Source organism: Phoenix dactylifera, chromosome 1, assembly GCF_051530095.1.
Source record: "Phoenix dactylifera cultivar Ajwa chromosome 1, Ajwa_hap1_PhDact_Kaust_v1.1, whole genome shotgun sequence".
Classification (NCBI taxonomy): domain Eukaryota; kingdom Viridiplantae; phylum Streptophyta; class Magnoliopsida; order Arecales; family Arecaceae; genus Phoenix; species Phoenix dactylifera.
This window is the reverse complement of record NC_143190.1, coordinates 24,840,398-24,912,486: the sequence shown is the minus strand read 5'-3', so window position 1 is coordinate 24,912,486 and position 72,089 is coordinate 24,840,398. Positions and strand designations below refer to the sequence as shown.

The following is a 72,089-nucleotide window of genomic DNA, read 5'->3' as shown; positions in this document are numbered from 1 at the left end:
AAGTACGGAGTCTTCATTGCAGCACCTACTACTTGCCATGCGGAGGACGTGGCGCGGTTGTTCTTCACATATGTGGTGAAATATTGGGGAATACCGCGGAGTATCGTTTCTGATCGCGATGCTCGCTTCACGGGGAGGTTCTGGACGGAGTTATTTCGGATACTTGGAACGGAGCTGAAGATGTCCACGGCCTTCCACCCTCAGACCGACGGCCAAACTGAGCGAACCTATGCATTATTGGAGATGTATTTGAGGCACTTTGTGAGTGCCAACCAGCGGGATTGGGTGCGACTCTTGGACCAAGCCCAATTCAGCTACAACTTACAGCAATCGGAGTAAATCACCATTCGAGGTGATTACAGGGCTGCAACCAAACACTCCGAGAAGTATCGCAGTGGACTACATGGGACGTAGTCCGACCGCCTACAGGTTCATGAGGGATCTGAAGGAGGATACAGATTTGTTTCAGGTCTCCTTGTGGAAGGCGACCAAATGGATTAAGAAGTGGGCTGACATAAAGCGACGGGCAGCTAAATTTCAGGTTGGTGATCGGGTTTTGGTGAGCTCTACCATCACATGAAATTGAAGTCGGGCTACCACAAAGCACTTGTGAGGAGGTATGAAGGTCCCTTCATCATCACACATCAAATTGGAGAGATAGCATACCGATTGTCGCTGCCTTCCAAGCTGAAAGTGCACCCGGTGTTCCACGTGTCCCAATTGAAACCGTTCAAAGAGGATACAACTGACCCTTCTCGGGCTCGAAGCGGGCGAGCTCCAGTGGCCGTATGAGTTCATTACACCAAGAAGGTTTCTGAAATCAAGGCGGACAGGAAAAAGGGTAACCGTGTGCAATACTTAGTCCGATGGAAAGGACTATCAGATTCAGAAGCAAACTGGGAATATGGTGACGAGCTATGGCAGTTCGAGGACATCATCAACGAGTACCGCCTAACCTCGTCAGGGGCGACTTCGAATTAGGTGGGGGAGGGTGTCATGGCCCCTCAAATCGGGGCTGGACCGGATGCGGATCAAGGTATCAACCAGATAAGGTCGCTGAACGGTTTCGAGGTCTGATGGTGCTCTCTAGAGATTTGGGCAACTTGGAGACTAAATCTGGGCCCTAGGATCATCTAGGGAAACGTGTCCAAGATGTAGGAGGAATACCCAAGAGCATGGGGCCGTGGGCACGTGCTCCAAGGCGTGTATTGTTGTTGAGAATACATGCTGGTTCATCATTAGGAGGAAAGCTGCTGCAACAAGGCTGATTCAGCGTTGTGGGCTTATCTCAAAACATGGACTGAATCCGAAAAATTGGGATGCATGAAAATGTGTGCCACTGATGGAGGAACGTGGCATAAGTCTCCAGAAGGCAAGGGACACGTTTTAACACGTTTTTATAACTGAAAGTGTGTATGGTTAGAAGACATGGCTGTAACGCTGTTTCCACGCGCTTTCACTTTGAGGGGCATTTCAGAAAGTCTACACAAGTTCGTTCAAAGTGGGAAAGGTGCCATCTGGAAGGGTTTTTCATTTTGAATCCGACAAATCTAGTTTCATGGTAATTCGAGTATGTTTGGGGCACGAACTTGGCTATTTTATCTGATCACGCAGAATCCTGCGGGGATCGGGGTTTTCCTATCATATCTAGAATTCATCCTTATCTTGTGCATGGGAAGTTCAGTTCGTGAGGGACTTGTAATTGGAGGTTGCTCCTTTATAAGAGGACCCTCAAAGGGGAGGGATGGGTATCCGGTAGAGCTGCAGAGGTCAGGAGAGCTTATTGTAATCAGTTGAGTGGTTATTCAATAAAGTTCTCTTCCCCTATATTTCTCCTTCTCCTTCGTGGTATTTTTTGGTGTTGTGTTTTGCTGCATTATTGTTGTTAGGCGTGACCTAAGTCATAGAGACTAGGTACCCATGCCAGGAAGGCTGATCGGTTATCTTCGGTAGACCGAGCCACACGTTGTTGGGATTTGCTTTGAAATTCCCTTCGTACGTGACAAAGGTAAGGATCCCAATACCTACAACGAGGCGATGTTGGACATCAATTTTGAGAAATGGCGGGAAGCGATGAAGTCAGAGATAGACTCCATGCATTCCAACCATATCTGGACCTTAGTAGATCTACCAGAAGGTATAGTACCTATTGAATATAAATGGATCGATAAGAGAAAATTAAGTTTGGATGGTAAGGTAGAGACCTATAAGGCAATGCTAGTGGCAAAAAGTCATAGTCAGTGCGAAGGCACTGATTATCAGGATACATTTTCACTTATAGCCATGCTGAAGTCCATTCGAATATTGCTTGCTGTTGCAGCATATAATTATGAGATATTGTGATGGTGATCACAAGGTCTGTAAGCTGCAAAGGTCCATCTATGACTAAAGTAAGCATCTGGGAGTTGGAACACTCGTTCTATGCTAACTTAGGTCAAGGTATGGTTGTCTAAGAAATTCTCTATGAAAGACCTTAGGAAAGCATCTTATATTTTGGGAATTAAAGTCTATAGAGATAGACCTAGAGGATGCTTGTCCTGTCACAGAATATGAACATAGAGAAAGTGCTGGAGAGGTTCGACATGGAAGCTTCTAAAAGGAGGAGTATTACCCCTTAGGCAGATAAATCTCTCTAAGAAGATGTTCTTCAACACATCTGAAGAGATTCAGCAGATGAGCAAGATCTCTTAAGCTTCGGCTATAGGAATCCTCATGTATACCATACTATGTACACGACTTGATATAGCACATGCAGTGAGTGTCACGAGTATATATCAGTCAAATCCAGGCGAGAAGCACTGGATAGCTGTGAAGAACAGTCTTAAGTACTTTTTTTTTCCAAAAACTTTGGATCAATGGAATGCTGTGCTGTGTGAAGGTTCTAATAAGGACCTCTCTCTCTTCCTCCCTCCCTCTCTTATTTCTCTTCTTCCTTCATGATCATCCTTGATTCTTCTTGTTGATTACGATTGTTCCTTCTTTCGTCTCTTCTGTAGTTGGATTAGCCTCTTTTTGATCCAATTACTTTGGTGGTTTTTGTTTCTATGGGATTGTTTGGTTCTGGTGGGCCCTTCTTTTCACCTCTTTGATGGATTCTCCTTCGAATGATGGTGAGGTGAAGAAGAATCTTGTAGGTGGTGGAGTTATTGGGTGTTTAGGCCCTGGTTGCGGTGCTTTGAATCTTGATCCGAGTGGGTCTAAGTGTGGCGGTGTTGCTAGTTCAAAGGTTGTTATTGGGGACAAGAAGGGAGTGGTGGATGCTAGTTCTGCACAAATAGCCTTGGGGTTGCCAAATACCAAGGTTGGAGATGTTAATGGTGGCGTTCAAGTTGCTGGGTTGGTTCATATGGTGCATCCACTTGGAGGTAAGAATGCAGGTCGGTTTGGAGCCATTGGTGATGATGTGGTGTGCCTCCTCAAGGGGCAATACAGCCTCCTACAGCGGCACTACTCTTTCCTCATCAACAACTACTGCGAAATTCAAATGGAGATTTCTCTATTGATGGCAAAGGAGCTATTTTCGGAAGTAAATTATTGCCTATGAAATGATGCTGATTATGAAGGAAACTTTCCTTCCTTGCAATCTAGTAATTATGGGAAGAATTTCAAAAATCTGCTGGCTTTAGAAGATTCAAATCTCTCCAAATTAAGTCAGCCACCCTCTCCTTCCTTTGTCTCTCAAGCCCAACTAGGTAACTTTCCTGTATTGCAAGCTACTACTTTTGGGAATTATTTGAATGATCAGTTGCCTTTGGAAGATTCATTTATCTCCAAAAAAAGTCAGCCAGCCTCTCCTTCAAGTTTGAATCAAACTCAAGGCCTCGGAGTGGGCTATGATCTTGTGGGGGCCGTGCATACCAATGGGCCTAGTGTGATTGTGGCTGAAAATCCTAAAGTTCAGCCTAGCTTTATTAATGTATTGCATGGGCCTCAGTTGGTAGAACATTCCAAGACCTCTCATTCGTTGCATTATGAACCACCATTGAGAGAAGAAGGTCGGGTTAAGGTGCTACCACCTCCTAGCATTGTTGAAGATGGGTGTGAGGTATGGAAGGCTACTCTCATTGGCTACTTTGTTGGAAATAAGCTCCCATTTCCACTTGTGAATTCGATTGCTCATAAGATATCGGGTAGTTCGGGATTGAAAGAGGTTCTAGCTTCTGAAAGTGGCTTCTTCTTCTTCAAGTTTGATAGCGTTGAGCATGCATGCAACATCCTAGACAAGGCTCCTTGGCATATGGCGAATAGGCCGCTAGTGCTTAAAAGGTGGCAACCTAACTTGAAGTTGGCCAAAGAAGATATGCGGAAGATCCTGGTGTGGGTTCGGCTTTACAATGTGCCACTTGAATATTGGACTGTTCAAGGCAAGCTTTGTGGCTAGTGCTGTTGGGATTCCTTTGCATGCGGATCACATCACCCTTGCAAGGAAGCGACTTAGTTTTGTTCGAGTTTGTGTGGAGATTGATGCTTCTGAGGATCTCATTAAGGAATTTGATTTGCAATGCCCTAATGGGGAGCAAATATGTGTTGTTGTTGACTTTGAGTGGCTGCCTCATAAATGTGGACTTTGTGGAGTGTTTGGCCATTCAAATGGCACTTGCCCTAAGGTGGCCAAGGAGAAAACAAAGAAAGTTTGGGTTCTAAGATCGATGGTGGGGACAAAGTGGTGCCTAAGGTGGGTTCTACTAGTGAAGGTGAATGGCAAGAATTTACAAGGCGTAAAAAAGGAAAGTCACCGGTGGAATGTGGGGTACCTTCAACTTCTAATTGTGAGAATAAAGGGTTGACAGCACCTTGTGGGCATGAATTGGAAGCAACACCATCTAATGCGATTGTTTTACATTCACCTAGCTCGGAGAGGATGGATGAGAAGTCCACGCTTCCATTCATTGCTTTTGAGGACCTTTAGGATAATGTGGAATTTGAAGAGGGAGAGTGTTATTTTTCTGAAAATGATGTTGAAGAGCATACACCCAAAATGGATGAAGCTACTCCACAACCGCTAGCTATTTGTGCTAATGGTGCTACTACTCCTATGGCTAATCAGTTGGCAATTAAGGCAAAGGACTCGCTTGAAAAAAAGAAGATGAAAGGGTCAGGTGGCAAGGGCAAGAAAGGGCGGAAATACTACTCCCCGAGAGGAGGTAAATGGAGGTAATCCTTTATGGAGCTTGATTTCTCTCTCTTTCTTAGTTTTAGTGATTATTGGCTGTTGGAATGTTAGGGGTTTGAATGACCCTTTCTGAGTGATTGATTGTTCCCCTACTCGGTTTTGATGTGCCAAAACATTTTGAGTGCATTCCTTGTTGGTCTAACAGTTTTAAACCAGTATTTTCAGGGTAACAATGCAATAACTTCAAAAGAATATTTTAGAAAATGGTTCATGGATCTTGAACTCAAGTGTTGGAACCATTCAAGCATTTTTCAGAAGTAGAGTCATCTCCACAAAGCGCGAGTCGACTCTCTCGGACAGACAGAAAGAGGTATTTTCGGTCGCAAAGCGCGAGTCGACTCGAGTCAAGTGCGAGCCGTCTCCCATCTTTCGAATGAAGCGTGGGACGACTCCCAGCTGTTACGAGACGACTCTCTCAGGCAGACAGAAAGTGTATTTCAAGTCGCAAAGCGCGAGTCGACTCGAGGCAAGCGCAAGTCGTCTCCCATCTTTCGAACGAAGCGCGAGTCGACTCCTAACTGCTACGAGTCGACTCTCTCAGACAAAGGCAAAGAACTCATTTTCGACGAACCAGGATGCGAGACGACTTTCAAACCGCATGAACCGACTCCAACGAGAATGGATCGATAATCTGTCAGAGGGATTCCGAGCCAGAGCTGACTCCAGAATCATGGGAGACGTCTCCCACTTTAGTCGAGCCGACTCCTGGCGGACGAGACGACTCCAGTTTCAACGGATATTTTGTCAGAAGTGCCAGGCGCTACAGAACGGCTACTCTTTTATGTCTAATGGCTAGTTTTTCAAAATGAAGCTATAAGAAGACCCGTTCTAAGTGGAACAGTAACAAGAACGAAAAATCCAAACAAAAAAGATCAAGCAAATCGTTTGAAACAAGAGCTTAAAGGACATTTAAAGGAAAAATCGGAAGAAAGTAACTCTTCATCGAGAATCCATTCTTTCTCCGCATCAGAGCCAAAATAGAAGGATCCTCCACTGCTGACTGATTCAGAAGAGGATCTAGAAGAAAAGAAGCAGCATCCCAATCGGCTATAATTATCTAAGAAGCTTCTTTTCCCTGTTCTCATTAAGATTGTTTTATCTGCTTTTTAGAAGCTTGTATTTACACATTCGTTTTTATACTTAGGTGCTTGATTCAATCAAGGGATTGAATTAGGAGGTCTGAGGTTGTAGTTGGTAATCCTTTTTGAAAACCAACTGGGTTGTTTGTGAGCCCGAGTAAAACAAACGAGGTGGTTCGTTGTAAGCCGTTAAAACAACAAGTTTGGTTGTGAGCTTGTAAAACAACCATGCTGTAATTCTAGGATTATAGTGAAAATCTCAAGTGGAACTTGGAAAGTGGACGTAGGAGTAAGGTTGGCTCCGAACCACTATAAATCTTGTGTCTTTATGCCTTGCTTTCCATCATTTCTCTATCTTCATTCCTCTAACAATCCAGACTGATATTTTAAATTAATCACGAGTTAAAAATCCACATTTTTAATTAAGATCCAATTCACCCTCCCTCTTGGGCTGTCTACTGGGCAACAAGTGGTATCAGAGCAGGTGCTCTTCAATAGTGACTGTTGTCTAAGTCTCTTCTTGAGTAAAAGATTTAATGGCAACCCAATTTGGATTAACCTCAAGTGAAGGACAGTCAACCAATAGGCCACCCCTATTTAATGGAACAAACTATACCTATTGGAAGGCAAGAATGAGAATATTCATTCAAGCCCAAGACTATGATGTTTGGAGCATTATTGTCAATGGGCCTCATATTTCCACACACATTGTTGACAACATAGTAACTCCCAAACTCGAAAAGGACTGGGATGAAAATGATAAGAAAAAGGCACAACTAAATGCCAAGGCTATGAATGTGCTTTATTGTGCCTTAGATGCAAATGAATTTAATAGAGTATCAATATGTAACTCCGCTAAGGAGATTTGGGATAGACTTGAAATCACTCATGAAGGCACAAATCAAGTTAAGGAGTCAAAAATTAACATGTTAGTGCATAAATATGAATTGTTTAAAAAGGAACCATCTAAAAATAGTACTTCCATGTTTACTAGATTTACTGATATCATTAATGGATTGAAGAGCCTTGGAAAAGTATACTCTAACAGTGATCTTGTTAGGAAGATTCTTCGTTCACTACCACGCTCTTGGAAAACCAAAGTGACGGCAATACAAGAAGCCAAGGACCTCAGCATCCTTTCTCTAGAAGAGCTTCTCGGATCCTTGATGACTCATGAACTCACCCTGAACCAGCACCTTGAGGATGAGGATCAGAAGAGAAAAGGAATAGCACTAAAGGCTTCTACCCAAAAGGAATGTAATAAGAGTAGTGATGAAGGAGAAGATGAGAATGAGGATGATGATATTGCTCTCCTCGCAAAAAAATTCAGGAAGTTTATGAGGAGAAGGAAGATGAACCTCAAAAGGAATCCTATAATAAGAGGTGAGGTAGAAAAGGATAAGGAGAAAGGGAAAGACCCCTTAGTGGGCTATGAGTGTAAGAGACCTCCGCTCTTGAAGAAACAGCAAAAGAAAAAGAAGAAGACATTTATCGCAATGTGGGGAGATAGCGACGAATCCTCATATGAAGAAAAACCCCAAAAAGTAGCCAACATTTGCCTTATGGCTCAAGACAATGAGGTAAGTTCTAATGCATCACCCTAGTTTCACTTTCGATGAATTATATGATGCCTTCAATGAGTTAGTTAGTGATTATAAGAAACTTGGTATGAAAAATAAAGAGTTAAGAACTGAAAATAAAACTTTAAATGAATTATCTGAAAAATACAATGAAGAAAAACAATCCTTAACCGATGAAGTGCAAATGCTGAAATCTGAAAAGCAAAAAAAAGTCAAACAAAATGAAGAGCTGCTAAATGAGAACCAAAACCTTAAAATGGAAGTCGATAAGTATAAGTTTATTGTAGATAAGTTCACTTACAGCTCTGAAAAATTAGATAAGTTCAGTTGTGTCCTCTTTGAACGGTTTCAACAGGAACACGTGGAACATCGGGTGCACTGATTACGCCCAAAGAATAACGCGGCGATCGCAGTGTATATTGGGATGTCGATTCCACAGGAAGAAGGTAGGAACACTAAAAGGAACTAACAAATTAAAAAGAAATATCAAAGCAGTAAAATAGGATGTGAATGTTTAAAATTAAATTGACAATTAGATTGTAGTAGTGAAAAGATGTGACCAGAATTAATGGCAGCAAAGCATCGGAAATTCCTCGCTTGAATCCAATAATTCCATTCATATTTGATCCATTGGATAACTCAATTGGAGATCATAGCACCAGATTCTCTAATCGGAAGATATAGCATTACAATCAAAATATTTAGTGGTAATTCTAGAAAATCATTCTCCTCTTTTAAAACCAAGGATTGTTATCCTTTTAGACTCAGATTCAAAGACAAAAATATACTCAATGGCAATATTTCAGCAAAAAATCACACTAACTGGATAAATAATCAAATATAGATATAATCAAGCACCTCAACAATTCTATAGAAAAAGACATGGCTGAATCTATGAAAAGAATAGGTTCAAGATTATCCCAACACAAGAAAGATCTATTGATGAGAATTGATAAACAAGAATTGTATCAACATGAGAATCTATTACAAAGATCAAATATAAATGAAACTACCATCATTCAAGCGAGTTCATCCCTACCTTCACCAAAGAATTAGCTCCATGAATTTTTGGCTCCTCTTGATGATTTCTTTGTAATGCAGCCTTTTCTCCTTCAGAACAGCGTGCTCCTCCAAGTATATATATGGTTTTGGGGCTAAAAACCCTAGGAAACACGACTTAGACACGTTTGCATACATTTTTCGGACTTTACCCTCGAGCACCAACATCAGCATGAAGTTTGGAAGGCTCTATAGATCACATCTGATTTTCAAATTTTGCATTCTTATAGTCATTAGAAAGCTCTGGAAGTCTAGTTTCCACAAAAATTTGAATCATCTTAATTGAACTTCTGTAGCTCCCAAAATCATCGAAATACTACACAAAGGTCTGATCTGTCAGGGCCCAAGCTGGCGGTTTAGGGAAACCTAACTTTGCAACCTCATAACTTTCTCTCTGGAGCTCCAATTGACCTGATTCATGATGCATATGAAACTTAAGCATGTCTACTTCATCTCCACCAAGTTTCATTTCATTCGGACTGCAATGAGATATTCAATCTCCTTAACTCCATTCTTACAATAAAATCACCAAAATCAACTAAGACTTGGACACTTTGTGAAGTAAAGCTCAGATAGAGAAATATCATAAAAATACCCAAATCATGCTTAAGTCTTAACAATTTAGCCTAAAGTGGTAGTATTAAAAGGTACATTTTCATACACCTATCACACCTCCCAACCAGCTTATTGCTAGTCCTTAGCAATTTAAGCGAAGAAAAAGAATGGACTATATCCAACCTAGTGTTGACAACTTTTGCGTGAGCTAAGCAATAATATTCAAGTATAACAAACAAAGTACTCGCAAGAGATCAACAATACTATCAAAATCAGTCCATTAAGTGCAACTCCCACAATTCGTGTGTATGTGTACTCTAAGCCGTAACCATCTTACCACCAACCATGACACATACAACATCGAGAACATTTCAAATAAAAGCTTCAACTCCATATCTCACAGGTATAATATTCAATAGTAGACTAGTGTAAGGGGTCTTTCTATGGAGTTGAGAAAGGGTGTTCACACAAATATATGAGAAGGCAAGTGTTCATGAACAAGCAACAGACAACCATTGATCTTATGATAGGATCACCAACCATTGGGAACTCAACCATTCTTACCACAAACCCACTTAGGATCAAAAAGGTCAATAATAAAAGGTTGTAATGAGGCTAAAGTTAAGTAAAATAAAAATAATAAAAGGATGGATAAGAGAATTCAAAAGAACTTTCCAGTACATGCTAGAGGTCTTCACCAGATATAACATCAAGCACAACTTCCTCAAACCACTTGTACCTCTCTTTTTTTTTTCTTTTCCCTTTTTTTCACGCTAGTCATACCATTTGGTTGTATTAGGCTAAACATATGGCTTATACAACCATGGTACTTGGTTATTTCATCAACAACTTCATACTAGCATTTTGAACCTGTGACAAGCGGTTTAGGAACCAATAGAATCATTTTAAGAATGGAGATTAGAGCTTGAGACATTTCAAGGCCTGTGGTAATAGAAAGCTGAAGCTGCTGGTGGAGTTGATTTGTTTCTTTGTTTCTTTCTTTTCTTTTTCTTCTTCCTTTTTTTTTTTTTAAAAAAACACAACCTTTGGTTGCAATCATGGAGTCCATTTCAGCAAACCTGCCAGCACCAATGAGAAACCACCACAGTACATCCCCTTTCTTGTCTTTATTATTTACGGACCAACATTTATCATCCCTAGCATATACTTGAAAGTAAAAGGTAGGAAAGATATAATAATTTAAGCTCAACTCCAATGTGGAGGGGGGTAAGGACATATGGGTTTACAAAGGAAAGGGTTCTTTTTTTTCGGGCTCAAAATGGTTTCTAATGGATAAAACATGGGTTAGCTTGAAAGGCTCAAATGTTCATCCTCAACTGACCTTCATCATCTCCTAAGTATAATCAACCAACATACCACAAACTGTGTAGTAAAAATTTCCAATAGAGCAACCAATTCAAAAAAATCAATGAACGCATGCCACAAGTCTCTGAACATGATGAACTCTCTCTCTCTCTCTAATGCTCACCAATGCGTAAATACTTAAGTTTGAGAGTTCTCTAATTGTATGCATTGAACATCCATCAAACCACAAGGCTTAGATGCGTGCATAAAAAAAAGAATTCAAAGGGTGTCTTAATAGTGTGACTAAGATAGAAAATTTGACTTCAGCAAAAATACTCTGTAATCATTTATTTTTTTAAGCAAATTCATGCAAAAACACATACACATGGGCTGCCCTCCCCCAACTAAAACATGACATTGTCCTCATGTATGGAAATAAAAGCATAGAAAACAAAATAGGATAGAGGTCACCTGATTAGCGGAGCACAAATCCATTGTAAAAACAGGAAGCTGGCAAACTTGGAAATTAAACTAAGGAAACCAAACGAAATAAAACAAAACAAGCAAAAACAAAAACTGAAACAAAGACAAAATAAAGAAAAACAAAAAGAAACAAGAAAAAAGAGAAACGTAACTGCATGGGCATAGCATCACTGTTCGTAGACGGGGTCCATGAGAAGAATATCTTCCTCTACTGGAGCCTCTTTCTCGAGGACCGGCTTGAGTCTCTGGTCCTTTTGTGGTAAAGCATCGTAATTTACCAGGGTGTTTATGAAGCCTAGAATCATATAAGTATACTCGTTGATTAGGTGCAAACGTTTTTCTAAGGATATTTCTATCATGAAATGCCTTCATCTTAGCCTTGTAAATTCTAGAATTTTCATAAGCTTCATTTCGCAACTCTTCTAACTCGGTCATCTAGAACTTTCTAAGCTCACCGGCTTCAGGTAAATCAAAGTTAAAGTTCTTAATAGCCCAATAGGCTCTATGTTCTAGCTCTACCGGTAAGTGGCAAGGTTTACCAAAAACAAGCCTATATAAGGTAACATGCCTAGGGGGGTCTTGAAAGCTGTACCGTATGCCCAAAGCACATCAATTAATCGCAATGACCAATCCTTCTGATCGGGGTTAACTGTTTTCTCTAAAATACGCTTAATCTCTCTATTAGCAAGCTCTACCTGCCCACTTGTTTGAGGACGGTAAGCTGTAGAAATCTTCTGCACCACCCCATACTTCCTCATCAATGCTTCAAAAGACCGGTTATAAAAATGTGTACCCCGATCACTAATGATAAGACGTGGTGTACCATAACGAGACAACACATTTTTCTTTAGAAATTTAATTACTGTCTTATTATCATTGTTCCTACAAGCTGCAACCTCTACCCATTTGGACACATAATCTACTACAACAATAATATATAGATAACCAAAAGAAGGAGGAAAGGGTCTCATAAAATCTATACCCCAACAATCAAAAATTTCTATCACTAAAATTGGATTCAAAGGCATCATATTACGACAGCTCCTAATTTTTGACATCTCTCACAAGAACGACAGTAAACATTTGTGTCTCGAAACAATGATGGCCAATAAAATCCACACTGCAAAATTTTTGCAGCGGTTTTCTTCATAGAGAAATGGCCTCCACTTAAAAAGATGTGGATCATCCCAATAAAAAGAATGTACCTCTGTTAAGAACTTCTGCTTATCCTGTGCATTCCAGTCTGATGGCATCTCACCTGTTACCAAATAATTGACAATATGTGCAAACCACGACATGGAGGTGATAGAAAATAATTGTTCACCTAGAAAATCATCACCGATCGGTGGTGTATCTGTAGTATCCTCAAATATTAGCCTTGAGAGGTGATCAGCCACCCCATTCTCTAAATCCTTCTTGTCCTTGATGGTTAGATTAAATTTCTGCAAAAGCAAGATCCACCTAATTAATCGCGCCTTAGCATCCTTCTTTGCGAGAAGTTGCTTAAGGGTTGCATGATCTGTAAAAATTATAATAGATGAGCCAATCAAATAAGCACGGAATTTATCTAATGCAAATACTACAGTTCTTTTTCAATAGTAGAATAATTCATTTGAGCACTATTTAAAGTCCTACTAGCATAATAAATGACAAAGGGCTTTCCCTCTCTCCGTTGACCTAAGACAGCCCCTACTGCATAGTCACTTGCATCATACATAATTTCAAAAGGTAAACTCCAATCTGGTGGCTGCATTATGGGAGCTGAAGTGAGCTTCCCAATGAACGTTTGGAATGCCTCTTGGCACTCTTGTGTCCACTCAAATGGGGTATCCTTAATTAGAAGGTTACACAATGGTCTAGATATGGCAGAAAAATTCTGGATAAACCTCCTATAGAAACCAGCATGACCAAGGAATTGTCACGGCTCCTCGAATCGGGGCTGGACCGGACGCGGATCAAGGTATAAACCAGATCAGGTCGCTGGACGGGTTCGAGGTCTGACGGTGCTCTCTAGAGATTTGGGCAACTTGGAGACCAAATCTGGGCCCTAGGATCACCTAGGGAAACGTGTGCAAGATGTAGGTGGAATACCCAAGAGCATGGGGCCGTGGGCACGTGCTCCAAGGCGTGTATTGTTGAGAATACATGCTGGTTCATCATTAGGAGGAAAGCTGCTGCAACGAGACTGATTCAGCGTTGTGGGCTTATCTCGAAGCATGGACTGAATCCGGGAAATTGGGATGCATGGAAATGTGTGCCACTGATGGAGGAACATGGCATAAGTCTCCAGAAGGCAAGGGACACGTTTTAACACGTTTTTATAACTGAAAACGTGTATGGTTAGAGGACGTGGCTGTAACGCTGTTTCCACGCGTTTTCACTTTGAGGGGCATTTCGGGAACTCTACATAAGTCCGTTCAAAGTGGAAAAGGTGCCATCTGGAAGCATTTTTTGTCCTGAATCTAGCGAATCTAGTTTCATGGTAATCGGAGTTCGTTTGAGGCATGAACTTGGCGGTTTTATCTGATTGCGCAGAATCCTGCGGGAATGGGGGTTTTCCTATCTTATCTAGAATTCATCCTTATCTTGTGCATGGGAAGTTGAGTTCGGGAGGGACTAACTAGAGGTTGTTCCTCTATAAGAGGACCCTCAAAGGGGAGGGATTGGTATCCGGTAGAGCTGGAGAGGCCAAGAGAGCTTATTGTAATCAGTTGAGTGGTTATTCAATAAAGTTCTCTTCCCCTACATTTCTTCTTCTCCTTCGTGGTATTTTCTGGTGTTGTGTTTCGCTGCATTATTATTGTTAGGCGTGACCTAAGTCATAGAGACTAGGTACCCACGCCAGGAAGGCTGATCGGTTATCTTCGATAGACCGAGCCGCACGTCGTTGGGATTCGCTTTGTAATCCCTTCGTTCGTGTCACTTGGTATCAGAGCCATACCCGAAATGAAGGAGACGACCTCTACGGTAACTTCCAAGGTGGGAATGGCGGACGCATCATCCTCGACCATGGATCCCAATCCAGCCTCAGGAGGAGGCATGGCGATGGGTGGAGCGCATCCAGTTGATGAATCTCTGTATGGGTTACGTATTGCATCTCCGGTTATCTCCGCCGACAATCGATTACGGAGGTGCGAGGCCCAAATAGCTGAGGTTGAAGGACGGATGGAGGACCTTGAGGGTAGGGACGCAACCCTCCGAGGTGAGATCGCCGCTCAGCTGAACCAGATTTCCTTCGATATGGAGCGGCGCTATAAGGAAGTGCTGCGGCGTAACGAGGAGTTGGAGATCATGGTGAAGGCTCTCCAAAATCAGGTGGTTGGCCTTTTAAAGGAGAGTACCACCACAGGCGTATCCTCTTCTCCATTGACAATGGAGGTCGCAAGAGAGGCTACGCGCCCCCTGCACAAGCTTGATGTTCCCAAGCCACAAGAGTTCTGCGGACGACGGTCCGCGAAGGAGGTGGATAACTTTCTTTTCGCCGTGGAGCAATACTTGCAGGTTACCGGCGTGAGGGAGGAAGCCATGAAGGTGAGCACGGCGGCCATGTTCTTGAGGGATGTGGCGATGCTTTGGTGGCGACGTCGGGCCGACGATGTGAAGCGAGGGGCTGTTCCAATCACCACTTGGGTACAGTTCCAAACTGAACTTTGAAAGCAATTCTTCCCCGCGTTCGCTAAGGATGATGCTCGAGCACGACTACGGCGACTCACGCAAAAGGGCGATGTGCGTGAGTATGTGCGAGAGTTCAGCGAATTGTTGTTGGAGGTACCAGACCTCAGCAACGAGGACTCTCTCTTCACTTTCCTTGACGGGCTCAAACCGTGGGCAAAGATGGAATTGCAGCGAAGAGGAGTCCAGAGTTTGAACGAGGCGATAGCTCAAGCGGAGGCTCTCATCGAGTTCAAGACTCAACCCACAGCTCCCAAAGCCCAAGCATCGAAACAGGGCAAAGGTGGGGGAGCGAAATCAGGTCACAAAGGAGGTACAAAGGGCTCGAATCCGAGCTCCTCGAGTGGAGGGGCTTCCCAAGCGAAGGGCAAAGGGGTGGCGCAAGGTACCAGCACCATCTCATGCTATATTTGCAATGGACCGCACAAGGTGAAGGACTGTCCATTGAGGGGCAAGATAGCATCTATGGCGGTGGAGGAGAAGCAAGAGACCGACCAAAGGATGGGCTCACTCAGTCTCAATGCCCTGAAGGCCAAGGGGCCACGAGGTCTGCTCTATGCACCTATCTGCATTGGTGGTCACATCTTCCAGGCCCTCATTGATACGGGTGCCACTGACTTCTTCGTGGATCTAGCTACGGCAAAGAGGTTAAATCTGAAGATTGAACATGATGAACACACGTTCAAGGCGGTCAATTCCGCAGAAGTGGCTACCAGCGGACGTCGAAGGATGTTGAGATCCAATTCGGCGCATGGACCGGACGGGTGACAGCGGTGGTCGCCCCGATCGACGACTATGAGGTGGTCATCGGCATGTCTTTGCTTACCCAGCTACAAGCCATGATAAAGCCGGATTCAGATGTGGTGGTGGTCCTGAATCCGAGTGGAGCTTGCGTAGTTCCAGGGAAGCGAGTTAAAGGGACTCCGCAGCGAGTCCTATCGGCGATGCAACTTGCTAAGGGGCTGAGAAGAGGACTTCCAACATATATTGCATCTCTTCAGGAGGAAGAACTACTGGAAGGAGAAGAGATTCCAGTGCCCATCGAGGGTGTTCTCACTGAATTCAGGGATGTGATGCCCCCCGAGTTACCCAAGCAATTGCCGCCAAAAAGAGAAATCGATCATCAGATTGATTTGGTGCATGGAGCACGTCCACCAGCTCAAGCACCATATAGGATGGCCCCACCTGAACTCCAGGAGCTGAGGAGGCAGCTAACGGAGTTGGTGGACAGCGGGTTCATTCGACCTTCGAAGAGTCCGTATGGAGCACCGGTACTTTTTCAGAAGAAGCACGATGGTTCGTTGAGACTCTGCATCGACTACAGGGCCCTCAACAAGCTCACGGTGAAGAACAAGTACCCCATTCCTCGGATTGATGATTTGTTCGATCAACTTGGCAAGGCACGATGGATTTCCAAGTTGGATCTTCGCAGCGGGTACTATCAGGTTCGCGTGGCGGAGAAGGACATTGAGAAGCTGCATGTGTGACAAGGTACGGGAGCTTTGAGTACCTTGTCATGCCTTTCGGCCTCACCAACGCACCAGCAACTTTCTGTGCTTTGATGCAGCGTGTACTCCACGACTTCATCGATATATTCGTGGTAGTATACTTGGATGACATTGTTGTATACAGTCGGGCATTGGATGAGCATGTGGCACACCTGAGGCAAGTCTTCTCTACCCTACGGCAGCACCAACTCTTTGTGAAGAAGGAGAAGTGTGTGTTTGCGCAGCAGAGGGTGCCGTTCCTCGGGCACATCATTGGGGATGGAAGGCTCATGATGGATCCCTCAAAAATTTCAGCCATAGCCGAGTGGGAGGTACCTACACGTGTTACACACTTACGCTCTTTTCTTGGCTTTGCAAATTACTATAGGAGGTTCATCACCGGATATTCGAAGTTATGCGCCCCACTGACGGATTTGTTAAAGAAGGATCGACCATGGCGGTGGTCAAACCAATGTCAGGAGGCGTTTGATCGTCTCAAGCAGGCGGTCACGGCGGAGCCGGTCCTCGTGCTACCGGACTTTTCTATTTCTTTTGAAGTCCACACCGACGCATCAGATTTTGCCATTGGAGGGGTGCTCATGCAGGAAGGGCACCCAGTGGCCTACGAGAGTCGGAAGTTGAACGACACCGAGCGCAGGTATACGGTTCATGAAAAGGAGATGACTGCAATTGTGCACTGTCTTCGAACCTGGCGTCATTACCTCCTCGGATCTAAGTTTGTGGTGCGCACGGATAACGTGGCCACAAGCTACTTTCAGACCCAACCAAAACTCACCCCCAAGCAGGCGAGATGGCAGCAGTTTCTGGCTGAATTCGATTTCGACATCGAGTACAAGCCGGGCCGAACTAATTCAGTCCCTGATGCTTTGAGTAGAAAGGCACAGCTGGCTGCAGTGTCTTCCTTTTCCGGACCAGCAAGTAACCTAATGGAGAGGGTCAAGACCGAGATGGAGAAGGATCAATGGGCCACTTCCATGGGTGAACTCATCAAAGACGGCAAGGCGCGCCGTTTCTGGACTGAAGGAGGGCTGATTTTGACACGAGGGCGACGTGTCTATGTGCCTTCAGGTGGAGGGCTGAGGCGCGAGGTGTTGCGAGAACACCATGATTCTATGTGGGCGGGACACCAGGGGGTGCATCGGACCCAAGCTCTCATAGAACATAACTACTATTGGCCGAAGATGCGGGATGACATCGAGGAGTATGTTCGCACTTGTCTACTATGCCAACAAGACAAGATTGAACATCGACGGCCTGCGGGGTTGTTGGAGCCATTACCTATACCAGAGCGTCCGTGGGAGAGTGTCTCCATGGACTTCATCATAGGACTACCTCTGGCGGATGGGAACAGCTCTATCATGGTAGTGGTGGATCGCTTCTCGAAGTACGGAGTCTTCATTGCAGCACCTACTACTTGCCATGCGGAGGACGTGGCGCGGTTGTTCTTTACATATGTGGTGAAATATTGGGGGATACCGCGGAGTATCGTTTCTGATCGTGATGCTCGCTTCACGGGAAGGTTCTGGACGGAGTTATTTCGGATACTCGGAACGGAGCTGAAGATGTCCACGGCCTTCCACCCTCAGACCGATGGCCAAACAGAGCGAACCAATGCATTATTGGAGATGTATTTGAGGCACTATGTGAGTGCCAACCAGCGGGATTGGGTGCGACTCTTGGACCAAGCCCAATTCAGCTACAACTTACAGCGATCGGAGTCGACAGGTAAATCACCATTCGAGGTGATTACAGGGCTGCAACCAGACACTCCGGGAAGTATCGCAGCGGACTACATGGGACGTAGTCCGACTGCCTACAGGTTCGTGAGGGATCTGAAGGAGGATACAGATTTGGTTCAGGTCTCCTTGTGGAAGGCGACCAAACGGATGAAGAAGTGGGCTGACATAAAGCGGCGGGCAGCTGAATTTCAGGTTGGTGATCGGGTATTGGTAAAGCTTTATCATCACATGAAATTGAAGTCGGGCTACCACAAAGCACTTGTGAGGAGGTATGAAGGTCCCTTCAGCATCACACATCGAATTGGAGAGACAGCATACCGATTGTCGCTGCCTTCCAAGCTGAAAGTGCACCCGGTGTTCCACGTGTCCTTGTTGAAACCATTCAAAGAGGACACAACTGACCCTTCCCGGGCTCGAAGCGGGCGAGCTCCAGTGGCCGTACGAGTTCATTACACCAAGAAGGTTTCTGAAATCAAGGCGGACAGGAAAAAGGGTAACCGTGTGCAATACTTAGTCCGATGGAAAGGATTATCAGATTCAGAAGCAAGCTGGGAATATGGTGACGAACTATGGCAGTTCGAAGACATCATCAACGAGTACCGCCTAGCCTCGTCAGGGGCGACTTCGGCTTAGGTGGGGGAGGGTGTCACGGCTCCTCGAATCGGGGCTGGACCGGACGCGGATCAAGGTATAAACCAGATCAGGTCGCTGGACGGGTTCGAGGTCTGACGGTGCTCTCTAGAGATTTGGGCAACTTGGAGACCAAATCTGGGCCCTAGGATCACCTAGGGAAACGTGTGCAAGATGTAGGTGGAATACCCAAGAGCATGGGGCCGTGGGCACGTGCTCCAAGGCGTGTATTGTTGAGAATACATGCTGGTTCATCATTAGGAGGAAAGCTGCTGCAACGAGACTGATTCAGCGTTGTGGGCTTATCTCGAAGCATGGACTGAATCCGGGAAATTGGGATGCATGGAAATGTGTGCCACTGATGGAGGAACGTGGCATAAGTCTCCAGAAGGCAAGGGACACGTTTTAACACGTTTTTATAACTGAAAACGTGTATGGTTAGAGGACGTGGCTGTAACGCTGTTTCCACGCGTTTTCACTTTGAGGGGCATTTCAGGAACTCTACATAAGTCCGTTCAAAGTGGAAAAGGTGCCATCTGGAAGCATTTTTCGTCCTGAATCCAATGAATCTAGTTTCATGGTAATCGGAGTTCGTTTGAGGCATGAACTTGGCGGTTTTATCTGATTGCGCAGAATCCTGCGGGAATGGGGGTTTTCCTATCTTATCTAGAATTCATCCTTATCTTGTGCATGGGAAGTTGAGTTCGGGAGGGACTTGTAACTAGAGGTTGTTCCTCTATAAGAGGACCCTCAAAGGGGAGGGATTGGTATCCGGTAGAGCTGGAGAGGCCAAGAGAGCTTATTGTAATCAGTTGAGTGGTTATTCAATAAAGTTCTCTTCCCCTACATTTCTTCTTCTCCTTCGTGGTATTTTCTGGTGTTGTGTTTCGCTGCATTATTGTTGTTAGGCGTGACCTAAGTCATAGAGACTAGGTACCCACGCCAGGAAGGCTGATCGGTTATCTTCAATAGACCGAGCCGCACGTCGTTGGGATTCGCTTTGTAATCCCTTCGTTCGTGTCAGAATGATCTAACATCCTTCACAGTCTTAGGTGTGGGCAACTTAGAGATCAACTCAATTTTGGATTGATCAACCTCTATTCCCCTAGAGGAAACAATATGGCCCAAAACAATACCCGAAGGCACCATAAAATGGCATTTCTCCCAATTCAATACAAGGCCTTTTTCTTTGCAACGAGCTAGAACCCTTTTTAAATTAAACAAACATACATCAAAGGAGTCACCAAAAACAGTCAAGTCATCCATAAACACCTCCATGCAATTCTCAACCCTATCACTAAAAATACTCATCAGGCACCTTTGAAAGGTAGCTGGAGCATTACACAAATGAAATGGCATATGACGAAATGCATAAGTTCCAAAGGGACATGTAAAAGTGGTCTTATCTTGGTCCTCTAAAGCAATTTCAATTTGATAATAACCAGAATAACCATCTAAAAAATAATAAAAGGGATGACCAGCTATACGCTCTAAGATTTGGTCGATGAATGGAAGGGAAAAATGATCTTTGCGAGTGGCAGCATTTAACTTCCTATAATCAATGCACATGCGCCATCCGGTTACTGCTTTGGTAGGGACTAATTCTCCTACATCATTCTTCACTACTATGACACCTGACTTTTTAGGAACTACCTGCGTAGGACTAACCCACTTGCTATCGGCAATTGGGTAAATAATACCCACATCTAACAGTTTTAAGACTTCATTTTTCACAACTTCTTTCATGGTAGGGTTTAGCCTGCATTGGGGGTCTCTACGAGGGTTGGCTCCCTCCTCCAAGTGAATCTTATGAGAACAAATTAAAGGGCTGATGCCTTTAATGTCGTCCATGGTCCAACCAAGTGCAGATTTATGCTCATTCAAAGTTGTGAGCAATTTTTTACCTTGTGATGCACTTAAGTCAGAAGAAATTATTACAGAAAAGGTATCACCAGGACCAAGAAATGCATGTTTTAAACCCTTAGGCAGTGGCTTTAACTCGACTTTTGGGGCTTCAATGGTAGATGGCTTCGGTTGTTCTCGCATCAAGGGCAGCTTCTCAAATCTTGGTTGCCATGTCCTCGTCCCATAATCCGGAGATGAATCAAAAACAGCACAAATATTAGTAACATCATTAGAGTCAAATGTGCTATCAAACCCAGAATTAATAAGAAAATATTCAAGAGGATCGGGGTCATGTTTTGTGATGGCTTCCTCTTGCATAAGTGTGTTTATCAGGTAAGTTTGGTGACACTCATCGTCCTCTTGTGGTTGTTTGCTTATGTGGAAGATATTGACCTCAAGGGTCATATGCCCAAAGGACAACTTCATCAACCCATTCCTGCAATTAGTTAGCATTAGCGGTGGCAAGAAAAGGTCTACCTAAAATAATGGAAATTTTTTATTCAGAAATAACAACAGAGTGTGTGTCTAGAATCAAGAAATTAAAAGGATAGTAAAATTTATCAACTTGAATTAACACATCCTCAACTATCCCCCTTGGTATCTTTACTGACCGATCAGCTAACTGTAAGACCACAAAGGTGGGTTTGATCTCTCCTAATCCCAATTGCAAGTAAATAGAATAAGGCATGAGATTGATACTAGCTCCCAAATCAAGTAAGGCCTGTGCAAACTCATGATTCCCAATAATACAAGAAATTGTGGGGCATCTGGGTCCTTATATTTTGGTGGGATTCTCTGTTCAATCAAAGCACTTACTTGTTCCATTAGAAAAGCTATTTTCTTAACATGGTGTTTTTTTTTACAGTGCACAAATCTTTAAGGACCTTTGCATAAGTTAGAACCTGTTTTATCACATGTAACAAAGGAAGATTAATTTTCACTTGCCTTAGGTTCTCTAGGATCTCGCCACTATGGTCCATAACTCTTGAGGTAGACTTGAGAGCTTAAGGAAAAGGCACTCTAACTGGACTCTTCACTATCTCTTCCTCTCTTGGAACATCAACTACATCACTACTCAACTTCCCTTGTGTGTCCTTAGGCTTGGGAACCCCTTCTATAACCTTACCACTTCGAGTAGTTATGGAATTAACCTCTTTAAGATCTTGCCTATCAGGGTTAGAAGTTTGTGCCATATGCTGACCTTGGAGATTGGGTTGAGCTTGGGATGAAAATTTTCCTCGCTCATTTACGGTTAAAGCACTAATCAACTTAGACACTTGACTCCTAATCTCTTTATTTTCCACAACCACCTAAGTAATCATTGATTCAAACTTCTGGTTTGTCTTATTCTGAGCCTCAATAAAAGCATGTAATGTGTCCTCTAAAGGATTCCTAGAAGATGGGGCATGGTATGGAGGTATAGAATAAGCTCAAGGCAGTTGTGGTTGTGCAGGATGTTGCGGGTCAGATTTCCAACTAAAGTTAGGATGGTTCCTCCAACTAGGATTATAGATATCTGAAAAGGGTGTAAAAGGCTTCTTGTACATACCTAGGGCATTACAATGTTCCTCATACACACCCCTCATTCAGCAAATGTGGGACAATCCTGAGCTAGGTGATCCACTCCACCACATACAAAACAGGGTCCATGGGACTCAACACGAGAAACAGTATGTGTAATCTTTGTATCCTTTGTTTTTAAGGCCTCTAACTCCCTAGTTAGAATTTCTATCCGGGCCTTGAGAGTATCCTCCTCTCTAAGATGGTAAATTCCTCCACTAGAAGGAGTAGCTATAGGTCGTAACCTACTAGTACTATCAGTCGCCCTAGGTCCTGTCCAAGTATGAGCTTTCTCAGCTAGGTCATTCAGGTACTCTATGGCCTCATCCGGATCTTTCTGAAAGAACTCACCATTACACATCATCTCTACAAATTGGCGCTCTCTAGGTGTAAGTCCCTCATAAAAATAACTAACTAAACGCCAACTCTCATAGCCGTGATGAGGACAAAGTTCAATAACCTCATAACCTCATAACTAAACGCCAACTCTCATAACCTCTCCCACACCTGATACAAAATCTCACTATCCTTTTGTGCAAAGGTTGAAATCTGTCTCTTCAAACCACTGGTCTTATGGTGGGGGAAGTATTTGTTAAAGAAAACCTATGTCATCTCATCCCAAGATCCTATTGACCGCGGTATCAGTGAATACAACCAACTTTTCGCTCTATCTTTCAGAAAAAATGGAAAAAACTTAAGTCTAACTGCATCTATTGTACCGGCCACCCTTCCATAAAGGACTTTCAAATTCTTGCGATTCCCGGCCCGGCGCTCTGCTTGGTTCGCCGGCTAGAAGAAATGAAGTGCCGTATAGAAAGGGTCATATGACGTGGCTCATTCCAAAGGAATTCCGGCAGGCGAGAGGGCAGGCAAGAAGACATTCCGCTCAGGGACATAGCCCCGGTCCCCCTCTCCAAGGCTCTCCCGTCTAATTAGTGCCTCCTCCCCAACTCTAAGTCTGATTTTTTCTGATATCGGGCAGTGTTTTGCTGACGCCTCGAATCGACGCTTTTGTTGCGACATGCTATGTTTTCTCGCCCATTGCTAGTAGGTTGATGGGTTGACTATGAAAAGTCGCCACTACCTCCTCAAACTCTCTAATGTCCACGAAAGGATTTTCATTCTCTAAGCCATGAAAGGTAGGAAGTAACTGTATCATTCCTGGTTTAAAATCCTGCTGTGGGACATTGGGTGGGAACATAATGCATGACGGTGTGCCTGTGCATGTAGGATGGAGATAGTCTTGGAGAGTCCTAATGGGCTGATCTTCGTGATTGCTCATGGTGTTAGAATTAGATGGCGTATCGGGCAAATCCACAGGAAAAGTGTCAGGTTCTAATTCCGGTCTTCTTGCAAATCTACCTAACTCGTCTCTATGCCTACGCATGCAACACAAAATATATGTATATTATTTTTATTTTTTTTCATTTTTTTTCATTTTTTTTGCAACACAAAACTATAAATGAAATAAACTGAAGACAAAAAGCAAGAGAAAAAAAGAAGAAGAAGGAACGAGGTTACCGCTTTGACGAATTAATTCAATAAAACTATTCCTTGAAGCGCATCTTGTACCGTTCTCCTTGGCAACGGTGCCAAAATTTGATTATGCCCAAAGAATAACGCGGCTATCATAGTATATATTGGGGTATCGATTCCACAAGAAGAAGGTAGGAGCACTAAAAGAAACTACAAAACTAAAAAGAAATATCAAAGCAGTAAAATGTGATATAAATGTTTAAAAGTAAATTGACAATTAGATTGCAGCAGTGAAAAGATGTGACTAGAATTAATGGCAGCAAAGCATCGGAAATTTCTCACTTAAATCAGGTAATTCCATTCATATTTGATCCATTGGATAACTCAATTAGAGATCATAGCACCAGATTCTCTAATCGGAAGATATAGCATTACAATCAAAATATTTAGTGGTAATTCTAGAAAATCATTCTCCTCTTTTAAAACCAAGGATTGTTATCCTTTTAGACTTAGATTCAAAGACAAAAATATACCCAATGGCAATATTTCAGCAAACAATTATACTAACTGGATAAACAATCAAATATAGATATAATTAAGCACCTCAACAATTCCATAGAAAAGACATGGCTGAATGTATGAAAAGAATAGGTTCAAGATTATCCTAATACAACAAAGATCTATTGATGAGAAATGATAAATAAGAATTGTATCAACATGAGAATCTATTACAAAGATCAAATATAAATGAAACTACCATCATTCAAGCGAGTTCATCCCAAGCTTCACTAAAGAATTAGCTCTCCATGAATTTTTGGCTCCTCTTGATGTTTTTTTGTAATGCAGCCTTTTCTCATTCAGAACGGCATGCTCCTCCAAGTATATATATATGGTTTTGGGGCTAAAAACCCTAGGAAACACGACTTAGACACGTTTGCATGCGTTTTTGCGACTTTAACCTCGAGCACCAACGCCAGCATGAAGTTTGGGAGGCTCTCTAGATCGCATCTGATCTTCAAATTTTGTGGTCTTATAGTTATTAGAAAGCTCTGGAAGTCTAGTTTCCAACAAAATTTGAATCATCTCAATTAGACTTTTGTAGCTCCCAAAATCATCGAAATACTACATAAAAGTCTGATCTGTCAGGCCCAGGCTGGCGGTTTAGGGAAACCTAACTTTGCAACCTCATAACATTCTCTCTGGAGCTCCAATTGACCTGATTCTTGATGCATATGAAACCTAAACATGTCTACTTCATCTCCATCAAGTTTTATTTCATTCGGACTGCAATAGAATATTCAATCTCCCTAACTCCATTCCTACAATGAAATCACCAAAATCAACTAAGACTTGGACACTTTGTGAAGTAAAGCTCAGATTAGAAAAATATCATAAAAATATCCAAATCATGCTTAAGTTTTAACAATTTAACCGAAAGTGGTAGTATTAAAAGGTACATTTTCATGCATCTATCATGCACTTTCAGCTTGGAAGGCAGCGACAATCGGTATGCTATCTCTCCAATTCGATGTGTGATGATGAAGAGACCTTCATACGTCCTCACGAGTGCTTTGTGGTAGCCCGACTTTAATTTCATGTGATGGTAAAGCTTTTCCAATATCCGATCACCAACCTGAAATTCAGCTGCCTGCAACTTTATGTCAGCCCACTTCTTCATCCGTTTGGTCGCCTTCAACAAGGAGACCTGAACCAAATCTGTATCCTCCTTTAGATCCCTCACGAACCTGTAGGCGGTCGAACTACATCCCATGTAGTTCGCTGCGATACTTTCCGGAGTGTCTGGTTGCAGCCCTGTAATCACCTCAAACGTTGATTTACCTGTCGACTCCGATCGCTGTAAGTTGTAGCTGAATTGGGCTTGGTCCAAGAGTCGCACCCAATCCCGCTGGTTGGCACCCACATAGGGCCTCAAATACATCTCCAATAATGCATTCGTTCGCTCTGTTTGGCCGTCAGTCTGAGGGTGGAAGGCCGTGGACATCTTCAGCTCCATTCTGAAATAACACCGTCCAGAACCTCCCCGTGAAGCGAGCATCGCGATCAGAAACGATACTCCGCGGTATCACCCAATATTTCACCACATATGTAAAGAACAACCGCGCCAGATCCTCCGCATGGCAAGTAGTAGGTGCTGGAATGAAGACCCCGTACTTCGAGAAGTGATCCACCACAACCATGATAGAGCTGTTTCCATCCACCAGAGGTAGTCCGATGATGAAGTCCATGGAGACACTCTCCCACGGACGCTCTGGTATAGGTAATGGTTCCAACAACCCCGCAGGCTGTCGATGTTCGACCTTGTCTTGTTGGCATAGCAGACAAGTGCGAACATACTCCTCGATGTCATCCCACATCTTTGGCCAATAGTAGTTATGTTCTATGAGAGCTTGGGTCCGATGCACCCCCTGGTGTCCCGCCCACATAGAATCATGGTGTTCTCGCAACACCTCGCGCCTCAACCCTCCACCTGAAGGCACATAGACACGTCGGCCTCGTGTCAAAATCAGCCCTCCTTCGGTCCAGAAACGGCGCGCCTTGCCATCTTTGATGAGTTCACCCATGGAAGTGGCCCATGGATCCTTCTCCATCTCGGTTTTGACCCTCTCCATTAGGTTACTTGCTGGTCCGGAAAGGGAAGAAACCGCAGCCAACTGTACCTTCCTACTCAAGGCATCAGGGATCGAATTAGTTCGGCCCGGCTTGTACTCGATGTCGAAATCGAATTCAGCGAGAAATTGCTGCCATCTCGCCTGCTTGGGGGTGAGCTTTGGCTGGGTCTGAAAGTAGCTTATGGCCACGTTATCCGTGCGCACCACAAACTTAGATTCGAGTAGGTAATGATGCCAGGTTCGAAGATAATGTACAATCGCTGTCATCTCCTTTTCATGAACTGTATACCTGCGCTCGGTGTCGTTCAGCTTCCGACTCTCATAGGCCACTGGGTGCCCTTCCTGCATGAGCAGCCCACCAATGGCAAAATCCGATGCGTTAGTGTGGACTTCAAAAGAAGTGGAAAAGTCCGGCAGCACGAGGACCGGCTCCACCATGACCGCCTGCTTGAGACGATCAAACGCCTCCTGACATTGGTTTGACCACCGCCATGGTCGATCCTTCTTTAACAAATCCGTTAGTGGGGCGCATAACTTCGAATATCCGGTGATGAACCTCCTATAGTAATTTGCCAAGCCAAGAAAAGAGCGTAAGTGTGTAACTCGTGTAGGTACCTCCCAGTCGGCTATGGCCGAAATTTTCGAGGGATCCATCATGAGCCTTCCGTGCCCAATGATGTGCCCGAGGCACGGCACCCTCCGCTCTGCAAACACACACTTCTCCCTTTTTACAAAGAGCTGGTGCTGCCGTAGGGTAGAGAAGACTTGCCTCAGGTGCGCCACATGCTCATCCAACGTCTGGCTGTACACAACAATATCATCCAAGTATACTACCACGAATTTATCAATGAAGTCGTGGAGTACATGCTGCCGTACCTTGTCATGACAAGGTATGACAAGGTACTCGAAGCTCCCGTACCTTGTCACACATGCAGTCTTCTCAATGTCCTCCTCCGCCACGCGGACCTGATAGTACCCACCGGGAAGATCCAACTTGGAAATCCATTGTGCCTTACTAAGTTGATCAAACAAATCGTCAATCCGTGGAATGGGGTACTTGTTCTTCACCGTGAGCTTGTTGAGGGCCCTGTAATCGATGCAGAGTCTCAACGAACCATCGTGCTTCTTCTGAAAATGTACCGGTGCTCCATACAGACTCTTCGAAGGTCGAATGAACCCGTTGTCCACCAACTCCATTAGCTGCCTCCTCAGCATCTGGAGTTCAGATGGGGCCATTCTATATGGTGCTTGAGCTGGTGGACATGCTCCATGCACCAAATCAATCCGATTATCGATTTCTCTTTTTGGCGGCAGTCGCTTGGGTAACTCGAGTGGCATCACATCCTCGAATTTAGTGAGAACACCCTTGATGGGTATTGGAATCTTCTCTCCTTCCAGTAGGTCTTCCTCCCGAAGGGATGCAATACATGTTGGAAGTCCCCTTCTCAGCCCCTTAGCAAGTTGCATCGCCGATAGGACTCACTGCGGAGTCCCTTTAATTCGCTTCCCTGGAACTACGCAAGCTCCACTTGAATTCAAGACCACCACCATATCTGAATCCGGCTTTACCATGGCTTGTAGCTGGGTAAGCAAAGATATACCGATGACCACCTCGTAGTCGTCGATCGGGGCAACCACCGCTGTCACCCATCCGGTCCATGCGCCGAATGGGATCTCGACGACGTTCCGCTTGTAGCTACCTCTTCGGAGTTGACCGCCTTGAATGTGTGTTCATCCGGTTTAATCTTCAGATTAAGCCTCTTCACTGTAGCTAAGTTCACGAAGAAGTCAGTGGCACCCGTATCAATGAGTGCCTGGAAGATGTGACCACCAATGCTGATAGGTGCATAGAGCAGGCCTCGTGGCCCCTTGGCCTTCAGGGCATTGAGACTGAGGGAGCCCATCCTTTGGTCGGTCCTCTCTTGCTTCTCCTCCACCGCCATAGATGCTATCTTGCCCCACAATGGACAATCCTTCACCTTGTGCGGTCCATTGCAAATATAGCATGAGATAGTGCTGGTACCTTGCGCCACCCCTTTGCCCTTTGTTTGGGAAGCCCCTCCACTCGAGAAGCCCGGATTCGAACCTTTTGCACCTCCCTTGTGACCTGATTTCGCTCCCCCATATTTGCCCTATTCCAATGCTTGAGCTTTGGGAGCTGTAGGTTGAGTCTTGAACTCGATGAGAGCCTCCGATTGATCTTTCGCCTCGTTCAAACTCTGGACTCCTCTTCTCTGCAGTTCCATCTTGGCCCACGATTTTAGCCCATCAAGGAAGGTGAAAAGAGAGTCTTCATTGCTGAGGTCTTGTACCTCCAACAATAATTCGCTGAACTCTCGCACATACTCACGCACACACCCTTTTGCGTGAGTCGCCGTAGTCGTGCTCGAGCATCATCCTTAGCGAACATGGGGAAGAATTGCTTTCGAAATTCAGTTTGGAACTGTGCCCAAGTGGTGATTGGAACAGCCCCTCGCTTCACATCGTCAGCCCGACGTCGCTACCAAAGCATCGCCACGTCCCTCAAGAACATTTTCGCCGTGCTCACCTTCATGGCTTCCTCCCTCATGCCGGTTACTAGTAGACGGCGAAAAGGAAGTTATCCACCTCCTTCGCGGACCGTCGTCCGCAGAACTCCTGTGGCTTGGGAACATCAAGCTTGTGCAGGGGGCGCGTAGCCTCTCTTGCGATCTCCATTATCAATGGAGAAGAGGATATGTCTGTGGTGGTACTCTCCTTTAAGAGGTCAACCACCTGATTTTGGAGAGCCTTCACAATGATCTCCAACTCCTCGTTACACCGCAGCACTTCCTTATAGTGCCGCTCCTTATCGAAGAAAATCTGGTTCAGCTGAGCGGCGATCTCACCTCGGAGGGTTACGTCCCTACCCTCAAGGTCCTCCATCCGCCCTTCAACCTCAGCTATTTGGGCCTCGCACCTTCGTAATCGATTGTCGGCGGAGATAACCGGAGATGCAATATGTAACCCATGCAGGGAATCATCAACTGGATGTGCTCCACCCATCACCGTACCTCCTTCTAAGGCTGGATTGGGATCCACGGTCGAGGATGATGCGTCCGCCATTCCCACCATGGAGGTTACCATAGAGGTTGCTTCCTTCGTTTTGGTATGGCTCTGATACCAAGTGTCACGTACGAAGGAATTTCAGAGCGGATCCCAACAACGTGCGGCTCGGTCTACCGATGATAACCGATCAGCCTTCCTGGCATGGGAACCTAGTCTCTATGACTTAGCTCACGCCTAATAACAATAATACAGCGAAGCACAACCCCAAAAAATACCACGAAGGAGAGAGAGAAATATAGGAGAAGAGAACTTTATTGAATAACCACTCAATTGATTACAATAAGCTCTCCTAGTCTCTCTGGTCTCTCGAGCTCTACCCGATACCATTCCCTCCCTTTTGAGGGTCATCTTATAGAGGAGCAACCTCCAATTACAAGTCCCTTACGAAGTCATTCGTGCAGGATTCTGCGCAATCAGATAAAACGGCCAAGTTAGTGCCCCAACCGAACTAGGATTACCACGAAACTAGATTCTTTGGATTCAGAACAAAAAATTCTTTTAGATGGCATCTTTTCCACTTTGAACGGACTTCTGTAGAGTTTCCGAAATGCCCTTCAACGTGAGAACGCGTGGAAACAGCGTTATGGCCACGTTTTCTAACCATCCATTTTTCAGTTGTGAAAACGTGTTAAAAACGTATCCCTTGCCTTCTAGAAACTTATGCCATGTACCTCCATCAGTGGCACACATTTCTATGCATCCCAATTTCTCGGATTCAGCCCATGCTTCGAGATAAGCCCTCAACACTGAATCAGACTCGTTGCAGCAGTTTTTCTCGTAATGATGAACCAGCATGTATTCTTGCCAATACATGCCTTGGAGCGCGTGCCCCCGGTCCCATGCTCTTGGGTATTCCTCCTAGATTTTTGCACACATTTTCCTAGTTGATCCTAGGGCCCATATTTGGTCTCCAAGTTGCCCAAATCTCTAGAAAGCACGGTCAGACCTCGAACCCGTCCAGTGACCCGATCGGTTTATATCTTGATTCGCGTCCGGTCCAGCCCCGATTCGAGGTGCTGTGACACAAAGAAGAGTTCTTTGATCTTTATGATTATGAATCTTTAGGAACTTGTGAATCTTGTCTTATGGAAAAAATGACTAAATCTCCAATCACTGGACATGGAGAAAGAGCAACTGAGTTATTAGGACTTGTGCATACAGATGTATGTGGTCCTATGACAACTCCAGCTTGAGGTAGATACTCTTGCTTCATTACATTCACTGATGATTTTGAAAGCGATTCTATGGTGCTAGTAGTGATAGCATGCTGAAATTTAAAAAATTTTCAAAATCAATGGCTGTACCTATTTGGGTTGCCTACATACCCCTTCACAAGGGGGATCAAGGCCACACGTAGTTCTTTTAGTTATGAAATATGCAGCGGAAAAAACCAAATTAAATGTTTTAATTCTAGCATGCATAAGAAATCAAATTTCAAAGTACCACAACAAGTATTCATGATCAATATGCCGGGATCGTTTATATGATTATGCTAAAATGATTGCATGATTAAATTCAGATCTGAAATGAGATTATTAATTAAGTTCTAAACTCAATTAATCTAACATCCAACTAATCTTCGAATGCCCATCGAATAGGCTCTGAAGATTACTCTGTGAAGAGCCCCAAAAGAGGTTTAATCTTTGAGGATTGGAACCTATAAGAATACAACTTTGGATTTGGATTCATACATTTATGAAATCTGAAAGTAATAGATCCGATGCTTGAGCTTCATAGGCACACACTCGTCTGGCCTCTACAAGAAATCAACGTGAAGCTCCTGGAGTGATCCAATCCCGCAGAAGTGCTAGCTTGCGCAGGATTTTCCTTTGCTGAATTTTGATCTTCCCAACGCTATCAACTTTTGATTCGCCTTCTTGGAAGAATATGGAGGAAAGGTTTATAGGGATTAAAGAGGACTTAAATCTGATCTAAAAGCTCTTTTCAGGGATCCCTATCAGCTATGGTGAGTTGAATTTAAGGAGAAATGGAATGGGCGGGATGAAGGCTGAATATCATTCAATGATTTCATTTTAAAGGCACGCCATCTGATCATTTGAATTCGAAATTCAAATAGAAGTCTGGTATTTTGTTGGCGCATGAAGGGGATGGTTGCAACAAGATAGATCTTATCTTATTGAATTCAAACAATGGATAGTTCATGCGAGTGAGATAGGATCAAAATGAATGGTGCCGATCTTCCATCATCATCTTCCCATTCTCCCACATGTGCCAGGATCCAAATCCCATCAGTTTTCATTGAAAAACCACTTCCGGATCAAATTCCACGAATTCAGCCCGTCCGCAACTTCCAGGATTTTCAGAAGGAGTCGACCTTCCTGAGCTCGAGTCGACTCCTTCCCCTTTGAGTCGACTCCAAAGTCAACCCGAGTCGACCCCCATAGCTTCACAGGTCGACCCCGGCTGAGACAATAGAGTACTTCTTCCCTTGATACGCCCAGCGAGTCGACCTCTTCAATGCTCGAGTCGACCCCAACTTGCTTCGAGTTGACCATAAGGAAACTCGAGTCGACCCCACCTGGGAAAGCAGAAGAGGTCGTCCTCTGGATTCTATGAGAGAGTCGGCTCTAGCCAAGCTTGAGTTGACCCCCAACTTGTTCGAGTCGACCCCAAGGAAAAACTCGAGTTGATCCCACCTGGAAAAACAAAAGAGGTCGTCCTCTGGATCCTCTAAGAGAGTCGACCCCAGGCAGGCTCGAGTCGACCCCTGATTGAACCCAAAATTGAATCTAATTCAATTTAGCTCATCCTTAGTCCATTTACTCAATCAAATTGAGTTTATTAGTAATCTAATTACTAATTAATCCTTCGATAATTTTTTTAATTATTTTATAGGATAATTTGCCAATCGAATTGACCAAATTATCTCTGAATAATTCTCAATCATCCATCAGCCTTCTTGATCAATCAGAAAACTTTTATGCGTGTGACCTCATAGGTTCGAACCTAAGCCGGTAGTACAGGAGTGACTTCCTGCACTAATCGATGTGACCATCTAACAATGGTACCCGACGTCCGGATAGGCCGAATATATGCGAAGCAAATATCCTGAAACCCTGGACTATGGTTACTGTATAATTCATCCCTTTGACTCCTAATGCTAGATAACCTTAGAATTCTGTCAACTCTCTAATCAGTATATCCACTATGTGATCAACTTTAGAAATCCTGTGACTCATCACAAGGATTATCCTGGCCAAGGTTCTGCTAAATTGAACATCTTGACTCACGCACCGATTTTGCAAGTACTTGACTGCACCCAGAATTAGAAATTCTGCTAGTCCGGCACCAAAGTACAATGAGTTGTTTGCTAATTATTGTAGTAATCTTAGGTCTGAGGGATACTTATCCACTTGGAACATCTCTTGACAGTAGAGCGTTCCAGAATTGGTCACGTTTAGTGAAATGTACTCCTACACTTCACCTATGTGACATATCAATGTCTCCACACTCCTTGGTTAAGAGGACAACCAACGTATATGTCTCACAATGACCTAATCTCGACAATGCTGTCGTCCTATTAACAGCGTATCATTTGGTCGCGAACAGGTTTAAGAACTTGAAGATAAATCCTCCTTTATCATAAAATAAGTCGTAAGGACTTCATCATATAAGAGTTCATTTGAAGACGTACAATAAAATGATGAATAATGCCAAATAACACTTTATTAATTTGTCAATTCATTTACAAAATTCAATCATCAACACGCTGACGATTGATATTTAGGATACAATTTCCAACAACTCTCACTTAGCCTAAAGCCAATCGGCACAGTATCTAATACCCATCTTCGACTTGTATTCGTTGAACTCTTTGATGCCGAGGACTTTGGTAAATCGGTCAGCCATATTTTTTTCTCTATCAATCTTCTGTAGATCAATGTCACCTCGTTCTATAATCTCTCGAACTAGGTGATAGCGTCGTAGAATATGCTTGGTCCGCTGATGTGCTTTAGGTTCCTTTGCCTGAGCTATGGCTCTAGTGTTATCACAAAATATAGAAACTCGACCATCAATAGAGGGTGCCACTCCAAGCTCGGTGTTGAACTTGCGCAACCATATGACTTCCTTGGCTGCATCAGATGCTGCGACGTATTCTGCTTTGCATGTAGAATCCGCCATTGTGTGTTGCTTGGAACTCTTCCAGCAGATAGCACCACTCTTAAGAGTAAAGATATAACCCGACACGCTCTTGCTATCATCTCGGTCTAACTGGAAACTGGAATCAGTATATCCTTCAAGCTTCAAGTCAGAATCACCGTAGACAAGCCACTGGGCTTTAGTATTTCTCAAATACTTAAGGATAGTTTTTACAACCTTGCAGGAGTTGCTGCCTGGATCAGAATGGTATCTACTCACTACTCCTAGTGAGTATGCCACGTCTGGTCTAGTACATATCATGGCGTACATTATAAATGGATTTTTGAAGCTTACACACTTTAGACTCATCTGCAGATTTAAAACCTTCAGGTTATATCATGTACACTTCCTCTTCTAAATTTCCATTTAGAAAGATGGTTTTAACATCCATTTGCCAGATCTCATAATCTAAATGTGCTGCTATCGCAAGCATAATCCGAATGGACTTGAGCATTGCCACAGGAGAAAACGTCTCGTCATAGTCAATACCATAGCGCTAACGAAATCCTTTGGCAACCAGATGGGCTTTATAGGTCTCTACCTTTCCTTCTGCGCCCCGTTTTCTTTTGAAAATGCACTTACACCCTATAGGTTTAATCCCTTCGGGTGGGTCAACTAATGTCCATACATCATTGACCTTCATGGATTTTATTTCAGATTGCATGGCTCTAAGCCATGCATCAGAATCATGCCTCTACATAGCATCCATATATAGATGATCGGATCCTCATCATTTTCTTCAAGTTCGACAGGATCCCCGTCTCGGACCAAGAAACCATAGTATCTGTTTGGCTGACGTGGTACTCTACCTGATCTCCTTAATGGTACATCTAAGATGGGTTTGGGATCTGATCTAATTAAATCTGACTCAATAGGTTCAGTGAATGGTGTTGGGTCTTCTACATGTTGAACTTTCCTAAGTTCTACATTAGAGCTTCTACTTCCTTCTCTAAGGAATTCCTTCTCTAAGAACATAGCTCTATTGCTTACGAACAACTTTTGTTCTTCAGCAAGGTAGAAATAATATTCTTTAGTTTCTTTAGGATAATCGACAAAGAAATATTTGTCAGACTTGGCTTTAAGTTTGTCGGCTTTCAAACATTCGACATAAGCCGGACACCCCCAAACCCTAAGGTGAGAAAGTACCGATTTCCATCCCGTCTACATCTCATGTGGTGTTTTATTCACAGATTTCAGGATTGTATGTTAGACATACAATTATAGTTTCATGCTTTATATAAATATTTAAATTCTGGTATTTATTTTTATGGTAGAGATTAGATCTCAAGCATGCATGAAAATTAAAGAGTTTAATTTTTAATTGCTTCCGCTGATTTCTAGAAAATTTTTAAAAATCATGCATGCAGCCCGCCAGGGATCTTTTCAATGATATCAGAGCCAGGTTAAAGTAATGTTTAAATGTTTATGTTTAAAACATGATTTTTAATCCTAATAGTCAATAATCAGATTGGGTGGATCACCAGGCTGTCCGATCATAAGAGAAAGAAGGGTTCATAACCCTCTCTTCTCATTCAATGGGGTCTCTTATGATGTGTAGGGGTGTCATTGTAATCCAATCCTTAAAGATGAACCATGAAAAGAAGATTAAAAGTAGTTTTAATCTTTGTATTTGAATCTAAAATTATAGATATGTTTAGATCAGATCTAAAAGTGATTTATGATTGGTTTATTTTCTGTTTTTGTACGACAAATCAGATCTGAAAATCAGTTGCATATGATGTACATTGTTTAGGTTAAATCTATGTTAGTTTATATATATGATGTATGAACATAATTAAATCAGATATAAACATGAATTAAATCTGAAATTAACATGTTTAATGATGCAAACCCCATCAAGAATAACGAGACCCGTCCAACAATAGGGAAACCCAAGAACGCCCACGATCAGGTTCGGTTGGGAGACCTCAACCCGTTGCTTCAACAAAAACAAGAACCTTGGTATATTTGACCTCAACCCGTTGTTTAATGTGAAACAAGAACCTTGGTACAAGGAAGACGCCACAAATAGTAGTGGAAATCCGCTTGATAAGTCGATGATGAACGCCACGGAAAATTCTGATAAGTTCGAATAGTCCTTCAAAGAACCAAAGAAAATAAAACTCACCAATTTTCTGAAAAATATGATCTCCCCCTTCGAATAAGCCAAAGGCTTTTTAAATACAAAAGGTCCATGAATTTGCAGCTGCGAAAAAAGAAAACCCCAAAATAGGCCGGCTTAAATTCGCCTAAACAACTAAAAAGGAAACAAGGAATTTTCTTATTCCTTTCTTCTTACAAAACTGAAATTATGAACCTAAAATATCAAATAAGGAAAGTAAACGAGCTGTCTTGAAAAGGTTGCTTGAAATTGCAGCCACTTATTCTCCTTGATGAGTCAAAACAGAAAAGCAACCAAGGATGGAAATAAGCCCCAATAACACGCCAATTGTGCTGCAATCTTTGAGGATTTCTTCCGGATTATTCCACAGCTTGAATTATGGAATTCCAGCCTTGTGGAACATGTTCATCACCTTCAATGGACCTCCACAAATTTGCTTGAGCCTAAACTTCTTTAACCAGCCCGTTTAATGCCTCCTTGAACACTTTAGCTCGTGCTCTTGTAACCGGCCCAGTTGGAACTTGAACGAATTCCTTTGTAGTCACGCCATTATTTGCATCTTTCCCCTCCTCTTGAAAAGGATTTGCCCTCAAATCATCACCTACATCAAAAGGACTCAAATCAGTAATATTGAAAGTAGCACTAACATTGTACTCACCGGGCAAATCTAGCTTGTAAGCATTGTCATTGATGTGCCCTAGAACTTGGAAAGGACCATCCCCTCTTGGAAGCAGTTTGGAACGTCTTTGCGCCGGAAATCTCTCTTTTCTCATATGCATCCAAACCCAATCTCCGGGTTCAAAAATCAGCTTATGTTGCCCTTTGTTGGCTTGTTCTACATATTGCTCGGTTCTCCTCTCTATATTGAGCCTTGCCTTCTCAGTATCTGCTTCACAAATTCAGCCTTTTTTTTCCATCCAAATTAACACGCTCAGAAACAGATAATGGAGATAAATCCAATGAAGTCAAAGGATTAAAACCATAAACAATTTCAAACAGTGAAAACTTAGTAGCAGAATGAATAGCACGATTATAAGCAAACTCAACATGTGGCAAACAATCCTCCCATGTTTTGATGTTCCTTTTAATCATAGCCCTCAACAAAGTAGACAAAGTCCTATTCACTACTTCGGTTAGACCATCAGTTTGTGGGTGACAAGTAGTAGAAAACAAAAGCTTGGTACCTAGCTTACACCACAAAGTCTTCCAAAAGTAGCTCAAGAACTTAGCATCTCTATCCGAAACAATGGTTCTAGGCATGCCATGTAATCTCACAATCTCCCTAAAGAACAAATCAGCAACATGCGAAGCATCATCCGTTTTGTGGCATGGAATAAAGTGTGCCATCTTAGAAAATCTATCCACAACCACAAAAATCGAATCTCTTCCACGTTTAGTCCTAGGTAATCCAAACACAAAGTCCATTGAAATATCAATCCAAGGCTCACTAGGAAAGGGCAAAGGAGTATACAAACCGTTGGGCTGCACTCTGAATTTAGCTTGCCTACATGTAACACATCTACCACAAATCCACTCAACGTCTCGTTTCATGTGTGGCCAATAGAAGTGTTCCTACAAAACAGCTAAGGTCTTAGCTACTCCAAAATGTCCCATTAATCCCCCTCCATGGGATTCCTGCACTAACAAATCCCTCAAAGAACAGATAGGCACACATAACTTATTTTCTCGAAACAAGAACCCATCATGTCTAAAGAACTTACCACAAGCGTTTTTTCTCACAAGCCTGGTACTCTTCACAAAATTCATGGTCATCAATGTATAAACTTTTAATGTGTTCAAATCCAAGCAATTTTGCATCAAGTGTAGAGAGTAATGCATACCTGCGAGAAAGTGCGTCAGCGACCACATTCTCCTTACCTTGCTTATACCGGATGACATATGAAAACGTCTCAATGAACTCTACCCAAGGAGCATGCCTTTTGTTTAGCTTGTGTTGGCCCTTCAAGTGTTTCAAGGACTCATGATCGGTGTGCATCATGAACTCCTTAGGCCATAGGTAGTGCTGCCATGTCTCCAAAGCTCGAACCAATGCATACAACTCCTTGTCATATGTTGCGTAGTTTAAGGCTGCCCCGCTTAATTTCTCGCTAAAGTAAGCAATTGGTCGTCCATCCTGCATAAGAACTGCACCTATACCAATACCTGAAGCATCACATTCATTCTCAAACGTTTTAGAAAAGTTAGGAAAATACAATAAGGGGGCGTTGGTTAGCTTCTCTTTGATCAGCTGAAATGCCTTCTCTTGTTCTTCTCCCCATCTAAATCTGACGTTCTTCTTGATCACTTCGGTAAGTGGTGCGGCTATGGTACTAAAGTCCTTCACAAACCGCCGGTAAAAACTAGCAAGTCCATGAAAACTATGAACATTACCTACACTTGTGGGACTCGGCCACTCTTGGATTGCTCGTACCTTCTCTTCATCAACCTGTATGCCTTGTGCACTAACAACAAATCCTAGAATACAAGCTTATCGGTGCAAAAAGTACACTTCTTCATGTCAGCAAATAACTTTTCTTTCCTAAGCACATCTAAAACCGATTTCAAATGTACGACATGGTCATCCAAATTTTTGCTATAAATGAGTATATCATCAAAATAGACAACAACAAACCTGCCTATAAATGCATGCAAAACATGATTCATAAGTCTCATAAAAGTGCTTGTTGCATTAGTCAAACCAAAAAGCATAACTAACCATTCATACAAACAATATTTTGTTTTAAAAGCAGTTTTCCATTCATCTCCTTCTTTCATTCTAATCTGATGATAACCACTCTTTAAATCAAGAACACACAAGAACCATGCAACTCATCTAAGCGAGGAAAAGGATGACGATACTTTACCGTTATGTTGTTGATGGCTCGGCAATCAACGCACATTCTCCACATCCCATCCTTCTTAGGTACAAGTAAAACTGGAACGGCGCATGGACTCATGCTCTCCCTCACGTACCCCTTCTCCAATGACTCACTTACCTGCCGTTGAAGCTCCTTTGTCTCCTCGGGATTGCTCCTATAGGCTGGTCGGTTTGGAATTGTCGCACCGGGAACAAAGCCAATTAGATGTTCAATCCCTCGAATTGGTGGTAATCCATGTGGTGTTTCCTCGAGAAAGATATCCTCAAATTCCTGCAAAAGAGAAACAACAGAACTGAGCAAAGCAGGGTCAAGTTCGTTAGTGTTTAAAAATGCCTCCTTGTACAAAAGTACAATCATCGACTGATTTGAAAACATTGCTCGCTTAATCTCACTCACTTTTGCATAGAAATTCTTTTGTTTTTTCTCTGAATTTCTCTCAATGGCTGAATTTTGATTTTCTTTTTCTCTCTCATTTTGCTCGGCCACTCTCCGATTTTCACTCTTTTTCTTTTGCTCACTCTCTTTGTTTTGATCACTCTCTTTTTGCAACCTCACTTGATCGTCATAAACCTGTTTCGGTGTCATCGGTACAAGAGTGATGGGTTTTTGGCTAAGCACGAACGAGTATTTGTTGGTGAAGCCATCATGCTTAACTCTCCGATCGATTGCCACGGTTGGCCTAATAGTAAATGTCTAGCTTGCATTGAAACTACATCACACAAAACTTCATCTTCATATTTTCCGATGCGGAATGAAACCAAAACCTGCTTATTCTCCTTTACCTCGCCACTATCATTCAGCCATTGCAACTTGTACGGCCTAGAATGTTTCAGTATGGGCAGTCCTAATTTCTCCACCAAGGTTGTGCTTGCAAGTACAACTTCCTCCATCAACAATCATACTACATATCTTGTCTTTGACATAGCACCTAGTATGAAAGATGTTCTCCCGCTGCACTTCTTCAACTTCTTTTGCTTGCAAGCTTAGGAGTCTTCTTGACACCAACAATTCACCTTGGACCGCATATTCTTCATCATCCACGTCCTCCAATGGTGGCATAGAGTCGGTATCGGACTCGTCATCAGTTTCGATCTCTCCGTTACCCCTTATCATCATGACTCTTTTGTTCGGGCAATGACTTGCTATGTGACCCGTGCCTTGACATTTAAAACACTTAATGCACGGTTTCGAGAAGTGGAAGGGTTAGATTTACCTTGAGTGCTATGGTTGGTTGTCTCTTGTTTTGGCTCGAATTTGGGTTTTGCAGTTGGTTTCTTCTCTTTCTTCACATGACTCGGTTTCCATGGGAAAAATCTGAATTATGGGGTGCACGTGTACCACCCCTCCTCTTGAGTTGTTGCTCCACCTTGATGGCCATGTGCACCATATCCTCCAATTCCACATAATGCTGCATCTCCACCCTATCATGAATTTTTTGATTCAAGCCATTCAAGAACCTAGCCATGGTAGCCTCTCGGTCTTTGATAATCCTCCACACTCCTGCTACCTTGTCTGAGCGTTTGCAATTTATTGTACAACTTTCGGTGATAATGGCTAGGCACAAACCCCTTCCTCATCACTATTTTCATCTCTTCCCACGTCTCTTCCGGTCGTTCCCTATTTCGCCGCCTGTTCGACACTAACTGATCCCACCACACAATAGCATAGTTAGAAAATTCAATGGCAGCAAGTTTTACCTTCTTCATTTCGGAGTAGTTGTGGCAATCGAACACTAACTCTATCTTTTTCTCCCACTCAAGATAAGCCTCGGGGTCGTTTCTTCCTTGAAACACTAGAATTTTCATCTTAATACTACCCAAGTTGTTATTTTCCCGATTCCTATCTTCTCTAAACCTATCTTTAAACCGCCCTCCATAACTCCTATTACCAACAACCGAATCCTGATCTTCTTCTTCATCAAAACAAGCCCCGTAATACTCTCCATCTTCATCTCTCACTCCTTGATGTTGGACTCTTTCCCTCCTACGCAAATTAGGAGCATTTTGTGGCTGCTCCAAACGTGTATTTTCCATCCGATCCATCCGCTCATGAACTTGCTCTAACTCCAACCTCATTATACGCCTCATCTCACCCATCATTGCCTCCATAAACAGCTTTGGATCAGCCACTCCCGTAGCACCTTCGGCACTATTGTGAGACATGATTCCACTCTTGCCTTTTTCCACACGATAATCCTCTTTCCAGCAACAATTCACCAAGAACTCACTAAGGAAATTCAAGTTCAAAAGTAAGAAAACAAGGGATATGGCTGATTAGATTTTCAGAAGCACAATTCAGCAAAATTTCCACAAAAATTTTTTTTGGTCTTTGGGGTGAGATGATTTTCGGGCTTATTGGAACCAAAATGGGTGAAATCAAATGAAATTTTTTTGCCGAGTCTTTTTACTCTTTTTTTTTTTTTTTTGATGATCAGATTCTTTCTTTCATTAATAACAGAACAAGATTTCGAATTAAAATTAGAACAAACAGATTACGATCGGAATGGGTAAAGAAAGAAATTCGGCTAAACTATGATATGTCAAACCGAATTTGGAAAGCTAAAGAACACGGAATTAAGGCACAAGGAAACAACAAAATTCGAACTTAGGGTTAAAACCAATTCGGCCACAACAGATTCGGCCAGATAAGAAAAAAGAAACTAAATTTAAATGGGATCAGCAAACCTAAGACGAGAAATCCTTGGCTCTGATACCAAATGATGCGAACCCCGTCAAGAATAACGAGACCCGTCAAACAATAGGGAAACCCAAGAATGCCCACGATCAGGTTCGGTTGGGAGACCTCGACCCGTTGCTTCAACAAAAACAAGAACCTTGGTATATTTGACCTCAACCCGTTGTTTAATGCGAAACAAGAACCTTGGTATAAGGAAGACGCCACAAACGGTAGTGGGAATCCGCTTGATAAGTCGATGATGAACGCCACGAAAAATTCCGATAAGTTTGAATAGTCCTTCAAAGAACTAAAGAGAATAAAAACTCACCAATTTTCTGAAAAATATGATCTCCCCCTTCGAATAAGCCAAAGGCTTTTTAAATACAAAAGGTCCACAAATTTGCAGCTGCGAAAAAAGAAAACCCCAAAATAGGCTACCTTAAATTGGCCTAAACAACTAAAAAGGAAACAAGAAATTTTCTGATTCCTTTCTTCTTACAAAGCCGAAATTATGAACCTAAAATATCAAATAAGGAAAGTAACGAGCTGTCTTGAAAAGGTTGTTTGAAATTGCAGCCACTTATTCTCCTTGATGAGTCAAAACGGGAAAGCAACCAAGGATGGAAACTAAGCCCCAATAACATGCCAATTGTGCTGCAATCTTTGAGGATTTCTTCCGGATTATTCCACAGCTTGAATTATGGAATTCCAGCCTTGTGGAACATGTTCATCACCTTCAATGGACCTCCACAAATTTCCTTGAGCCCAAACTTCTTTAACCAACCCGTTTAATGCCTCCTTGAACACTTTTGCTCGTGCCCTTGTAACCGGCCCAGTTGAAACTTGAACGGGTTCCTTTGTGGTCATGCCATTATTTGCATCATTTTACAAACTCAAATCTGAAAATAAGTTTTAAGAACTAAAATTTTGTAATCAACACCTACACTTAATTAAGAATTAAGTGATGAATTCTAAAACCTAGAATTGTGAATTGAAATCTAATGACATTGCATAAATCTTGGGGCTTGGGTTAGCCCAAATCAGGTCCTCTAAACTGGGTTAGACCTAGGGTTAGAATAAAAAATGGACTAATTAGAGAAGTTGATCAAACTAACTAAATTGTAATTAGATTAGGTCAAGGATGTTCTAAATCAAATACAATAGTTATACTTGATCAAGTCCATGTTATTGATTAGACCAAATGAAACTTGATTGAGGCTCAGTGGTTGAGCCCGAATTATTAGAGTGGTCAAATCGAAACTAGTTAACCAGTCGGTGTCTAAGGTAAGTTTGGCAGCTTTGACCGGTGGTTTTTAATTGGGAGCTACTCGCACTGATTTGTCTTTGTCGAGTTAATGGTACATCCCTCCCATCAATCTCACTTACCTGGCCGACTTGGTCAATAACATTTTGATTAGATCACTTAATGAATCGGGTTAACCCATGCCTGTAAGGAAAATCAGTGTGACTGATTCAGGTGCCTAAGAACCGGGTTGAATCTAGTTTCTTTTTAATCTGACTTGGTGAAGTCAGTGGGAGGATCAAGATTAACCGGTTCTTCTCTTCTCTTCTCTATTAAATCAAATTTTCTAAAATTATTAGGTCTCTAAAATGAAATAGTTATAGAGATAACTAGCTCAAAGCCTCCCATTAAGTTGAATAATAATGGGTCCAATTGTACGATAATCATTGGAGGCGCCACATGCCTGGTGCTTATCGACCATTGGAATTTTCACTCATAATATTGTCACGGCTCCTCGAATCGGGGCTGGACCGGACGCGGATCAAGGTATAAACCAGATCAGGTCGCTGGACGGGTTCGAGGTCTGACGGTGCTCTCTAGAGATTTGGGCAACTTGGAGACCAAATCTGGACCCTAGGATCACCTAGGGAAACGTGTGCAAGATGTAGGTGGAATACCCAAGAGCATGGGGCCGTGGGCACGTGCTCCAAGGCGTGTATTGTTGAGAATACATGCTGGTTCATCATTAGGAGGAAAGCTGCTGCAACGAGACTGATTCAGCGTTGTGGGCTTATCTCGAAGCATGGACTGAATCCGGAAAATTGGGATGCATGGAAATGTGTGCCACTGATGGAGGAACGTGGCATAAGTCTCCAGAAGGCAAGGGACACGTTTTAACACGTTTTTATAACTGAAAACGTGTATGGTTAGAAGACGTGGCTGAAACGCTGTTTCCACGCTCTTTCACTTTGAGGGGCATTTTGGAAACTCTACAGAAGTCCGTTCAAAGTGGAAAAGGTGCCATCTGGAAGGATTCTTCGTCCTGAATCCAACGAATCTAGTTTCATGGTAATCGGAGTTCGTTTGAGGCACGAACTTGGCTGTTTTATCTGATTGCACAGAATCCTGCGGGAATCGGGGTTTTCCTATCTTATCTAGAATTCATCCTTATCTTGTGCATGGGAAGTTGAGTTCATGAGGGACTTGTAACTAGAGGTTGTTCCTCTATAAGAGGACCCTCAAAGGGGAGGGATTGGTATCCGGTAGAGCTGGAGAGGCCAAGAGAGTTTATTGTAATCAGTTGAGTGGTTATTCAATAAAGTTCTCTTCCCCTACATTTCTTCTTCTCCTTCGTGGTATTTTCTGATGTTGTGTTTCGCTGCATTATTGTTGTTAGGCGTGACCTAAGTCATAGAGACTAGGTACCCACGCCAGGAAGGCTGATCGGTTATCTTTGATAGACTGAGCCGCACGTTGTTGGGATTCGCTTTGTAATCCCTTCGTTCGTCTCACTTGGTATCAGAGCCATACCAGAAATGAAGGAGACGACCTCTACGGTAACTTCCATGGTGGGAATGGCGGACGCATCATCCTCGACCATGGATCCCAATCCAGCCTCAGGAGGAGGCACGGCGATGGGTGGAGCGCATCCAGTTGATGAATCTCTGTATGGGTTACGTATTGCATCTCCGGTTATCTCCGCCGACAATCGATTACGGAGGTGCGAGGCCCAAATAGCTGAGGTTGAAGGACGGATGGAGGACCTTGAGGGTAGGGACGCAACCCTCCGAGGTGAGATCGCCGCTCAGCTGAACCAGATTTCCTTCGATATGGAGCGGCGCTATAAGGAAGTGCTGCGGCGTAACGAGGAGTTGGAGATCATGGTGAAGGCTCTCTAAAATCAGGTGGTTGGCCTTTTAAATGAGAGTACCACCACAGGCGTATCCTCTTCTCCATTGATAATGGAGGTCGCAAGAGAGGCTACGCGCCCCCTGCACAAGCTTGATGTTCCCAAGCCACAAGAGTTCTGCGGACGACGGTCCGCGAAGGAGGTGGATAACTTTCTTTTCGCCGTGGAGCAATACTTGCAGGTTACCAGCGTGAGGGAGGAAGCCATGAAGGTGAGCACGGCGGCCATGTTCTTGAGGGATGTGGCGATGCTTTGGTGGCGACGTCGGGCCGACGATGTGAAGCGAGGGGCTGTTCCAATCACCACTTGGGTACAGTTCCAAACTGAACTTCGAAAGCAATTCTTCCCCGCGTTCGCTAAGGATGATGCTCGAGCACGACTACGGCGGCTCACGCAAAAGGGCGATGTGCGTGAGTATGTGCGAGAGTTCAGCGAATTGTTGTTGGAGGTACCAGACCTCAGCAACGAGGACTCTCTCTTCACTTTTCTTGACGGGCTCAAACCGTGGGCAAAGATGGAGTTGCAGCGAAGAGGAGTCCAGAGTTTGAACGAGGCGATGAAAAAAAAAAAGCGGAGGCTCTCATCGAGTTCAAGACTCAACCCACAGCTCCCAAAGCCCAAGCATCGAAACAGGGCAAAGGTGGGGGAGCGAAATCAGGTCACAAAGGAGGTACAAAGGGCTCGAATCCGAGCTCCTCGAGTGGAGGGGCTTCCCAAGCGAAGGGCAAAGGGGTGGCGCAAGGTACCAGCACCATCTCATGCTATATTTGCAATGGACCGCACAAGGTGAAGGACTGTCCATTGAGGGGCAAGATAGCATCTATGGCGGTGGAGGAGAAGCAAGAGACCGACCAAAGGATGGGCTCACTCAGTCTCAATGCCCTGAAGGCCAAGGGGCCACGAGGTCTGCTCTATGCACCTATCTGCATTGGTGGTCACATCTTCCAGGCACTCATTAATACGGGTGCCACTGACTTCTTCGTGGACCTAGCTACGGCAAAGAGGTTAAATCTGAAGATTGAACATGATGAACACACGTTCAAGGCGGTCAACTCCACAGAAGTGGCTACCAGTGGAACGTCGAAGGATGTTGAGATCCAATTCGGCGCATGGACCGGACGGGCGACAGCGGTGGTCGCCCTGATCGACGACTACGAGGTGATCATCGGCATGTCTTTGCTTACCCAGCTACAAGCCATGATAAAGCCGGATTCAGATGTGGTGGTGGTCCTGAATCCGAGTGGAGCTTGCGTAGTTCCAGGAAAGCGAGTTAAAGGGACTCCGCAGCGAGTCCTATCGGCGATGCAACTTGCTAAGGGGCTGAGAAGGACTTCCAACATATATTGCGTCCCTTCAGGAGGAAGAACTACTGGAAAGAGAGGAGATTCCAGCGCCCATCGAGGGTGTTCTCACTGAATTCGGGGATGTGATGCCCCCCGAGTTACCCAAGCAATTGCCGCCAGAAAGAGAAATCGATCATCGGATTGATTTGGTGCATGGAGCACGTCCACCAGCTCAAGCACCATATAGGATGGCCCCACCTGAACTCCAGGAGCTGAGGAGGCAGCTAACGGAGTTGGTGGACAGCGGGTTCATTCGACCTTCGAAGAGTCCGTATGGAGCACCGGTACTTTTTCAGAAGAAGCACGATGGTTCGTTGAGACTCTGCATCGACTACAGGGCCCTCAACAAGCTCACGGTGAAGAACAAGTACCCCATTCCATCGGATTGATGACCTTCAATGCTGATAGGGCATTGATAGCATCTATGGCGGTGGAGGAGAAGCAAGAGACCGACCAAAGGATGGGCTCACTCAGTCTCAATGCCCTGAAGGCCAAGGGGCCACGAGGTCTGCTCTATGCACCTATCTGCATTGGTGGTCACATCTTCCAGGCACTCATTGATACGGGTGCCACTGACTTCTTCGTGGACCTAGCTACGGCAAAGAGGTTAAATCTGAAGATTGAACATGATGAACACACGTTCAAGGCGGTCAACTCCACAGAAGTGGCTACCAGTGGAACGTCGAAGGATGTTGAGATCCAATTCGGCGCATGGACCGGACGGGTGACAGCGGTGGTCGCCCCGATCGACGACTACGAGGTGGTCATCGGCATGTCTTTGCTTACCCAGCTACAAGCCATGATAAAGCCGGATTCAGATGTGGTGGTGGTCCTGAATCCGAGTGGAGCTTGCGTAGTTCCAAGAAAGCGAGTTAAAGGGACTCCGCAGCGAGTCCTATCGGCGATGCAACTTGCTAAGGGGCTGAGAAGGGGACTTCCAACATATATTGCGTCCCTTCAGGAGGAAGAACTACTGGAAAGAGAGGAGATTCCAGCGCCCATCGAGGGTGTTCTCACTGAATTCGGGGATGTGATGCCCCCCGAGTTACCCAAGCAATTGCCGCCAGAAAGAGAAATCGATCATCGGATTGATTTGGTGCATGGAGCACGTCCACCAGCTCAAGCACCATATAGGATGGCCCCACCTGAACTCCAGGAGCTGAGGAGGCAGCTAACGGAGTTGGTGGACAGCGGGTTCATTCGACCTTCGAAGAGTCCGTATGGAGCACCGGTACTTTTTCAGAAGAAGCACGATGGTTCGTTGAGACTCTGCATCGACTACAGGGCCCTCAACAAGCTCACGGTGAAGAACAAGTACCCCATTCCTCGGATTGATGATTTGTTCGATCAACTTGGCAAGGCACGATGGATTTCCAAGTTGGATCTTCGCAGCGGGTACTATCAGGTTCGCGTGGCGGAGAAGGACATTGAGAAGACTGCATGTGTGACAAGGTACGGGAGCTTCGAGTACCTTGTCATGCTTTTCGGCCTCACCAAGGCACCAGCAACTTTCTGTGCTTTGATGCAGCGTGTACTCCACGACTTCATCGATAAATTCGTGGTAGTATACTTGGATGACATTGTTGTATACAGCCGGGCATTGGATGAGCATGTGGCACACCTGAGGCAAGTCTTCTCTACCCTACGGCAGCACCAACTCTTTGTGAAGAAGGAGAAGTGTGTGTTTGCGCAGCAGAGGGTGCCGTTCCTCGGGCACATCATTGGGGATGGAAGGCTCATGATGGATCCCTCAAAAATTTCAGCCATAGCCGAGTGGGAGGTACCTACACGTGTTACACACTTACGCTCTTTTCTTGGCTTGGCAAATTACTATAGGAGGTTCATTACCGGATATTCGAAGTTATGCGCCCCACTGACGGATTTGTTAAAGAAGGATCGACCATGGCGGTGGTCAAACCAATGTCAGGAAGCGTTTGATCCTCTCAAGCAGGCGGTCACGGCGGAGCCGGTCCTCGTGCTACCGGACTTTTCTATTTCTTTTGAAGTCCACACCGACGCATCAGATTTTGCCATTGGAGGGGTGCTCATGCAGGAAGGGCACCCAGTGGCCTACGAGAGTCGGAAGTTGAACGACACCGAGCGCAGGTATACGGTTCATGAAAAGGAAATGACTGCAATTGTGCACTGTCTTCGAACCTGGCGTCATTACCTCCTCGGATCTAAGTTTGTGGTGCGCACGGATAACGTGGCCACAAGCTACTTTCAGACCCAACCAAAACTCACCCCCAAGCAGGCGAGATGGCAGCAGTTTCTGGCTGAATTTGATTTCGACATCGAGTACAAGCCGGGCCGAACAAATTCAGTCCCTGATGCTTTGAGTAGAAAGGCACAGCTGGCTGCAGTCTCTTCCTTTTCCGGACCAGCAAGTAACCTAATGGAGAGGGTCAAGACCGAGATGGAGAAGGATCAATGGGCCACTTCCATGGGTGAACTCATCAAAGACGGCAAGGCGCGCCGTTTCTGGACCGAAGGAGGGCTGATTTTGACACGAGGGCGACGTGTCTATGTGCCTTCAGGTGGAGGGCTGAGGTGCGAGGTGTTGCGAGAACACCATGATTCTATGTGGGCGGGACACCAGGGGGTGCATCGGACCCAAGCTCTCATAGAACATAACTACTATTGGCCGAAGATGCGGGATGACATCGAGGAGTATGTTCGCACTTGTCTACTATGCCAACAAGACAAGGTTGAACATCGACGGCCTGCGGGGTTGTTGGAGCCATTACCTATACCAGAGCGTCCGTGGGAGAGTGTCTCCATGGACTTCATCATAGGACTACCTCTGGCGGATGGGAACAGCTCTATCATGGTAGTGGTGGATCGCTTCTCGAAGTACGGAGTCTTCATTGCAGCACCTACTACTTGCCATGCAGAGGACGTGGCGCGGTTGTTCTTTACATATGTGGTGAAATATTGGGGAATACCGCGGAGCATCATTTCTGATCGCGATGCTCGCTTCACGGGGAGGTTCTGGACGGAGTTATTTCGGATGCTCGGAACGGAGTTGAAGATGTCCACGGCCTTCCACCCTCAGACCGATGGCCAAACAGAGCGAACCAATGCATTATTGGAGATGTATTTGAGGCACTATGTGAGTGCCAACCAGCGGGATTGGGTGCGACTCTTGGACCAAGCCCAATTCAGCTACAACTTACAGCGATCGGAGTCGACAGGTAAATCACTATTCGAGGTGATTACAGGGCTGCAACCAGACACTCCGGGAAGTATCGCAGCAGACTACTTTGGACGTAGTCCGACCGCCTACAGGTTCGTGAGGGATCTGAAGGAGGATACAGATTTGGTTCAGGTCTCCTTGTGGAAGGCGACCAAACGGATGAAGAAGTGGGCTGACATAAAGCGGCGGGCAGCTGAATTTCAGGTTGGTGATCGGGTATTGGTGAAGCTTTATCATCACATGAAATTGAAGTCGGGCTACCACAAAGCACTTGTGAGGAGGTATGAAGGTCCCTTCATCATCACACATCGAATTGGAGAGACAGCATACCGATTGTCGCTGCCTTCCAAGCTGAAAGTGCACCCGGTGTTCCACGTGTCCTTGTTGAAACCATTCAAAGAGGACACAACTGACCCTTCCCAGGCTCGAAGCGGGCGAGCTCCAGTGGCCGTACGAGTTCATTACACCAAGAAGGTTTCTGAAATCAAGGCGGACAGGAAAAAGGGTAACCGTGTGCAATACTTAGTCCGATGGAAAGGATTATCAGATTCAGAAGCAAGCTGGGAATATGGTGACGAACTATGGCAGTTCGAAGACATCATCAACGAGTACCGCCTAGCCTCGTCAGGGGCGACTTCGGCTTAGGTGGGGGAGGGTGTCACGGCTCCTCGAATCGGGGCTGGACCGGACGCGGATCAAGGTATAAACCAGATCAGGTCGCTGGACGGGTTCGAGGTCTGACGGTGCTCTCTAGAGATTTGGGCAACTTGGAGACCAAATCTGGACCCTAGGATCACCTAGGGAAACGTGTGCAAGATGTAGGTGGAATACCTAAGAGCATGGGGCCGTGGGCACGTGCTCCAAGGCGTGTATTGTTGAGAATACATGCTGGTTCATCATTAGGAGGAAAGCTGCTGCAACGAGACTGATTCAGCGTTGTGGGCTTATCTCGAAGCATGGACTGAATCCGGGAAATTGGGATGCATGGAAATGTGTGCCACTGATGGAGGAACGTGGCATAAGTCTCCAGAAGGCAAGGGACACGTTTTAACACGTTTTTATAACTGAAAACGTGTATGGTTAGAAGACGTGGCTGAAACGCTGTTTCCACGCGCTTTCACTTTGAGGGGCATTTTGGGAACTCTACAGAAGTCCGTTCAAAGTGAAAAAGGTGCCATCTGGAAGGATTCTTCGTCCTGAATCCAACGAATCTAGTTTCATGGTAATCGGAGTTCGTTTGAGGCACGAACTTGGCTATTTTATCTGATTGCGCAGAATCCTGCGGGAATCGGGGTTTTCCTATCTTATCTAGAATTCATCCTTATCTTGTGCATGGGAAGTTGAGTTCGTGAGGGACTTGTAACTAGAGGTTGTTCCTCTATAAGAGGACCCTCAAAGGGGAGGGATTGGTATCCGGTAGAGCTGGAGAGGCCAAGAGAGTTTATTGTAATCAGTTGAGTGGTTATTCAATAAAGTTCTCTTCCCCTACATTTCTTCTTCTCCTTCGTGGTATTTTCTGGTGTTGTGTTTCGCTGCATTATTGTTGTTAGGCGTGACCTAAGTCATAGAGACTAGGTACCCACGCCAGGAAGGCTGATCGGTTATCTTTGATAGACTGAGCCGCACGTTGTTGGGATTCGCTTTGTAATCCCTTCGTTCGTGTCAATATGATGAGTCAGTTGTGCCTTCTATAAGTGATCAGGTTAGTCAAGCCATACTCGGGCCTGGTTATCTGTTAGTAGATTACATTGAATTATGTCATGCTAATGGTTGGACCTAACCAGAACTTTCAGTGGAGGCGCCACACGCCTGCTGAAGAGGTGCCTGGGGCAAAATTAATACTAGAAATTGTTTAGATGAAACAATTAGTTAAGAACCTACCCACTGATACACATGGATTGGCCGAGCTACACTCGGGCCCATATGCGATCATGTGGATTCTAGTGCCTACTAAAGAATTAGGGTAATTCTTCAAATTGAATGTAGAGGTTAACAATTTGTATAAAATAGTGAGAGAACCTTTAGACTAAAGTCCAAGTCTTTTAATTTATATACTAATAAATGTCATGATTTTTCTTTATGCAGTCCACAAATTTGTCGCTCAGAATGCTATTAGATAGCGACAGGCTGACAGGACCCAACTTTAATAACTGGCTTGGAAAGCTAAAGATTGTTTTAGAGTACGAACGGATTCTGTACGTTCTGACAGATCCGGCACCTGAGGAGCATGCTCCTAATGCCCAAAGAACGGTCCAAGAAACTTATCAGAAGTGGCTCAGTGACCAAGTCACGGCCCGATGCATTATGCTGGCTGCTATGACCGATGAGTTCAGTCGCAGATTCGAGAATGCTCAGCTAGAAGATATGCTTCAAATGTTGAATGAGTCTTTTGGCATTCCAACGACGTTGAAAGGCGTAAGACTAGTTGTACCATTTTCAGCGCCCAAATAAGGGATGGGGCCTCAGTGACTGATCATGCATTGTACATGATCGAATTAATTGAGTGCCTGAACAAGCTCAGATTTCTCCTGCACGATCAACTGGGGAAGGATGCGATTCTGAATTCCCTGCCTACATCTTACTGAAAGTGTAGCATGATGCTAGTAGTGATAGCATGCTGAAATTTAAAAAAATTTCAAAATCAATGGCTGTACCTGTTTGGGTTGCCTACGTACCCCTTCACAAGGGGGATCAAGCTACACGTAGTTCTTTTAGTTTTGAAAAATGCAGCAGAAAAAACCAAATTAAACATTTTAATTCTAGCATGCATAAGAAATCAAATTTCAAAGTACCATTACAAGTATTCATGATCAATATGCTAGGATCGTTTAAATAATTATGCTAAAATCATTGCAAGATTAATTTCAGATATGAAATGAGATTATTAATTAAGTTCTAAACTCAATTAATCTAACATCCAACTAATCTTCGAATGCCCATCGAATAGGCTCAGAAGATTACTCTGTGAAGAGCCCCAAAAGAGGTTAAACCATTGGGGATTGGAACCTATAAGAAATACAACTTTGGATTTAGATTCATACCTTTATGAAATCTGAAAGTAATAGCCGATGCTTGAGCTTCATAGCCACACACTCGTCTGGCCTCTACAAATAATCCACGCGAAGCTCCTGGCGTGATCCAATCCCGCAGAAGTGCTAGCTTGCACACGATCTTCTTTTGCTGAATTTTGATCTTTCCGACGCTATCAACTTTTGATTCGCCTTCTTGGAAGAACATGGAGGAAAGGTTTATAGGGATTAAAGAGGACTTAGATTTGATCTAAAAGCTCTTTTCAGGGATCCCTATCAGCTATAGCGAGATGGACTTAGAGGAGATGGAATGGGTGGGATAAAGGCTGAATTTCATTCAATGATTTTCATGCTTATGGCGAGATGGAACTCATCCTTTTAAAGGCACGCCACCTGATCATTTGAATTCAAAATTCAAATGGAAATATGGTATTTTGTTGGCGCATGAAGGGGATGGTGGCAACAAGATAGATCTTATCTTGTTTTGAATTCAAAATTCAAACAATGCGAATAAGATAAAATCAAAATGGATGGTGATGATCTTCCATCATCATCTAGCCATTTTTCCATATGTTCCACGATCCAAATCTCATTAAATTTCATTGAAAACCCACTTCTGGATCGAATCCCGCAAGTTCAGCCCGTGCGCGAGCTCCAGAATTTTCGGAAGGAGTCGACCTTCCCGATCTCGAGTCGACTCCATGTCGCCTCGAGTCGACTCCTTCCCTTTCGACTCGACTCCAAAGTCGACCCCATAGCTTTCCAGGTCGACCCCGGCTGAGACGATAGAGAACTTCTTCCCTGAAATGCCCAGCGAGTCAACCCCTTCAAAGCTCAAGTCGACCCCAACTTGCTTCGAGTCGACCCCAAGGAAACTCGAGTCGACTCCACCTGGAAAAATAGAAGAAGTCGTCCTCTGGATTCTCTGAGAGAGTCGACCCCAATTAGGTCAAAAATCTGATTTAACCCAAAATTGAATCCAATTCAATTTGGCTTATCCTTAGTCCATTTACTCAATCAAATTAAGTTTATTAGTATTCCAATTACTAATTAATCCTCCAATAATTACTTTAATTATTTTATAGGATAATTTGCCAATCAAATTGACCAAATTATCCCTAAATGATTCTCAATCATCCATCGGCTATCTCGATCAATCAGAAAACTTCTATGTGTGTGACCTCATAGGTTCGAACCTAAGCCAGTAGTACAGGAACGACCTCCTGCACTAATCGATGGAACCATCTAGCAATAGTACCCGACGTCCGGATAGGCCGAATATATGCGAAGCAAATATTCTGAAATTCTGGACTATGGTTACTGTGTAATTCATCCCTTTGACTCCTAATGCTCGGATGACCTCAGAGTTCTGTCAACTCTCTAATCAGTACATCCACTATGTGATCAACTTTAAAAATTCTGTGACTCATCATAAGGATTATCTTGGCCAAGATTTTGCTGAATTAAACATAAAGCATTTTGTCATATTTCCAAGAGAGGTCAATTCTATCTTGACTCGCGCACCGATTTTGCAAGTACTTGACTGCACCCAGTAACCTTCCATCCTAGAATTAGAAATTTTGCTAGTTCGGTACCAAAGTACAGTGAGTTGCTTGCTAATCACTGTGGTAATCTCAGGTTTGGGGGATACTTATACCCATATCCACTCGGAACATCTTTTGACAGTAGAACGTTCCGAAATTGGTCACGTTTAGTGAGATGTACTCCTACACTTCACCTGTGTGATATATCAATATCTCCACACTCCTTGGTTAAGAGGACAACCAATGTATGTTTCACAATGACCTAATCTCGACAATATTGTCGTCCTGTTAACAGCATATTATTTGGTCGCGAACAGGTTTAAGGACTTGAAGATAAATCCTCCTTTATCATAAATAAGTCCTAAGGACTTCATCATATAAGAGTTCATTTAAAGATGTATGATGAAATGATGAATAATGCCAAATAATACTTTATTAATTTGTCAATTCATTTACAAAATTCAATCATCAACATGCTGACGATTGACATTTTGGATACAATTCCCAACAACTTCCACTTAGTCTAAAGCCAATCGACACAGTATCTAATACCCATCTTCGACTTGTATTCGTTGAACTCTTTGATGCCGAGGATTTTGGGAAATGGATTAGCCAGATTTTCTTCTATATCAATTTTCTGTAGATCAATGTCACCTTGTTCTATAATCTTTCGAATCAGATGATAGCGTCGCAGAATATGCTTGGTCCGCTGATGTGCTTTAGGTTCCTTTGCCTGAGCTATGGCTCTAGTGTTATCACAAAATATAGGAACTGGACCATCAATGGAAGGTGCCACTCCAAGCTCGGTGATGAACTTGTGTAACCATACGGCTTCCTTGGCTGAATCAGATGCTGCGATGTATTCTGTTTCGCATGTAGAATCCGCAACTGTGTGCTGCTTGGAACTCTTGCAGCAGATAGCACCACCCTTAAGAGTAAAGATATAACCCGACACGCTCTTGCTATCATCTCGATCTGACTGAAAACTGGAATCAGTATATCCTTCAAGTTTTAAATCAGAATCACCGTAGACAAGCCACTGGTCCTTAGTATTTCTCAAATACTTAAGGATGGTTTTTACAACCTTCTAGTGGTTGCTACCTGGATCAGACTGGTATCTACTCACTACTCCTAGTGAGTGTGCCACGTCTGGTCTAGTACATTATAGATCCCACTGCCGAAGCATATGAAATTCTATCCATACTCTCTCTTTCTTGAGGAGTTGTCGGACAATCCTTCTTGGAGAGGTTAATTCCATGGCCCATTGGAAGATAGCCTTTCTTGGAATTAATCATGCTGAACCTCTTCAGCATAGTATCAATGTACGTAGATTGGGATAATCCAAGCAATCTTTTAGATCTATCTTTATAGATCTTCATCCCCAGGATGTAAGATGCTTCATCCAAATCTTTCATGGCAAATTAAGATGATAACCATACTTTTATTCCTTGTAATGTAGGGACATCATTCCCAATTAATAGAATGTCATCCACATACAAAACTAGAAATATAATAACTGAACTATTGATCCATTTATAAATGCAAGGTTCTTCTTCATTCCTAATGAAGCCATATGTTTTGATTACCTTATCAAAATGTATATTCCAACTCCATAAAGCTTGCTTTAATAAATAAATGGATTTTTAAAGCTTGCACACTTTAGACTCATCTGCAGATGTAAAACCTTCAGGTTGTATCATATACACTTTCTCTTCTAAATTTCCATTTAGAAAGGCAGTTTTAACATTCATCTGCCAAATCTCATAATCTAAATGTGCTGCTATCGCAAGCATAATCCGAATTGGTGCAAACCTCAACGAACCTGCCATGAGACCCAACAACAATAGTTTGGAAAATCAATTCCCAGATCGTCCAAAAAGGTTAGAAGAAAAGGAATATAGACCCCGTTGCTATAAAGAGCAAGAGAACCTATATTATCAAAGGATTAGGAATATTGACCCCGTGACTATAGAGAGTCAGAAACCAATATTATCAAGGGTTGGAGGTTCAAGTAGTTGTACTTGAAACTACCGTAAGTTCTACACAAGAACAATAGAGAGAAAATTCTCACAAAAAGATTATATTTTGGAATTGCTTGATTACAAGTGAAAACACCAAGTATTTATAGGCAAAACAAGCCTTGGGTGCATTGAACCAACTAGAAAAACATTAAATGAAAGTTGGTGAAGATGAAAGGAATACTACTTAAAGTCTTGGCAGCAATTAATTAATCTTGGAAAGTTGCAGTAAAACTCCCAACCATTTTGACTAGGTTCATCCTTCATTTGCAAGCCTCAAAAATGTCCTTCAGCCTTCCAAAAGCCTATGATAAAAGTACCATAAAGAGGAGTCCGAATTTGAAAGAATTAGACTCTTCTTTTCCATATTTAAATAATTAATTGGGCTGGATATTGTCGAAATGGACTTGCCACATATTAACCATCTTCAAGTCCAAATCTTCATGTGGACTAGAACCTTCTCCTTGGGCTTGAGTTAATAAAGTTTGGACAGCTTCTTGAAGTTTCTTGGCCCGAGCTCTTGTGATTGGCCTAATTGGAATCTCCACATTATCTTGAGCTCTTGTGATTGGCCTAATTGTCCTTGAGCATATCATCCTCCCTTCTTGAAAAGGATTCCTCCTCGAATCAAGATCTGCATAAAAGGGAGAAAGATCAGAAACATTAAAGGTAGAACTAATATCAAACTCTCCTTTAAGATCAATCTTGTAAGCATTGTCATTGATCTTTTCCAGTACTTCATAAGGACCATTCCCACGTGGATTGAGCTTTGATTTTCATTGGCTAGGGAATCTTTCTTTGCGAAAATGTACCCAAACTAAGTCTCCTGGTTGAAAAATGACTTCCTTTCTTCCTTTACTAGCATGGGCAGCAGCTTGCTCATTTCGTTTAAGGATATGTTGGCGTGCTTCTTCATGGATTTTCTTCACCTTTTCAGCTTTCTTCTTCCCATCTAAACTGGTAATCTTGTTAACAGGTAAAGGAAGTAAATCCAATGGAGTTAATGGGTAGAGGAAGTAAATCCAATGGAGTTAATGGGTAAAGGAAGTAAATCCAATGGAGTTAATGGGTTAAAACCATAAACAACTTCAAAGGGTGAATAAGAAGTAGAAGAATGCACAGTTCTATTATATGCAAATTCAATAAAAGGAATGCAATCTTCCCAAGTCTTCAAATTCTCTTTAATTATAGCACGCAACAAAGTACCTAAAGTCCGATTCACAACCTCTGTTTGACCATCTATTTGAGGGTGACAAGTAGCAGAAAATAACAAAGTTGTCCCAACTTATCCCACAAAACTCGCCAGAAATGACTAAGGAACTTAACATCCCTATCACTAACAATTGTCTTAGGAAGACCATGAAGACGAACAACTTTCCTAAAAAACAATTCAGCAATATGAACGGCATCATCAGTTTTATGACAAGCGATAAAATGTGCCATTTTAGAAAATCGGTCTACAACAACAAAAATTGAATCTTTTCCCCTTCTAGTTCTAGGTAAACCTAAAACAAAATCTATAGAAACATCAGTCCAAGGGTGACTAGGAATAGGTAAAGCTTTATATAATCCATGAGGTTTCACTCTTGATTTGGCCATTTTGCAAGTGACACATCTATTGCAAATTCTGTCAACATCTCTTTTCATATGAGGCCAAAAGAAATGTTCTTTCAAAATTTCCAGAGTTTTAAAAATACCAAAATGTCCCATTAATCCTCCCTGTTCGTCTGATTCCTGTTTAACTAAAAATATGCTAGACAGATCGTTGTTAGAACCGACAAACAAAAGTTAAATTTAAATTTTTACTCTTACCTTTCCTACTCGAAGAATAGTGGTTGTAAGAGGTCGATCCACAGGGAGGCGATTGGAGTTGCATAAAAATTAGAACGTTCACTCGGATTTGAAATCGATTTTTGAATGATAAAAGAAAAACATTATTTTGAGGATGTTGATGGATTCTCTAGTCTACCGGAGAATATTTTTTTATAAAAAGACAAGTACTTAGAAATTAAAGAGTATTTATGAATTCATGAAATGTTTAACTATTCAAAGGAGAATTTTTGCATAAATTAAAATGGATGAAAATAGTGCTTAGGGAGATTGAAGCCTACACAAATTACATAAAGGAGGATTTAATGTATTGCATCAAAGAAGAATTAAAAGATTGCATTAAAAAAAATAGAAATTAACTTGAACCTAGAACAAGGATTGCATAAGAAAAAGAAATGATAGGTTTAGAAAACTAAATTGATTACAATGGTAGAAATGAATATTGGTAGCTTGATGCTACCTTTCTTCTGCAATTAAAATAAAGAAAAGAAATAACAAAAATAAAAAAAAGAAAACATCTCCCTTTCTCTCCCACGGTGGAACAACCAAATAATATTATTTTTTTTTCCTTTCTTTCTTCTCCAAAAGAAACAGAGCTCCCCTGTTCTTGGACAAAAACCAGCCGAGTTCCCTTCTTCTTCCCTTGGACTAGCCGACCACCACCCACCTCCCCTGTTTCTTGGTTCCCGCCCCAACCGATGGCCTCCCTCCTCCCTGGTTCTTAGCCTCCACCGAGCACCCCTCCTCCCTCTTCCTTCTTCTCGTCTTATAGCCGCGGATGCACTTGAAATGGAATCATGGGTCATTCGGGATGCTGGGAAATACAAGGAAATGGTGGGCGTGCTCCGGACGGCTTCCCTCTTTGGCCACGGACGCGAGATCGTCGGACGCCTGATGCGGAAGGGAGGTGCGAAGTTCCTTCTTCGGGCGCTGCTGCGATCATGGAGAAGGGGCTGGACGCCAGTGATTGCGGAGGATTTGGAGACGGGCGAGCTGGGAGTTGAAGTGGAAGGTGGCGACGTGGATTTCTTTCTTTGGATCGATGGAAGGATGGGAGCTGGGGATGCGGTGACGGCTGGCAGCGATCGTACTGATGGCGTGGAGGATTTGGAACGCTGCATCGATCGCGGGGAGGCTGCTGGGTTTCCGGATCGCGGAAGGAAGGCGGGGACGCGGGCTGAAGAGGAAGGATGTGGCCTTGCTTGGACCACGGCCTGAAATTGGAAGGTGGGGACGCGGGGAGGAGTCGATCACGGACGGAAGGAGCTGGGATTTGCCTTGCTGGGAGGCTGAAGCGGAAGGTGGGGACGCCGGCTGGTGAATCCTTTCTTCTCCCCTTCTTTCGCATGGGATCTGGCACGCGGTTGGGACGCTAAGGATGCGGACGAAAAGGGACTCGGGACCCCTGGAGATGCGGGGACGGTGCTCGGATCACGCTGCAGTCGGACGGGCATGGAAGGTTGGGGAGGCTGGGAGATACCAAGTTCCATTCAATTAGTCATATAGATAAAAAAAAATAGTGTGATTTGAAATTTGGCTTGTAGACGGACGGACTGAGTTCGTCACGGTTCATCTGTTCTGACTGGAGGTCAAGTGCAAGTCTTTCATGGGTCACCCAGCACCTCATAGTTATGATATGGCCAAATTAGATTTGTCCAAAATTATTTCCCAAAAGCACAAAGAAAATGGACCTGATTCGGATCCGAACCCGACTCGGACCCGACCCGATCTTCAACCGGGTCGGATCTGGGAAGGGACCTTCTTTAGTCAAATTTGTACTCAATGTGCATTTTATCTCTAATTTATGAAAATCTGTGCCAAACCCAAATATAATATTAATCCAGTGAATTTATCATTATCGGTTAGCAATAATACTAATTTAGGTGACATATAGGTCGCACTTTTGTGCTCTCATCACACCCCCCAACTAGCTTATTGCTAGTCTCTAGCAATTTAGTGCGAAAATGATAAAATAAGAGTGCAAAAGTGTAATTTATTATATAAATATACTAAGATAAATACTCATTTTCGTAGAGCATTACGATTGCACTTAGCACGTGCAACAAGCCTTTAAACCCCTAGGTTACCCTAATGGACGAGTGTTGTCTCGTGAGGGTTTGCAGTGAAGTTACCTACAAACTTCAATCCCAAAATAAAATTTGGTTTGTGAAATGAAAGTCTAATTTCAAGTACATAACTGATAAAAATTTCAAAAGCATACAAGGTTTTAATTACTAAGTAGCCCAATTTCTAGGTTAGTATGCAATTTAAGTTGAAGTCATTAAGTTTTCCGTTAGGGAGTTGTAATACTTATTTATACTTGAGTGCTTAGTGAAGTCTAGACCATGCACCAGCTAAGGTTTCGAATCTCCAAAATATCGCTAATATTAGTAGTTTCCAAGAATTGGTCGGACAAGACCTATTTGCTGATTCAAAATCATCTTATCTGCAGGATTTCGAGAGCTGTGGATGTTTACTTTAATACCTCATGGGCTTTATCTGTAATATTCCAGTTTACTCGAATTTTTACAACGACGGCTTTCACACTATTGTCTTTCTTAAGGTCAATATACATTTTTTTTTAATTTTTTTTTGCATTAAAGAGAAATGATAATGTATATATTGTGCACTTTTACTCCTGTGATGATTCCTCCATGTAGCGAGCAATTAGTCGACAATTCTCACACCAGTTGGCATGAGGTGTCGGGCATCAAGACTCCCCTACGGACCTATGCTCGGGTTCCTCATCACAAGCCCGCTGACCTTTGACAATAGGTAGCCCTTTTCGATGTACCTGACTAAATCCACCATTTTTTTTTTGGATCAGAAAAAGATGGTTCATGAGGATTCGATGTTTCTACCATATTCTCAACACAATGTCGACCCTATACCTTAGAAAATGCAGGCCAGATGTGTTGTGAAATTCAAAGCACTAATTAGCTTACAACTCACTAAAAGGAACTTAATAAAAAGAACTCACTTTGCACTACTTCCGACTAGTCATTGGGCTTTTAGGTTTTATTTACCTTGTGTGTTGTAATAAATTTTTTTTTTCAAAAATTTTAACTAAAAACTTTTTTTTATTTTTATAAAATTCCAAATGCTTAAAAATACCCCCAAACCTAAATCTAATATTGTCCTCAATGTTAAAGAGAATTTAAAGCAGTAAGAGGACAGAGGAGAGACATTACCTGATATTGGACCTTGATATGGCTAATAACTTGAAGATTGGGAAAAATACCCCCAAACCTACATGTTAGTAACTTTTTTTTATTATTAATAATAATTTTAATCTTTACCTGTTGGGTTGCCTCCCAAGAGCGCTAAGTTTTATGTCTTCAGCCAGACAATTCCGATTTACTCATAATAGATAGGATCCGTCAGAAGTGTCTCCTCGACTTCTGGACTCAGATACTCAAGGTATGATTTTAAACGATGTCCATTGACTTGAAAGGACCTACCATCCTTGGTATTGCATATTACTACTGCACCATGCGGGTGCACTTTCTCTACTGTGTATGGGCCAGTCCAGCGAGATTTAAGTTTCCCAGAAAATAGATGTAATCGAGAATCATATAAGAAAACTTTTTGTCCTTGGTGGAACTCTTTACGAGTAATCATTTTATCATGCATGACTTTCATGCGATCCTTGTACTTCTTAATACACTCGTAAGCATCGTTCCTAATTTCTTCAAGCTCGTCGAGCTGAAGCTTTCTATGTTCTCCCGCCTTGTTGAGATCGAAATTTAGGCGTTTGATTGCCCAATAGGCCTTGTGTTCTAATTCGACAGGTAAATGGCAAGCCTTGCCATAGACAATCCTATATGGGGACATTCCAATTGGTGTTTTGTAAGCCATACGATATGCCCACAATGCATCTGTTAACCTAAGGGACCAATCTTTTCGAGATGGATTGACAGTTTTTCTCAAGGATGATCTTGATTTCTCTGTTGGAAATCTCAACTTGTCCACTCGTTTGTGGATGATATGGTGTACCGACCTTGTAGGTGATGTTGTACTTCCTAGCAAGGGCTTTAAAAATTCTATTGCAAAAATATTTCCCCCTATCACTAATGATAGCACGAGGGGTGCCAAAGCGAGCGAAGACAGACTCCTTAAGAAACTTGATCACTACTTTGTGATCATTGGTCTTACATGCGACAGCCTCAATCCACTTGGACACATAGTCAACGGCTAGGAGTATGTACTGGTGCCCAAATGACATAGGAAAAGGACCCATAAAATCAATACCCCAAACATCAAAGACTTCTACAATTAAGATCGGGTTCAGGGGCATCTCATTTTTTCTTGAAAATTTTTCTAGTCTTTGACATCGGTCACATGATTTGCAATACTCGTGTGAGTCATGAAATAGTGTGGGCCAATAGAATCTGCACTGCAAAACCTTTGCAGCCGTCTTTTTACCACTGAAATGACCACCACAAGCGTGGTCATGACAAAAGGAAAGGATTTTCCTTTGTTCGTATTCAGGGATACACCGTTGGATGATCTGATCAGGGCAATATTTAAATAGGTATGGTTCATCCCAAAAATACCACTTTACACGAGCTAGGAAGCGGAATTTCTCTTGTTTGGTCCATGAACTGGGCATTCGTTCAGTAACTAGATAGTTGACTACATCAGCATACCATGGAACATTGGTATGGGAAATCATCATTAATTGTTCATCAGGGAAGGTCTCGGACACAGGCATGGATTCTCCAGATGATTCAACAATTAATCTGGACAAATGGTCAACTACAACATTTTCAGATCCCTTTTTATCTCGTATTTCAAGATCAAATTCTTGAAGCAATAGGATCCAACGAATGAGTCTTGCCTTGGCATCCTTCTTTGTGAGAAGGTACTTAAGGGCGGCATGATCAGAATAAATGAGGACCTTGGATCCTATCAGATAGGGACGAAATTTATCTAGAGCAAAAACAACTGCCAACAACTCTTTTTCAGTGGTAGAATAGTTGAGTTGGGCATCATTCAGAGTTTTGCTCGCATAATGAATCACATGGGGAAGCTTCCCCACTCGCTGACCTAGGACGGCACCTATTGCATAATCAGATGCATCACACATGATTTCAAATGGCAGATTCCAATCAGAGCTCCTTATGATGGGTGCTGAAGTTATTTCAGACTTTAGTCTTTCGAAAGCAGTTATACAAATTGGCGAAAAATTAAAAGTAGCATCTTTCGCCAACAAATCGCATAAGGGTTTCGATAATTTACTGAAATCCTTGATAAAGCGGCGGTAAAAATCCGCATGCCCTAAAAAGGATCTGACTTCCCTAACAGTTTTGGAAGGTGGCAATTTAGCAATTAATTCTACTTTGGCCTTATTCACCTCAATTCCCCTTTGTGACACAATGTGTCCTAAAACAATACCTGATTCTACCATGAAATGATACTTCTCGCAGTTAAGAACTAAGTTTTTCTGTTTACAGCGTTCTACAACAAGTGTCAAGTGGTGTAGACATTCCTCAAAATTGGATCCAAATACAGAAAAATCATCCATGAAAACTTCTAAAAATTTCTCCACCATGTCGGAGAAAATACTCATCATACACCGTTGGAATGTAGTTGGTGCATTGCATAGCCCAAAAGGCATGCGACGATAGGCAAAAGTGCCATAAGGATAAGTGAATGTGGTTTTCTCTTGATTCTCACGTGCGATAGGGACTTGGTTATATCTAGAATAACCATCGAGGAAACAGTAATGGGAGTGGCCAGCTAGTCGTTCTAGCATTTGATCGATGAAGGGTAGAGGAAAGTGGTCTTTCCTAGTCATGGCATTAAGCTTCCTATAGTCGATGCATACTCGCCATCCCGTTTGGACTCGAGTAGGGACTAACTCATTGGGATCATTTTTCACCACAGTGATGCCAGACTTTTTAGGTACGACTTGAACTGGGCTTACCCACTGACTATCAGAAATAGGATATATAATCCCTGCATCTAAAAGCTTGATGACCTCGGCTCGAACTACGTCCTTCATGATTGGATTAAGTCACCTTTGTGGTTCTCTAGAAATTTTTGCATCTTCTTCTAGATGGATTTTATGTTGGACCACAGAAGGACTAATCCCCTTAATATCAGCTATAGACCAACCGATAGCTTCCTGATTCTTTCGAAGGATACTTAACAGCTTCTCTTCCTGTTCTTTAGTTAGATTCGATGCAATTATAACAGGTAAGGTCTTGTTTTCTCCAAGAAATGCATACTTCAAGTTTTCGGAAAGGTCTTTGAGTTCTAGTTGTGGAGGTTTGACATTGGATGACACTAACTGAGATTCTGAAATAGGCAATGATTCAAACTTGGTGGCCCATCTGCTAGTATCCATCACAGGAATGGAATCTAACAATGCATTAACCTCTTGACTTGACTCACAATCTTGACCAAAATTAGCCAAACATCTTTCTAATGGGTTAGAATAACTCGACTCTTTAAAAGAACTGCTAATTATATTCTCAATCATGTGAATTTCTTCCAAATCGTCCATCTTTGTTGACTGACTACTACTATGAAAAATATTGAGCTGGACAGTCATGTTCCAAAAGGCTAGAGTCATTATTCCATTTCGGCAACTAATCACAGCATTTGAAGTGGCCAAAAATGGTCTACCTAAAATCATCGGGATGTGACTTTCTGGATTTTTTACTGGTTCAGTTTCAAGGACTACAAAATCCACAGGGTAGTAGAATTTATTAACTTTTACAATCATATCCTCTACAATTCCTTTGGGATACTTCATAGTCCTATCTGCTAATGACAAGGTAATGTTTGTGGGTTTTAACTCCCCCAAACCTAGTTCGGTGTGGACAGAATAGGGTAATAGTTTTACACTTGCTCCTAAGTCTAGTAGGGCTCTCCGAATTATGGTGTCTCCTATTTTAATTTCAACAGTGGGGCAACCAGGGTCCTTGTATTTTGGGACAATCTGTTGTTGAATAAGAGATGAGGCTTGTGCCGCCATCACAGCTTGCCTAGGAATACTGGTTTTCTTTTTTACCGTGGTTAGGTCTTTTAAGAATTTTGTATAAGAGGGGATCTGTCTAATGGCATCTAGGAAGGGTAAATTTATTTGAACATTTTTAAAGACTTCCATGATTTCATCGTACTGAGATTTTTTCTTTGAGTCTTGTAGTCTACTAGGAAAGGGAGCCTTAGGTGTGTAAGTCTCTATTAGTTTCTCCTCTATTCCTTGTCTTCCCTGTTCTTGTGCCTTTTTCTGGGTGGGGTTTGGTTTATGTTTTTCTTTTTTTTCTTGCATAGGAAGTTGGACTTTGTTGTCCACTTGCTTGCCAGACCGTAAAGTGGTAATTGCCTGGACTTCATGGGTAGGGTTTCCATTAGAATCAATCTGAAACTGGCCTCTCGGCCCTTGATTCTGTTGTCTACTAGGGTTAGGTTACTGGCTGACTGGGCAATTCACCTCTCTTCCTATCCCCTAGAGAGTTAGCTATTTGGCTCAGACTAACCTCAAGTTTTGCAATCGCTTGCGCATGAAATTGGTTAGTCTGGGTTTGAGCCATGTTGGTCTGTTGTTGCTGTTGGATGAAGTCTTGTTGCTGCTTCATCATGTTAGCCATCATGGCTTCCAATGATGTAGTTTGCTGAGGAATAGGGGCACTATAAGTAGGAATAGGTGGAGCCAATGTTTGGTTTAATTGTGATGGAGCTATCCTGGGAAAATTCTTCTGAAAATTTGGTGGACCACCTTGATGCTGAATAGGTTCATTTTGCTTGTATGAGAAATTTGGGTGGAACCTATTATCAGGGTGGGAGACTGGGCTGAATGAATTGGGAGTGGGCTTCTTGAAGGCACTATATGAGTTTAGAGCATTTGCCTGCTCAGCCTTAATGTTGGGTAAACTAGGACAACACTCCACTAAATGCTCAGAACTGTTACACAGGATACATAAACTATGTGACTCGTGATCCACTTTCATGATGGGATTTAACTCTTTATATGAATTCGAGCTAGTGGAAATAGTGAAAGCATCAAACTTTTTGCTTAAGTTGTTCATTCCAGTCACCAGATTGGACATGACATTTTTGAGTTCTGGGTCTGCTTTCATTTCATAATTACCTGGTTTTCTAGACCCGAACTCATCTCTATTTACTTCCTCACCATAGCTACTCCAATTTTGGGCGTTCTCGGCTAAGTCAACGAGAAATTCATAGGCTTGATCCGGGGTTTGGTTCATGAACCTACCTTTGTGCATGGACTCGATCATGTTTCTATGTGCCGGAGGTAGTCCTTTATAAAAGAAATGTACTAGATCAGCCTTGTCAAGCCCATGGTGCGGGCACTTGACCAAAAGATCATGGAATCTTTTCCAAAGTTGGGAAAATTCCTGCTTAGATTTTTCTCTAAAAGTTCTGATGGCATCCTTAATTTTTTCAGTCTTTACCATGGGATAGAACTTAGCCATGAACTTCCTAGATAGTTGTTCCCATGATGTGATGGAATTTGAAGCAAGGGAATACAGCCATGCAGCAGCACGATCCTCTAAAGTCATGGAAAATAATCTTAATTTAATACCCTCTTCATCTAAGTTTTGATTTCTAAACGTTTGACAAATTGTCAAAAATTTGTTTAGATGAATGTAGGGTTGTTCACTCTCAAACCCATGAAACTTGGGTAACATGTTTATTGTTGCAGCCCGAATCTCGAATTGGGCTGCATTATTAATTGGTAGTACTATGCAAGTAGGGGGACTAGCAGATGCGGGTGCGAACAACTCATTCAAAGTTCTAATGTGTTCACCCATTGTAGAGATTGACAGTTGGTTTATAGTTCGCAAGTTGTGATGAAAAGTTCTATCAATCTCAGGATCAAATGGGGTTAACTTACCCCTTAATAACCTTCTACCATGCATACATTATCAACACTTCATTAGATTTGACTTCTACAATGAACGAAATCCTAAAAGAAGAGAAGGGCTAGACACAGATGACCACAACCAACACCACACAACAATTTGACCCTATTAGTCTTAGAACTAGGTGAGGTTTAGTAGCTTCTTAAATCTAGTTGCACAGAGACTTATCAGGTTAAAAAAAGTTCCTGAAATTCTCTCTAGATTAGACAGCTCCTAATCTTCCTTTCAGATTAAGCTTGAGCTTACCAGTTAAGCAATCCAGTAACCAGTGACCAGAAAAGTCCCGGGGTGTGTGGTGGTGCCAGAAGGGATACACCGATACCACAATACCCGTAACAGTTCTCACTGTTGTAAAACTTTCCTAGACATCACCAATTACTAAATTCTCACTGGAGTGGCATTCAGCCGCTTCTTTCCAAGAGCCTAATTGAGCTCGAAAACCCTAAGGCCAACGTCTAATTTGATTTTAATTTAATTTGGCTTAGGATATGTATGCAAGGTGGTGATTTTTGGGCTAAGGACAGGTAATGACTTTCTGACCTTATCTTTTTAATGGGTTTTGCCCTTAATTTCTTTATGCAAATGCTTAACACTAAATGCAGCAAATAATCAATGGGTTTTTTTAAAGTTTATGCAATGTCATTAGGTTGTACTGATTAAATGAGCAAGCAATTTTTTTTATTTTTTTATTTTTCTTAATTAATTTTTTTTAATTTTATGTTGTTTTTTTTTAATTTCTAATATAGGAATAACTTGAATGTAAACTAAAACTAATCCTTATGCGTCAGTCAATCTCCGAATGCCCGTTGAATAAGCTCTGGAGATTACTCTGTGAGGAGCCCCAATAGAGGTATGATCACCTCGGAGGATTGCACCCTATCAATTACTAGCAAAAATAATATTTTTTTGAATTTAATTAATTTTTTTTACTTTTTTTTTGAATTTAAATTTCAAATTTCGAATCACAGAATTCAAATTTTGAATTTAAATTTTTGAATTCTTGATTTTTTTAAAAAAAAATTTTTAAATTTTTTTTTACTTTCTTTTCTAGAAAACTTTAATTTCGAATTTCAAATTTTAGAATTTAATAACTACGAAATTACTAACTAAAAATAATCAAAATAAAGAAAATTAATAAAAACTTACTACCGGAGTGCGTTCACTCCGGGCATCCAAAATCTGATTTGATCTTCGTGATTGTTCTTGCTTCTCGATTTGCCTCCCCGGCAACGGCGCCAAAATTTTATTCGTCTGATTCCTGTTTAACTAAAAATATGCTAGACAGATCATTGTTAGAACCGACAAACAAAAATTAAATTTAAATTTTTACTCTTACCTTTCCTACTCGAAGAATAGTGGTTGTAAGAGGTCGATCTATAGGGAGGCGATTGGAGTTGCATAAAAATTAGAACGTTCACTCGGATTTGAAATCGATTTTTGAATGATAAAAGAAAAACATTATTTTGAGGATGTTGATGGATTCTCTAGTCTACCGGAGAATATTTTTTTATAAAAAGACAAGTACTTAGAAATCAAAGAGTATTTATGAATTCATGAAATGTTTAACTATTCAAAGGATAATTTTTGCATAAATTAAAATGGATGAAAATAGTGCTTAGGGAGATTGAAGCCTACACAAATTGCATAAAGGAGGATTTAATGTATTGCATCAAAGAAGAATTAAAAGATTGCATTAAAAAAATAGAAATTAACTTGAACCTAGAACAAGGATTGCATAAAAAAAAAGAAATGATAGGTTTAGAAAACTAAATTGATTACAATGGTAGAAATGAATACTGGTAGCTTGATGCTACCTTTCTTCTGCAATTAAAATAAAGGAAAGAAATAACAAAAATAAAAAAAAGAAAACATCTCCCTTTCTCTCCCACGGTGGAACAACCAAATAATATTATTATTTTTTTCTTTCTTTCTTCTCCAAAAGAAACAGAGCTCCCCTGTTCTTGGACAAAAACCAGCCGAGCTCCCTTCTTCTTCCCTTGGACCCGCCGGCCACCACCCACCTCCCCTGTTTCTTGGTTCCCACCCCAACCGATGGCCTCCCTCCTCCCTGGTTCTTAGCCTCCACCGAGCACCCCTCCTCCCTCTTCCTCCTTCTCGTCTTATAGCCGCGGGTGCACTTGAAATGGAATCATGGGTCATCCGGGATGCTGGGAAATACAAGGAAATGGTGGGCGTGCTCTAGACGGCTTCCCTCTTTGGCCACGGACGCGAGATCGTCGGACGCCTGATGCGGAAGGGAGGCGCGAAGTTCCTTCTTCGGGCGCTGCTGGGATCATGGAGAAGGGGCTGAACGCCGGTGATTGCGGAGGATTTGGAGACGGGCGAGCTGGGAGTTGAAGTGGAAGGTGGCGACATGGATTTCTTTCTTTGGATCGATGGAAGGATGGGAGCTGGGGATGCGGTGACGGCTGGCAGCGATCGTGCTGATGGCGTGGAGGATTTGGATCGCTGCATCGATCGCGGGGAGGCTGCTGGGTTTCCGGATCGCGGAAGGAAGGCGGGGACGCGGGCTGAAGAGGAAGGATGTGGCCTTGCTTGGACCACGGCCTGAAATCGGAAGGTGGGGACGCGGGGAGGAGTCGATCACGGATGGAAGGATAGCAGGATTTGCCTTGCTGGGAGGCTGAAGCGGAAGGTGGGGACGCGAGCTGGTGAATCCTTTCTTCTCCCCTTCTTTCGCATGGGATCTGGCACGCGGTTGGGACGCTAAGGATGCGGATGAAACAGGGACTCGGGACCCTTGGACATGCGGGGACGGTGCTTGGATCATGCTGGAGTCGGATGGGCATGGAAGGTTGGGGAGGCTGGGAGATACCAAGTTCCATTCAATTAGTCATATAGATAAAAAAAAATAGTGTGATATGAAATTTGGCTTGTAGACGGACGGACTGAGTTCGTCACGGTTCATCTGTTCTGACTGGAGGTCAAGTGCAAGTCTTTCATGGGTCACCCAGCACCTCATAGTTATGATATGGCCAAATTAGATTTGCCCAAAATTATTTCCCAAAAGCACAAAGGAAATGGACCTGATTCGGATCCGAACCCGACTCGAACCCGACCCGATCTTCAACCGGGTCGGATCTGGGAAGGGATCCTTCTTTAGTCAAATTTGTACTCAATGTGCATTTTATCTCTAATTTATAAAAATCTGTGCCAAACCCAAATATAATATTAATCCAGTGAATTTATCATTATCGGTTAGCAATAATACTAATTTAGGTGACATATAGGTCGCACTTTTGTGCTCTCATCACTCCCTCATGAGACTCCCTGACAAGAAGCTCACGTAAAGAACACTTCGGAACGCAAAGCTTATTTTTCCGAAATAAGTACCCATCTTGCTTGTAAAATTTTTCAAAAGGTTTTGTTTCACAAGCTTCAAAAACTGTTGAAAACTCAGAATCTTGTGGGTACAACTCCTTGATATGTTCAAACCCCAAAAACTTTGCTGAAAGAGTAGAGAAGAATATACCTTCTTGATAAAGCATCAGCAACAATATTATTTTTACCTTGTTTGTATTGGACAACATATGGGAACATCTCAATAAACTCAACCCAACGAGCATGCCTTCGATTAAGCTTACCTTGGCTCTTCCAATGCTTCAAAGATTCATGATCGGTGTGAATAAAAAACTCCTTTGACCATAGGTAGTGTTGCCACGTCTCTAATGCTCTCACCAATGCATAGAGTTCTTTGTCATAGGTGGAGTAGTTCAAGGCAGCTCCGCTCAACTTCTCACTAAAGTAAGCCAAGGATCTCTTGTCTTGTATTAGGACAGCACCTATACCAATACCAGAAGCATCACATTCGATTTCAAAAGTTTTAGAGAAATCTGGTAAAAGTAATAAAGGGGCAGAACTTAGCTTTTCTTTCAAGGTGTTGAATGCATACTCTTGTGCTTCACCCCATTTGAATTCAACACTTTTCTTGATGATTTCTGTCAATGGAGCAGCTATAGTGCTAAAGTTTGAAACAAACTTCGGTAGAATTCCGCCAAGCCATGGAAGCTCCTAACTTCGGTGATGGTAGTTGGTGTAGGCTAGTCTTTGATCGCCTTTACCTTCTCTTTATCAACTTCTACACCTCTAGTACTTACAACAAAGCCAAGAAACACAACTTTGTTCAAACAAAATGCTGGGTGCATTAGTTAATCCAAAGGGCATAACTAACCACTCATAAAGTTCATGTTTTGTTTTAAAAGCAGTTTTCCACTCATCTCCCTCTTTCATTCGAATTTGATGATATCCAGATTTTAAATCAATTTTAGAAAAGATAGTGGAACCATGGAGTTCACCAAGCATGTCATCAAGACAGGAAATAGGATAACGATACTTTACCGTTATTTTGTTGATAGTACGACAGTCAATGCACATCCTCCAAGTTCCATCTTTCTTGGGAACTAGCAAAACTGGAACAGCACATGGGCTCATGCTCTCTCTAACATGATCTTTGTTCATCAGCTCTTCAACTTGTCTTTGCAATTCTTTTGCTTCTTCGGGGCTGCATCTATAAGCTGGTCTATTTGGAATTTGGGCATCCGGAACTAGGTCAATTTGATGTTCAATGCCTCTAATTGGTGGCAATCCTGGTGGCATCTTTTCTGGAAAAACATCTTGAAATTCCTGTAAAAGAGATATGGCAGTACTAGGTAAATAATCATCATGGTTAGTTGTTGAGAGGTAAGCTTCCTTATACAAGATCAACATCGTTGGCTTCTGTGAAACCATGGCTCTCTTAATCTCTCTTTCTTTTGTATAGAAATTCACTTTTTTTTCCTCTTTCTTTTTCTTTTTCTTATCAGATTCTTTACTCACAATTTCTTTTGAACTCTCATTTTCATCCTTACTTTGTTTAGCACTGGTTGCTACAGATTTCTTGACTTGATTTTGCTCTTCAAGAACTTGATGAGGGGGTAAAGGAGCCAAAGTGATGTTTCTGCCATTCTTGGTAAAGCTGTACTTATTTTTGTAGCCATCATGGAGGGTACGCCTATCAAATTGCCAAGGTCTTCCAAGTAATATGTGACTTGCTTGCATTGGAACCACATCATAAAGAACTTCATCAGAATATCTTCCAATGGAAAAAGATAGAAGTACCTATTTTGTGACTTTTAATTCTCCACTATCATTAAGCCATTGAAGTCGATATGGATGAGGGTGCTTTTGAGTCTTCAACCCTAGCTTGTCCACCATCAGCTTGCTTGCCACATTCACACAACTTCCACCATCAATTATCAAACCACAAACTCTTTCTTTGACATGGCAGCGAGTGTAAAAGATATTCTCACGTTGTTGTTCATCATTGTCTGTTTGAGCTTGAACATGGAGGGCTCTAAGAACAATTAAGGCTTGACCAACAACAGCCTGTTCTATATGACTAGCATCTTCAAGTTGTGGCATAGACTCTTTATCATTTTCTTCTTCAGAAACAATATTCCCATTATCTAGCAAGATCATGGTTCTCTTGTCTGGGCATTGAGAAGAAATATGACCAAAGCCTTCACATCGGAAGCATTTAATATCACAATTTTTTTGAGTTTGGTTGGAAGAAGTACATTTTTCAGATTGTTTGGTCATAGTTTTCTCTTCTTTAGGCCTAGAAGTAAGCTTTTCTTCTTGTTTTGGAGTAGGACTCCATTTGGACTTCCAATTAGATGAACCAGCAGCTTCATGCTTGGATGATGATCTTCCTCCTCTTTTAAGTTGTCTCTCAACTTTCATAGCCATGTGGACCACATCTTCAATTTCCACATAATGTTGTAGTTCCACAACATTCGCAA

The 72,089-nt window shown here is 42.9% G+C and overlaps 2 pseudogenes; both read right to left on the bottom strand.

The window, feature by feature from the left end:
- Positions 1 to 12,295: 12,295 nt before the first annotated feature.
- Positions 12,296 to 22,148, bottom strand: LOC149768550 (uncharacterized; annotated as a pseudogene).
- A 38,600-nt stretch (positions 22,149 to 60,748) lies between these two features.
- On the bottom strand, positions 60,749 to 64,673 carry LOC149768549 (uncharacterized; annotated as a pseudogene).
- Between the last annotated feature and the right edge of the window lie 7,416 nt (positions 64,674 to 72,089).